General features: G+C 42.5%; 3 protein-coding genes across 3 annotated transcripts; 2 read left to right on the forward strand and 1 right to left on the reverse strand.

Annotated features, from left to right (window-relative positions):
- The first annotated feature begins 27,500 nt into the window (after nucleotides 1–27,500).
- On the forward strand, nucleotides 27,501–32,871 carry LOC120065307 (mitochondrial import receptor subunit TOM20 homolog). Its single transcript, XM_039016205.1, has 5 exons — nucleotides 27,501–27,733; nucleotides 28,996–29,042; nucleotides 29,643–29,724; nucleotides 29,966–30,108; nucleotides 32,004–32,871. The coding sequence occupies exons 1-5, from the start codon at nucleotides 27,610–27,612 to the stop codon at nucleotides 32,049–32,051; spliced, it is 444 nt and encodes a 147-aa protein (XP_038872133.1). The 5' UTR covers nucleotides 27,501–27,609; the 3' UTR covers nucleotides 32,052–32,871.
- A 1-nt stretch (nucleotide 32,872) lies between these two features.
- rbm34 (RNA binding motif protein 34) lies at nucleotides 32,873–41,201 on the reverse strand. The gene is made up of 12 exons (XM_039016194.1): nucleotides 41,158–41,201; nucleotides 40,948–41,011; nucleotides 35,961–36,123; nucleotides 35,512–35,630; nucleotides 35,197–35,410; nucleotides 34,995–35,054; nucleotides 34,770–34,813; nucleotides 34,570–34,653; nucleotides 34,179–34,242; nucleotides 33,939–33,981; nucleotides 33,714–33,832; nucleotides 32,873–33,508 (listed from the first exon to the last, which is right to left on the reverse strand). The coding sequence occupies exons 2-12, from the start codon at nucleotides 40,971–40,973 to the stop codon at nucleotides 33,113–33,115; spliced, it is 1,332 nt and encodes a 443-aa protein (XP_038872122.1). The 5' UTR covers nucleotides 40,974–41,011; nucleotides 41,158–41,201; the 3' UTR covers nucleotides 32,873–33,112.
- Nucleotides 41,202–41,363: 162 nt separating this feature from the next.
- tbce (tubulin folding cofactor E) lies at nucleotides 41,364–49,287 on the forward strand. The gene is made up of 17 exons (XM_039016217.1): nucleotides 41,364–41,483; nucleotides 41,757–41,927; nucleotides 42,104–42,188; nucleotides 42,482–42,658; nucleotides 43,056–43,141; nucleotides 43,523–43,622; nucleotides 43,724–43,826; nucleotides 44,262–44,338; nucleotides 44,442–44,534; nucleotides 44,848–44,912; nucleotides 45,168–45,232; nucleotides 45,583–45,735; nucleotides 46,200–46,353; nucleotides 46,638–46,706; nucleotides 47,458–47,517; nucleotides 48,253–48,344; nucleotides 48,582–49,287. The coding sequence occupies exons 2-17, from the start codon at nucleotides 41,795–41,797 to the stop codon at nucleotides 48,675–48,677; spliced, it is 1,608 nt and encodes a 535-aa protein (XP_038872145.1). The 5' UTR covers nucleotides 41,364–41,483; nucleotides 41,757–41,794; the 3' UTR covers nucleotides 48,678–49,287.
- The last annotated feature ends 22,802 nt before the right edge of the window (nucleotides 49,288–72,089 follow it).

A 72,089-nucleotide genomic window follows, 5' to 3' on the forward strand; every position in this document is an offset into this window, starting at 1 on the left:
AATAGCTAACACCATTCTATTTTTGAACTGCCTCATTAGCGAGTGCTGGATTTCACGTCACAAATGACTAACTGTTAATGATGGTGAGATTTGAAGTGACACATTTCTAAAAGTAAAAGGTGGCCTATCTTTGTAACATCTACAGTATATAGATTATACTGCTGTAAGAAGCTTGCTATTGTCCTTTCTACCAGTTCACGAAGCTGCTTGAGTCTGATAGTAGGATAGTAGAGAAGCAGAGTTTTTCTCAAATAGTTTTAATCCTCAAAGGGGGATTTTTGTACAAGACTGGAACTTGGCACATCCCACACTGACTGGCGTGGCCTCAACCATAAACCATAAACATTCTCATACGCCAACATAGCTCCCTGTCCAAATCCGAACTCTTTTCCCCCTTCTCTCTCATAAGTAACGGTTCACTTCTGGGTTTCGTTTTTGTACGGCCTCCAGTTCTCCATCATTTGGAACATAACAAAACAGGACAGACTCTGTAACCAGAGAAATTTGAGTATCCGCTCTGGTCATTAAGCTCCCGGGCCAAATCAGAAACAAATGTTCCTTCTTAGCCATCTTTGGCCCGCTTCCCGGAGCCCTTGTCCTCTGGAGTCTGGCGTCCGTTCCCTTAAAAAAAAGTGCTCGGCATCAGCATAAAGGGAGCCGGTGAGAGCACTTCCGTACATAACGTATCAGATGGCCCGTCGGGCTTCATCGGGTAGGACCCATCTCCTTGACAGAGATCGCTTTCCAAAAAAAGACTGTAGAGTGCAAGGTTTAGTGGAAGGGGGGAAAGTGGGGGAAAGTGGGGATATCTCAGGTATTTTATCTCCTTGCAGCCTTAGCCATTTGTTTAGTGGGCTAAGTTCAATCAGCGGTGCAGTGAGTTTCGTTTGTCGGGGTGTAGTGGTGGCGGATTATCCAAAATGTTGTAAAAACCTGCAAGGGGATATGTGGCCGAAGGCCTACAAGAGGGTGAACTTTGTATCAATTTTCAGTTCTGCAACAGTGAGATGAACTCAAACCGGTATACCAGATAAAGTTAAACAGTTATCAGTATTATCCAACGTTGGCCATTTTACACCGCGGTTGTGTTCAGGCACATTTTCCAAGTTCAAAACGCTTCACTCCCGTTTCAAAACATTTTCTCACTACAGAGGAACACAACTGTGATTTTTCCTCTTGGCAAAGCGTTTTCAAACCTTTCCCAAGTTCAAATAGTACATTTCCTTGTTTCACACCATTTGTTTACATTTTCACCATGCTGAACACAACCCTGATTTGTCTTGACTTATCTTGACTTGGCCACAACAGCCTCTTGACACGTACGCCAGCCTCTGACTGACTGACAGTGAGATGGGATTGGAGTTTAAGATAATTCATCTTCTGATGGGCCGTGGTTAACTGAACACTAAAGATGATTAGCCCGGGCTCCAGGTACCTTTGGTCTGATACATTGGGAAAGGTCACCAAAGGTCAATGGTCACAATGTGATACGGTCAGGTGAAGCTGGTAAATGGATTGTGATGTAGGGTTGTAAATGGTGCGTGTGGGTTGTAAATGAGGACTACGAGGCTGGAATCCGCCAGTCATGCAATCTAGAGTAGAGCCAAGACTTTAACAGGCAAACCCAGAGCACATGGTCCTTGGAATCAATTGCATACCCCATAGAAATAGAATGACTAGATTTACTATTTCTATGGGGAACATCATAGATTCCAATTATATTTCTATGGTGAGCAACATGGATTCCAATGAAAGGGCTGTTAATGGGTTGGCATGTTAGTCTTCCCAGCTAGCACATAACGTTCTTAGAACCATATGTTTCTTAGAGCTTGGTGAGAGTGTGGTTGTCCTATGTTTATTTTGCATACAACCTTACCACAAATTTCAAGGAATGGTGCAAGATAGTTGGTTGGCTTTGGAACATTCTCAGCACATTTAAGACACTAGACAAAAATACTAGATTTTCTTGGTATTTCATTACTTTAACTGAATGTTTCCTGAAAGTTCAAACATGATTACATTTCAATGTTGGTAATATTCTAGGAACGTTCTCCAACTGGTTTGACATTGGGAATGTTATCAAATAGTTTGGAAAATGTTAAGAAACAACATTCTTCTGTGGTAACGTCATTCAGGTTTCCTCGTGGTTTTATTCAAAGTAATATGCTCAAATTGTTCTGAGAATGTTAAGGAAACTTTCCATAAAAAACAGCTTGAAAACTTTAGTAACGTTCAAAGAATGTTATAAGAATGTTATATAAAAACATATACATTACGTTCTCAGCATGAACAAAACGCTCTCTATCCTCTATCTTGTTTAGTGTGTTCAGGTGTGTTGGCCATGCCAACTAATTGGCCACACCTGATCTTAACGAGTGCATGTTTCCTTTGAAATTAGGTCTGTTTGACTAGACTAAAATGAACAGGTTTGTATAATAAATAAATAAAACATGCCTTGCTAGATCCATCCTGGTGGCGCAGTGGACTAATTCCATGAATAGAGAACAGACGAGCCGTGTCATAATATCAAATAAATGTGTTTTCATGATTAATGTCTAAACAAATGAATTTCCACATGTTCTACCTGTGCTTGGAGTTCAACACAATGAACCCAAACTAAGCTAGCAGTGCTATTAAAAGTCTTGTTGAAACATTTTCTCAGAACGTTATTTAATTACCTTTAACGTTAATAAAATCGCCAAGAAAAATGTTCAAGGAACCATTGTAAAACATTTTCAGAACCTCCCTGCAACTTTAAAATTAATGTTCCCAGAGCAAAATGTTCACTTCCGTTCTCAGAACGTTTAAACGTTCAGTTTTATCGGTCAGGAAACTTAAGGCTTCATTCCCAGAACCAATGGGAAACCAAAAATATACATTCTCACAACTTCCAAGGAACCAAATATGCTAACTAGGTTTTCTCTCCTATAGTGCATGAAATACAATCCAGTGATTCTATATCTGTGCCGTTCCCACCGTCAAGAAGTCTTTGTAGCGGAAACAAAAATATGATTTTATGACGCATTGTAAAGTCATTTGGGACAGGAAACTGAACAAAAGACCTCAAGTAAGAGGAAGTGGGCTCTTCACGGGAGGCCCCACCTTTCTTCAGCCGACATGAGGTGAAAGTTCAATCGTCCTACTGTCCCTTGATATCTCAGCGAAAACTGGATTTGCTGTCTTAGCCTAATTCTGTTTCTCTAACCCCGAAACGAAAGGAAGTGTACGATAAGCAAACCCAAGACTCTTTCATCTATTTGGGTCCGTACTCGCCCCTACTGTGATCGCCTGGCAGCAGAACAGAGCCTTCACTCCTCTCTCCTGGGAAATGGCTTCAGGAGGATTACTGGGAAACGGCTCTGCCCCGCCGTTTCCCAGGAGTCTTCCTAGTGCAGTCAGTGGTGGCTGGTGGCTGGCTGGTCCATTTGCAACGGGCCACTGGGGTTTATCGATTCACTGTTTGCCACAGTGTATTACTATTACACAAGATTACCTAGTGGTCTATGGGCTACTTAGATGTGCGTGTGGCCATTCATGTTGTTGACTGTTTGCAATGGCAGGAAGAGGAGGAGGTTTGAACCATCCTGTTCTCTCTCTCTTTCTCTCTCTCACTCTTATTAAGAGCTTAGCCTACCTGTCCTGACCTTTGACCCCTAAACTTGGACAGTCCCTTGATGGCAGTCTGGTAAACATACTGTAGGTGTAAAGATGCTTACTGTCGCCACTTATGCTCATACCCGTATACGGGTTGAAAATGGCAGTTTTGGGCACTAATAAGTGCCTAAATTAGAACGTAGTGGCTGTACATGATGTCAGAGCTCTAGCTCTGCACTTCACAGTGCTGTATTGGTTTTGGCTGAAAGCCGTTCTGAACTTGAGCACAACAAGAAGGTGCCTCCATCCCTCCAGGTAATTGGGGAACTTCAGCAAATGTTTTGTTGTCTGAGTGAGGGAAATGCTGTAAATTAAGATGACTCTATGTATTTTGAAAGATGAGACATGAGGATTATAATCAATACCGCTTTGACGTCATACAAGCAAGCCAAACACCGTGAGTCCAAATGTGCACTTCACATCTCCAAATCATAAAACTGATGTCATATACCGTGTCAACATTTATGATCACTATGTTTGATGTACAGTTACAAGACAACATGGTGTCATATCACACACATGCACACAGACCAACACATTTACAACTGCGACCTGGCCAAGATAAAGCAAAGCAGTGTGACACAAACGACAACACAGAGTTACACATGGAATAAACAAAAGTACAGTCAATAACACAATAGAAAAGTCTATGTACAGTGTGTACAAATGAGGTAAGATTAGGGAGGTAAGGCAATAAATAGGCCATAGCGGCGAAATAATTACAATTTAGCAATTAAACACTGGAGTGATAGATGTGCAGAAGATGAGTGTGCAAGTAGAGATACTGGGGTGCAAAGGAGAGAAAAAAACAATATGGGGATGAGGTAGTTGGGTGGGCTATTTGCAGATGGGCTATGTACAGGTGCAATGATCTGTAAGCTGCTCTGACAGCTGATGCTTAAAGTTAGTGAGGGAGATATGCGTCTCCAGCTTCAGTGATTTTTGCAATTCGTTCCAGTCATTGGCAGCAGAGAACTGGAAGGAAAGGTGGCCAAAGCAGGGATTGGCTTTGGGGGTGATCAGTGAAATATACCTGCTGGAGCGCGTGCTACGGGTGGGTGCTGCTATGGTGACCAGTGAGCTGAGATAAGGCAGGGCTTTGCCTAGCAAAGACTTATAGATGACCTGGAGCCAGTGGGTTTGGTGATGAATATGAAGCGAGAGCCAGCCAACGAGAGCATACAGGTCGCAGTGGTAGGTAGTATATGGGGCTTTGGTGACAAAACGGATGGCACTGTGATAGACTGCATACAATTTGCTGAGTAGAGTGTTGGAGGCTATTTTGTAAATGACATCGTCGAAGTCAAGGATCGGTAGGATGGTCCGTTTTACGATGGTATGTTTGGCAGCATGAGTGAAGGATGCTTTGTTGCGAAATAGGAAGCCGATTCAGGCCCTCCGATTTGACACACTGAACTCTGTCTGAAAAGTAGTTGGTGAACCAGGCAAGGCAGTCATTTGAGAAACCAAGGCTGTTGAGTCTGCCGATAAGAATGCGATGATTGACAGAGTCTTAAGCCTTGGCCAGGTCGATGAATATGGCTGCACAGTATTGTCTTTTATCGATGGCGGTTATGATATCGTTTAGGACCTTGAGCGTGGCTGAGGTGCACCCATGACCAGCTCGGAAACCAGATTGCATAGCGGAGAAGATACGGTGGGATTCAAAATGGTCGGTGATCTGTTTTTAACTCGAACAAGCTTAGAACAAACTTTCAAGTCATGTACCACCTGACCCAGATTGGCATTTATAATGGATTGTTTTTGGATTGCGTAAACAACAACAATAATTGTGTGATGGTGGGGATGCAGGGTTGTGTTTCAAACAAAACAACTACAAGTGTGCTTGCTCTAGTTCCTCAACGGCTCAGCTAGGAGAACACAAAAAAGTACCTTGAAAGTGCATTGAAATTGCTTAGGAACTGTGCACACTTTAGAGAGGTGTGTGGCCACTTAGACACCAGTTAGTCCTCTCACTCAAACCCTTATTTTTCTTATGTTGCACCTACCTAACAGTTTCCAGGAATAGTCTTATCAAGTTACTCAATGTATCCATCAATGTATTTTCAGATATCGTTTTCAATAACTTCAGCGAAAAGTAAAGTAAATGTAAAATGCAGATAAAGTCAACAGTGTGAACAGGTGAACTGTTATCTCCAAACTGTTCCCTTTCAATTGCTGCCATTATTATGCATATGCCTTCATATTTCTTCTGTATAATCATTTCATTTTAGCCCCGTCCATATAGGCCAATTCCCACAACTGTAAAGAGTTCAAGGGCCAGTTCACATATAATTACAAAATGACATATACTGTATGTTTTCTTTAGCTATGGACCTGGGGAGATTGTTATTCACACTCTTTGAATTTGTACAACATAACACAGTCGCTATGTGCTAACATGCTAACATTAGCATCAAGCTAGCATTAGCATTGACAACCAATAAGCTATGGGAATGAATTAACCTAAGTTTAAATCACTTTAGAGAGTGTGTGCAGTTACTTAATGTAGCGAATGGAATCATTTACCTTTTTTTTTAGAAAGACAGACACTTCCAATATAGACTGATACTGATTCAAAATCATATATTTTTTTTAACAATCTGCAAAAAGTGCCTGTCAAACATCATGAGTAAAAATCTGTTTAAATCTCTATTTTCACCACAAGGCTTGACCTCTGCTTGCTTGCGCAAAAGAAAACAACACTTTCCCAAGTAAGTCCCTCTCCATAAAAAATGAAAATGCAGAATTTGTTCAGGTCCCAGATTATATTGACTGCAGGGGGCCCGGAGAGGTGAAGTAAAAGCAATAGTGTTTAGGCTGCACCCCAAATGGCACCCTATTCCCAACATAGTGCACTACTTTTGTCCAGGGCCCATAGGGTGCTCTATGTTGGGAATAGCGTGCCATTTGGAATGTACCCTTAGACTTAATCGCTGCTCTGGGTTTGCGGTCAGCCAAAGCCCTGAAGAAAATCTAGTGTGCGTGAGAAACATTACACTGGCCGATGTTGTGGCTTGTTTCTTAGCGTGACCCTCCATGCACCATGGATTAGCTCCAGTTACCATTAATGGAAAGTAGAGCAGACTCCTGGCTAGGCTGTTTGTGTGATAAGGCCTCTCTCTCTTTTGCTTTCTCTCTCTCCCTCTCTCTCTACTGAGTGTCCCCCCTTCTTCTCCTACCTCATGTACTCAGTGTGTGTGTGTGTGTGTGTGTGTGTGTGTGTGTGTGTGTGTGTGTGTGTGTGTGTGTGTGTGTGTGTGTGTGTGTGTGTGTGTGTGTGTGTGTGTGTGTGTGTGTGTGTGTGTGTGTGTGTGTGTGCGTGTGTGTGTGTGTTGGTCTGTGTGTATGTGTGTGATTGTGTGGGTCTGTGTGTGTGTGTGTTTAACTATTCTTGTGGGGACTCCGAGGACTCCCGAGTGGCGCAGCGGTCTAAGGCACTGCATCTCAGTGCTAGAGGTGTCACTACAGACCCTGGTTTGATTCCAGGCTGTATCACAACTGTCTGTGATTGGGAATCCCATAGGGAGGCGCACAATTGGCCCACCGTCGTTTGGGTTTGGCCGGGGTAGGCTGTCATTGTAAATAAGAATTTGTTCTTAACTGACTTGCCTAGTTAAATAAAGGATACATAAAAAAGAGGTCCCCACAAGAATAGTAAACAGACATTTTGTTGGTCCCCACAAGATCAAATGCTATTTCTAGGGGGTTTAGGGTTAAGGTTAGGATTAGTGTTAGGGTTAGAATTACATTAAGGGTTAGGAGCTAGGGTTAGGGTTAAGGTTAAGGTTAGGTTTTGGTTTAAGGTTAGGGTGAGGGTAAGAGTAAAGGTTAGGGTTAGGCGTTAGGGAAAATAAGATTTTGAATGGGACTGAATTGTGTGTCCCCACAAGGTTAGCTGTACAAGAGTGTGTGTGTGTGTGTGTGTGTGTGTGTGTGTGTGTGTGTGTGTGTGTGTGTGTGTGTGTGTGTGTGTGTGTGTGTGTGTGTGTGTGTGTGTGTGTGTGTGTGTGTGTGTGTGTGTGTGTGTGTGTGTGCGCGCGTTGGGGGCTAGGGAGTGCATGTATGTGTGTAGACCGTGTCCATGTCTGTGGCCCCCAGACAAAGTCCAAATGAAATACCAACACAGATCAGCAGGGAGAAAGGTAAATGTACAATTTCCTGGAAACACACATTCTCCAAATCCCCAAAAGCCTTAGCCGCAGACTGTGTGTGTGTGTGCTTGTGTGTGTTGTTGAAAAAGCAGTTATATCAGTGCAGCTGAAAAGGGCAGATATGCAGACACAGCCACACACACACACTCACACACATTAACCCCCCCCCCCCCCCCCCCCCGCCCACACACACACACACACAAACACACACTAAATCCGTCTAACCCCACCCCCCGACAAACATAACGCATACCATGAGGCTTGTCTTTAGAACCAGGGCCTCAATTAATGCTATCCTGCCTCCAAGAAACTCCCTCTCAGCACCAGAAACCCAATGCCCTCAGGGATGGACGGATATGGAGAATGTGTGTTTGTTGGGGAAGAAGGGAGAAGAGAGGTGTAGGGAAGGAGGGAAAGAGGGGTGGAGGAGTAAGGGAGGCCCATTGAGAAGTAGGCCCCAAACAAGGGCATCCTTTGTGCGAGCTAGAGGCTCATGTGATGAATTAGCACTAGCTCGCTGCTGCTGGAGAACATTTTTCTCCTCCCTCCCACTCTCTCTCTCGCTCTCTCCCTCTCTCTTTTTCTCCCTATCTCTTTCTCTCCCACTCGCTTTCTCTCTCTCTTCCTCTCTCTGTAAACCGTGTGTATCTCATAACTAAGAGCTTGTGTTATGCTTTACGGTGAATGAATGTGGCCCCCCATTGCTGACTATGGGAAATTATGAGAGTTCATTGTGTACACACACACACACACAATACACACAAGGTACACACAGTACACACACGGTACACACACACACACACAGTACACACAAGGTACACCCGGTACACACAGTACACACAAGGTACACACGGTACACACACACTGTGTATGGTAAACACACACACAGTTTTGTATTGTTATCCTTGTGGGGACCAAATAATTTATTCCCATCCAAAATTCTATTTTCCCTAACCCTTAACCCTAAATCTAACCCTAACCCTTAACCTAACCATAACCCTAACATTAACCCTAAGCCTAAAATAGCATTTTTCCTTGTGGGGACCGGCTAAATGTCCCCACTTGTCCAAATGTTAATTGTTTTACTATCCTTGTGAGGACTTCTGGTACCCACAAGGATAGTTAAATAAAACACACACACACACACACACAAGGTATACAAACTAATGCTGGTACAGGCACCCCAATCATTTAGACCGACAACTGACTTGTCAATTTGGCAACAAACATCCTGACTCGTGGGGCCTTGATTGGGTGGAGGGGGAAACACGAACCGTGACCTATATAAGGTATTTAGAAAAAGTCCTCCAATGACATTCCTGGAATATAGCATTTACGACCATGTCGTTCTTCAGGGGATACGTGCCAAATAGCACCCTATTCTCTAGTGCGTTACTTTAGACCAGGGCCTTCCCTATATAGGGCCTATGGAACCTGGTCAAAAGTAGCTCATAGGGAATATTGTGCCATTTGGGATGCAACCAGGGCCTACATAGTCGAAGCGAAGCCTTTCTCACACCCACGACACACCGCCGACACTATGAATACGCGGTACCATTTTGCGTCGTGATATGATAGACAAATACCACCGGGATTAGGCTTAAGCCTATACGGTTGACTCATGCAGCTTTCTTTTATGTGTGAGTGTGTGTGCGTGTTTGTGTGTGTGTGTGTGTATGTGAAAAAAAGTATGATGATGATCAGTCGCTCTGGATAAGTAACAAAATAATGACTAAAATGTAAAGGTGGTGTGGGTTTGCGTGTGGCGAATATTGCTTAGCTTTCCGTTGACATAGGCTCTTTGCCAAGCCCTTGGTGAAACCATTCCACAGTTTGGGATTCCACAGAGAATGCCTTAGAGATGTTTCTTTTTCAGGCATCCGCCATGTATGTCTGATTAGATAATTATGGGTATTTTGTATCATTGTTGTGGGCCCCGACAAGGGGAAGGGTACAGCTTGCTTTGCTGTGTGCTGGCAGGAGTAACGGCTCTACTTTTGTTTGTGCGTACATGCGTGTTAGAATTTTGACCTACCGATACCAGGTTTAGTATCACGATACTCGATACCATCACAATCAATTGATACCGAAATGATACCAGAATGATACCACAGCAAAAGAATAAGGCGTATTAGCCAAAGTCACAGAATGGTACTTCACAGATCGTTTTGGTTCAATATCGTTACATTTAATATTTTTGACTTTTTGAATGTATGCATTAATGAATCAATTATAGAACTATACAATACATTTTATTTTTTATTTTTTAAGGGACATCTAACATTTATTTGAATGGTAAATCTCTTCATAAACTGGGTGAATCAAGATGTAGCCTAGGCCTATTCACAATACAGGGAAATGCATATTCAGTAGGAGTGTGTACATGCATTATTATTGAGCTTGTTTTGGCTGATTTCATGAGGCTACAGATGAAAAACTGTTTACCTGTTTACCTTCTATTCGGAATACATTTTTTGTTACTCATTTTATACCAAAGCTAGATCCCTTCTATCCATGACCGCTCGTAGGTGGTGGGCCGTAGCAACCTATCTTCTTTCGTTTTTGAGATGATGAAATATTCGGAATACATTTTTTGTTACTCATTTTATACCAAAGCTAGATCCCTTTTATCCATGACCGCTCGTAGGTGGTGGGCCGTAGCAACCTATCTTCTTTCGTTTTGGTCGAGGGAGGAGATGGTTTTTACATATTGTGTATATTTATTTATTCTGAAGACATACAATGTTAGCAATGTCAATTCTTGCAATTTGTTTTCAAAATACTTACTTTTATGTTCGCTAACTGGACAGGCAAACGCCACGGCGTACTAAACTGTAAACAAATCCAAACTTGAGTACTATCCATTGTACTATCTCTGCTGATCATATCTGCCAATCACATTATCCGATTCCAAGGTAGTAGAGAGATCTCTGTCCGACAAACTAGTATCAGTTAAATAATTTGTATTTATTTGTAATAAAACTATTTAATTATAGAAACGTGATACCATCAATGCAAGCTGTAAAATGTCTCCCAGCTTAGAACAGCAACTTTAGTAATGTAGCTAGCTTGCTAGTTAGCTAGTTACCACAAGTAGAACAGTTGCTAGCTAACAGGAACAGATAGCTTTATCACTAGCTAGCATGTCATTCTGGGACAAGGACGTTTTAGCTATCAGTTTATTCCAAGTAATAATTTAAAACTACGAAAGTCTATAGGACTAGTAGTGTAAATCTAATACAGTCATCAAGGAAGGACCCACAAAATTTCATTCAAACTGACAAATAAGAAATGCCACATTGTCCCTGTCAATATTTGGAGTAGGATGACTGCCTCAGACTGTCAAGATGTTTATTTTGTAGCTCACATAGTACATTCCTTTGCTGTGATTGTTTATTTTATTAATTATTATCTATCACATTTGTCTTTTATTTGTTTTTATTTAACCTTTATTTAACTAGGCAAGTCAAATAAGAGCAAATTCTTATTTACAATGACAGCCTACCAAGAGGCAAAGGGCCTTCTGCAGGGATGGGTGCTGGGATTTAAAAAAAACAAGTAGGACAAAACAGAAGACAACAACATAACATGACAGCAACACATGACAACACAGCATGGTAGCAACACAACATGACAAAAAAACGGTAGCAACACAACATGGCAGCAGTACAACATGGTACAAACATTGTTAGGCACATACAACAGCACAAAGGGCAAAAGGTAGAAACAACAATACATCAAGCAAAGCAGACACAAGTGTCAGTAAGAGTGTCCATGATTGAATGTAGAGTTGGAGATAGAACGTTCCAGTTTGAGTGTTTTTTGCAGCTCGTTTCAGTCGCTAGCTGCAGCGAACTGAAAAAAGGAGCGACCCAGGGATGTGTGCGCTTTGGGGACCTTTAACAGAATGTGACTGGCAGAACGAGTGTTGCACTGTATGTGGAGGATGAGGGTTGCAGTAGGTATCTCAGATAGGGGGGAGTGAGGCCTAAGAGGGTTTTATAAATAAGCATAAATCAGATGGCCAGTTTACAGAGGAGTATAGAGTGCAGTGATGTGTCCTATAAGGAGCATTGGTGGCAAATCTGATGGCCGAATGGTAAAGAACATCTAGCTGCTCGAGAGCACCCTTACCTGTCAATCGTCAGGTTCTTGGGAGTATGTCTAGTGTACTGTCTAGCCATACTACCAAGAACTTGTATGAGGTGACTACCTGAAGCTCTAAACCCTCAGAGGCAGTAATTACACTGGTGGTGGGGGGGGACCACATGACCTTTGTTTTGGAGGTGTTCAGAACAAGGTTAAGGGCAGAGAAAGCTTGTTGGACACTAAGAAAGCTTTGTTGAAGAGCGTTTAACACAAAATCCGGGGAGGAGCCAGTTGAGTATAAAACTGTATCATCTGCATATAAATGGATGAGAGAGCTTCCTAATGCCTGAGCTATGTTGTTGGTGTAAATTGAGAAGAGCGTGGGGCCTAGGATCAAGCCATGGTGACAGGCAATGGCTGACACAGCAGATTTTATGACTTTAAGCATTACACTCTTTGAGAGAGGTAGTTAGCAAACCAGCTCAAAGACGCCTCAGAGACATCAATAATCCTTAGCCGACCCACAAGAATGGAATGGTCTACCGTATCAAAAGCTTTGTCGAGAAAAATAGCAGCACAACATTGCTTAGAATCAAGGGCAGTGGTGACATCATTTAGGATCTTTAAGGTTGCGGTGACAAATCCATAACATTAGCGGAAACCAGATTGAATACCAGACAGAATACTATAGACATCAAGAACGTTTTTCCAACACTTGATAAACAGGGCAAGATAGAAATTGGTCTATAACAGCTAGGATCAGCTTGATCTCCCCTTTAAATAAAGGATGCACCGTGGCTGCCTTCCAAGCACTGGGAACCTCCCCACCGAGGAGAGACAGGTTAAAAGTGAAGAGATAAGATCGGCGATGATAGGAGCTGAAACCTTAAAGAAGAAAGGATCTAAACCATGAATACTTTTGTTGTTGTTGGGGGGGTGGTCAAGTTTAAGGAGATCCTTTAGCACCTCCGACTCAGTGACCGCCTGCAGGGAGAAGCTGTGTAGTGGGGCAGGGGGAAAAGAGGGAGGAGCATCAGGGCTAGTCGCATTAGAAGGGCTGGGAGGTAAGGAAGTGTTGGATAGGCATTTCTCACATGATCTATTTATCATTTCAGAGTTGAAGAACACCCACTGCAGATACATGTGCTTGTTTGAGCATCTTTATTCATTTTTGTCTCTCACTTTTGTCTCCCATGATCTAGTCACCAAGTCTTGCAGTTTGAACTAACCCTGCTGTCACTATTTAGACATTGAGACTGCATGTAGTCTAGTGGTTAGAGTGTTGGACTAGTAACCGAAAGGTTGCAAGATCGAATCCCTGAGCTGACGAGGTAAAAATGTGTTGTTCTACCCCTGAACAAGGCAGTTAACCCACTGTTCCTAGGTAGGCTGTCATTGAAAATAAGAATTTGTTCTTAACTGACTTGCCTAGTTAAATAAAGGTTAAAAACATAAATAAATAATAGGACTGTTGTCATTTCTTTGTGGATATTGTCTTACACGGTCTAGTACACTTTGGAGTTGAAGAACAACAACTACAGATACTGTACTTGTTTGAGCATCTCAAAGACTGAATTCAATGTAGAATCTAAATATTATTTTAGTATTGTAACATGCAGTGGGGAGAATTCTATGGTCCCCGTCAGAAGCCCAGGATTTTTCCATTGATGGTAGAGTACTCCTCTCTGGACCACACAAGCTTTAGATTGCATTCTGCTATGGCACTTGTCCAGCTACATTGCCGACCAGGGTGGTGTCATGGCGTGGCCCTTTTCGGGTGTAGATCGTGGCTTCTCCCTCTCTCACTATCTCCTACACCCAGGTTTTGTTATCTCAGGTCGTAAATTCCTGGCGGAGACTCTCTCCCCCTTTTCATGCAGAGAGAGAGACCGGCGTGAACAAAGGATCTCACGTGGCCGAACTCCTAAATCCCCAAAATGGGAAAATGAAACTGTATGTTCACCTTTGAGAGTGTGGGAATGGTCTGTGGACACTTAAGGGACAGTTATGTTGAGTGTGTTTCATTTGGTGACCTCACAAAGGACAGGAAACACACATAACTATATCTCTGAATGTGTACATTTCTCAATTATGGTGTTTGCATCTAATTCTTGTATAAAATGAATGAGTAAAGATTAAACTATTTGTGAAATGATGTAATGTGTTGTTAAACCTTTAATGTGAGAGAATTGCATTCACTTTAACGTTTAACTAAGTCATTGGCCTGCCCCTGTGAGCACAGACATGATCTGGCATCATGGAACCTCCTTTTCTATTGTTACGAATAAAACCCTCTCCTAAGAAAATCCTCTTCAGACCACGCATACCTCGGTGTAAGCTGAGGTGGCAGAGGTTTGAGTACCAAAAGTAGAAAACTATACCACGTGGAGCATTGGCTACACGGCTGGAAATGGTTCAACTCTGAGACTATCGATCCCTACAGAATAAGAGCAAATCTTAGATACTAATCACTAGTCTGTAGCTAGAAATTATGTAAACATGGGACGAGAATACCGACAACTGCCGAAACATGTATTTTATGAGAACATTTCTGAATAGTACTCTGAAGTATTCATTATAACCAAGAAAGACTTTGATCTTCAGTGGAACAGAAAGACAGAGAGAGACTCGGATGAACTATCCAGCAGACGGACCAGATTCCAACAAAGATCACAACGACACATGGGCGTAAATATATATTGATTGCAATTATTCCCGAATGAGTGAGCGTTCATGTGCAAAGGATTAGCATTTCAATTAATATAATTATCAACTGTGTGTAGTGATCCCTTTTGTCTTTCCCGCTTCTTTCTCAGTCCACACCCACTTCCCTTTGTCCACCAAGCTGTCATATCAAGCCGGGAATCTTCCCTATCCTTGTTAGTAATCAATATCTACTGTTTGTTTGTTTGTGCATTTTAGTTAGTTAGTAGATAAATGATAAAGCCAATTGGTGTATGGATGATTCATAGTGAAGGCTGGGTTCGTGCAGATAACCAACAATTTATGACGTTCAGATGAGACTGACGTGAGGTAAAGAATAATTAATTAATAGAAGACTAATTGATCAGATATTAAAATATCTGAAGAGTTATATTCGGAAAATTCTAACTTTGTAATCTGAAGATTTTCCGTGGTGCACTGACTTCCTAGTTAATTACATTTACATGATTAGTTTAATCACGTAATAATAATTACATAGAATTGATTTTATAAAATAACAGTCTTCACTTTTAATGATGCCAAAGACACGACAGTGGGATCCTTTCGATACGCCTATGGGGCCTGGGCACACAAATGCTCCAAGAGAGATGGGGGAATACTGAAGCGTGCCATGATGACAGTTCTACAGTCTCCATCAGAGGCCCAGACTTTTGGCATAGATGGTAAAGCTCTCATTTCTGGACTGCAACATTGTAAGATTGTGCCCTACATGGCACTTGATACACACTGATTGGTAGGTTACACTATATTTAGATACTTCAAATACTGCCTGAGACACCTTTGCTATTTGTCTCTGTACTCAATAAATTGTAAAACACTATTTGTGATGGAGTTCTTTGTTCAAATGTATATGCAGGAAACATACATTATAGAAAACATGTCTCAAACTGTCATAGTTAGCAGAATAATTCATGGATTGGTAAGATTTTGGCACCGTCAACTTTTAGAAGGTTAGTAGGAAAGTTAATCATTTAAACCACCTATATATAATCACATTCACTGAACATTTAGTATTTCAAACTCAAACATTGATTTACCAAATGCTTCTATAATCCTACAAACTCTTTATCATTCTCCATACCTAATGTGTCCAACATTATGCATGCCCACCATGGTATTGAGCAGCTGCTGTTTGAGAACTCTAGTTCAGAAATCAAACTCTGGTTATCTTATTGCAGAGCACATTGTAAAAATTTTGTATTACAACAAATTCTACACTGAACAAAAATATAAACCCAACATGCAACAATTTCAAAGATTTTACTGAGTTACAGTTCATATAAGGAAATCAGTCAATTGAAATAAATTCATTAGGCCCTAATCTGTGGATTTTACATGACTGGACAGGGTGCACATAGGCCCACCCACTGGGAAGCCAGGCCCAGCCAATCAGAATGAATTTCTCCCCACAAAAGGGCTTTATTACAGACATAAATAATCCTCAGCATTCTCCCCCCCTCCCCCTCCTTAGTTGATCCCGCAGGCGAAGAAGCCAGATGTGGAGGTCCTGGGCTGGCATGGTTACACGCAGTCTGTGGTTGTGAGGCCGGTTTAATGTACTGCCAAATTCTCTAAAATTATGTTGGAGGCGGCTTATGGTAGAGAAATGAACATTAAATTCTCTGGCAACAGCTCTGTTGGACATTCCTGCTGTCAGCATGCAAATTGCACGCTCCCTCAAAACTTGAGACATCTGTGGCATTGTGTTGTGTGACAAAACTGCACATTTTAGAGTTGCCTTTTACTGTCCCCAAGGTGCACCTGTGTAATGATCGTTCTGTTTAATCAGCTTATTGATGTGCCACACATGTCAGGTGGATGGATTATCGTGGCAAAGGAGAAATGCTCACTAACAGGGATGTAAATACATGTGTGCATACATTTTAGAGAAATAAGCTTTTTGTACATATGGAACATTTCTATGTTATATTTCAGCTCATGAAACATGGGACCAACACTTTACATGTTGCATTTATATTTTGGTTCAGTATACAGTACATTCGTAAAGTATTCAGACCCCTTGAATTTTTCCACATTTTGTTACGTTACAGCCTTATTCGAAAATATATTAAATTGTTTTTTCCCCTCATCAATCTACACACAAAACAAGCAAAAACTGTTTTTTAGAAATGTTTACAAATTCATACAAAATAAAAAACTGAAATATCACATTTACATAAGTATTCATAAGCACCCTTTGCTCAGTACTTTGTTGAAGCACCTTTGGCAGTGATTGCAGCCTTGATTCTTCTTGGGTATGACACTACAAGCTTGGCACACCTGTATTTGGGGAGTTTCTCTCATTCTTCTCTGCAGATCCTCTCTGTCAGGTCGGATGGGGAGCGTCGTTGCACAGCTATTTTCAGGTCTCTCCAAAGATGTTCGATCGGGTTCAAGTCCGGGCTCTGGCTGGGCCACTCAAGGACATTCAGAGACTTGTCCCAAAGCTACTCCTGCGTTGTCTTGGCTGTGTGCTTAGGGTTGTTGTCCTGTTAGAAGGTGAACCTTTGCCCCAGTCTGAGGTCCTGAGCGCTCGGGAGAAGGTTTTCATCAAGGATCTCTCTATACTTTGCTCCGTTCATCTTTCCCTCGATCCGACTAGTCTCCCAGTCCCTGCCGCTGAAAAACATCCCCACAGCATGATGCTGCCACTACCATGCTTCACCGTAGGGATGTTGCCAGGTTTGCTCCAGACGTGACGCTTGGCATTCAGGCCAAAGAGTTCAATCTTAGTTTCATCAGACCAGAGAATCTTGTTTCTCATCTTTTAGGTGTCTTTTAGGTGCCTTTTGGTCAACTCCAAGCGGGCTGTCATGTGCCTTTTACTGAGGAGTGGCTTCCGTCTGGCCATTCTATCGTAAAGGCCTGATTGGTGGAGTGCTGCAAAGATGGTTGTTCTTCTGGAAGGTTCTCCCATCTCTACAGAGGCACTCTGGAGCTCTGTCAGAGTGCCAATAGGGTTCTTGGTCTCCTCCCGGACCAAGGCCCTTCTTCCACGATTGCTCAGTTTGGCCGGGCGGCCAGCTCCAGGAAGAGTCTGGTGCTTCCAAATTTCTTCCATTTAAGAATGATTGAGGCCTATCTGATGGAGGCCTTCCCCATATCTGTGCCTCGACACAATCCTGTCTTGGAGCTCTACAGACAATTCATTCGACCTCATGGCTTGGTTTTTGCTCTGACATGCACAGTCAACTGTGGGGCCTAAATAGACACGTGTGTGCCTTTCCAAATCATGTCCAATCAATTGAATTTACCACAGGTGGACTGCAATCAAGTTGTAGAAACATCTCAAGGATGATCAATGGAAATAGGATGCACCTGAGCTCAATTTTGAGTCTCATAGAACAGGGTCTGAATACTTATGCAAATAAGGTATCTCTGTTGTTTTTGTATTGATACATTTGCAAATTTTTTCGAAAAACCTGTTTTTCGCTTTGTCATTAGGGGTTTTGTGTGTAGATTGATGAGAATGTATTTATTTTTAATCAATTTTAGAATAAGGCTGTAACGTAAAACAAAATGTGGAAAAAGTCAAGGGTTCTGAATACTTTCCGAATGCACTGTATATATATATGTAGGCTATGCCATATGTATTGGTTAATATGCTTATGCAGCTGTCGTTTATAAACCTCCATTCTAGCGTACATGACACACACATTCTATGTACTTGCTTTGATTTGGGTTTCTATGGGAATTATATGATTTAAGTTTTTTTTTAAGCCTGCAGCTAGTTACTTGAAATAAGACATATAATCATCCCAAAACATGATTAAAAAATGTAATTCACTGACAGAGAGATAGTTATTGAAACACAAATTTGCATTTACAGTAGCTGGCTAGGCTAGTCAAACTGTAACATTGGCTAGCTTTCAATAAATTGGCTAAATGGTCTCTCTTCATACGATCAAAACAATTCGTATTGCATGCTGCATATTTCAAGTGCACTCGAAAACAGATACAGTATGTATCTTATTTCAGTCTTTGGGAGCTATGTATATCTGTATATTTTCATCAGACCGCAGCTCGCGTTTTCACAAGAGGCTGTGTTTATATTGTAGATAGAAGCAGGCCATTGGCTGCCTTCGTCACGAAGGGTACGTATGAGAGTTCTGATTGGTTCCAAGTTTAGCAGTTTGTTAAATTTGCCTGAGCAGATATACTTTTTATGAGAAAATCTGCAAGAATTAAATGTGCCAACAAATTTTAGAGTCATCAAAAGAATGTTTACTGTCATATACAAAAAATCTGCTCCTCCCTTGACAGGGATTGGTCAACTTCACTATTTTCGGCTACGGCCCACCAACTATCAAGCAAAGATGATCTTGACTGGGAGAGATGTGAGGCGTGGGAGATGAAGTCAATTAAGTTTTGGCCGACAATCAGCCATGTAATCAGCAATATTTTTGCATAATGGTTTTCATATTGTCACAAACAAGGTACTAGGGCAGTGAATGGATGTCGGCTTGAGCTGTAGCTAGCAAGGAAATTTAGCCTTCAAAGCTGGAAGCTACCGGTATCATCTGGCATTGTAGTGTTCTAGCCTGTACTGGACATTGTTTTGGAAACAGTAATTAGCAGTTTCAACATTTCTACATGCCTTGTTGCATTATTCAAGTGTGTTAACTTCTGTACAGCGTAAGTGTTAATGAAGCCCGGACTCCCAGTGAGTTCAGTGGTTCCTCATGGCAGGCTAGAGCTAGCACTGAGTAAGTGGAGAAGTCACGGTGCTCTTGCTTTATAAGGGGACATCGCTTGCACTGATAGACAGACTTGATCCTCTCTTAATCAGTACATATGTAAGACACATTTACCGAACTGTTTTTCATGTTCTAGTATCAAGACAGTACAGAAGTTTTGGTATTCCGTGCAACACTAGTGTGTGTGTGTGTGTGTGTGTGTGTGTGTGTGTGTGTGTGTGTGTGTGTGTGTGTGTGTGTGTGTGTGTGTGTGTGTGTGTGTGTGTGTGTGTGTGTGTGTGTCTGTTGTTCTTGTGTGTGTTTGTGCATGTGTATATGTTTGTGTGTGTACGTGGGTGTGTATCAATGCATGCATCTGTGTGTACACGCCAGCAGGGCTATCATTTGGCCGTGGGGTGTGCCGAGCCTGGAGGATCATGGGAAGCATTGTGAACTCGGGATGATTCAATTAAACACTGTAAATAATTGAGCTAATGGAGAAACTCTAGCCGGTGACTGGATGGGAGAGCTGACATCATGAGGTAAAGTGAAACCATACACCTCCTCCAACCGGAGACATAGCTGTCTGTCTGTCTCCCGAACAAACCATCCGATCTGATTACTCACACACGTGCGTGCACACACACACACACACACACACACACACACACACACACACACACACACACACACACACACACACACACACACACACACACACACACACACACACACACACACACACACACACACACACACACACACCCATACACACAGTGGTATATCCCCATCCTAAGTCAAAATTAAAGTAAAAGGACAGTGTATGATCGGTACACTGACTGAAATAGTAGGGTTTATTTCAGGACGTGAACAGAGGACAGGTCAGGCTCCAGGGATGGAACTCTCTGATCCTCACAAACAACATGAAACCCTAACATGAGTCCCATATCAATAAATTATCATTCACTTTACATAATCGCTATGAAAAGCTTGGTATTTTGAGTCTCTTCTCTCATCCAAATGATTTAAAGCTCATATAATATATGATATAATGTAATTATTAAATCAAACTATTTCCCAGAAATCTAAAAGTTTGGATTGATGGAGGCATGGGCTAGAGTAGGGGTATCAAAAAAAATTGCCCTGGGGGCCACTTTCAGTTTTCACTGGGGTCAGGAGAGCAGCATTTAAAATGTATTATATTTCCTTATCGTCAAAAATAATCATCTATCCATCCCTTTTTGGATTTTTGATGCTCCCTGACTGTCTAGCTTTCGTTTTGATGACTGTTAGCAAACTGGACAGAGTGAAGAGGCTATAAAATGTAGGTCCATTAATATTTCTACCCAGTTTCAAATTGGTTTTAGTCATTTCAATGTCGATTGAGACTGCCCCAAAGTAAAAAAGAAACAGGGTATTTTACTCAAACCAATCCCGGGACAGATTTCCAACATGCATTCCATCTGAAATTCCCCGTCTTTTGATGGATTTTTCTCCTCCCCGGAAGGCGCACACGTGATGTGGGAAGCGGTGGCCTGGTCATCTGGACTCCCCCGAAGCTCCCCTTTAAGTCTGGGGTGACCACCAGAGCCCTCCTTTAATGCGGTGGGTAATCATTGCCATGTGCTAACGGGAGGTCGGAGGGCACGGGAAATTTTAACGCACTCGAGGCAGCCATGAGAAAAGCATAGAGAGATGGTGGAGGGTGGGAGGGATAGGGTTGGCTGTCTGAGAACAAGGTATTTTCTGTTTTGTGGAGGAGGGGATGTGAGTGGAAGGCGAATGTGGTTGGGGGGGGCTGGGCTTTGCTGGGATGTAGAAGTTAACCAACGACAGAGACCACGTGACAGTCAAATGAAAGGTGTCAAGATCAAAAGAGAGGCGGACCAGTCCAATTGTCTTCTTTCTTTCTTTTGCGCACTCACTGGCTGGTGGTGCCCCTTTCAAAAAAGGTCACTGTCCCAACCTTTAAAGTAGGTCTACCTCCTCGGTATGTACTCTACACTTCTTAAGCGCTCTCTTCTTCTCTTCTCCCACTTCTTCACAGGAGTGCCGTCATGCTCCCATAAAGCCTCTTTTCTTTTCTTCGCCCATGATCCCGATACATCCGGGTGGTTAACCCCTCTATTCTACCCCCCCTCCCCCTACCACTTCATTGCTACATATACCAAGCTATGACTGGGCTATTACACATGTTAGACACATACATTCATTTCTATTGGCCACATATGTAGTCCGATGACCCATTTCTATCGGCCATAGGTGGGCGCTATTGCTCACATATCACTCTGAATCGAACAGTGTCTACTCTATTCTGAATCATGTCTACACTATTCTGAATCATGTCCACACTATTCTGAATCATGCTTATGGGTACGGTCAAAATGACCTTGCATGCTGAAGGGGGTGATGATACTGGCTCTGCAATATCCTTTTGCAACCTTATACTACAAACCATTTAAAAGCTTTGCATTCCTGTCACCAGGAAATGAACACATGCCCATGACTAAGCTGAACAACATTCAACATATGACCCCAAGCAATATGGCCGCCTCCGTCACTACACAGCCACAACCATGTTTACATTTTTCCCCTGCCAGAAAAAAGAGCGAAAAACAGTTGCTGGGGAATCCAAACAACAGCTTGGCCTGTGTGTTGAGAAAGCCCAGGGCTCTGTCATAATTTCCTGAACACAGCACCTCTTTAACACCCCTCTAGCACTCCTCCCCCTCCTTTCTCCTGGTACAGCATGCTAAACTAAAGGCAGCGTGTCTGCCTACATCCTTGACGATGGGAAACTCTGCTAAAAGCTCACAGACAACCTCATTAATCCCCCAAAGAGTTAACCCGAAGGAGTGCAGAGATTCGCTACAAGTCACTGCATGGTGGGTATCCCACGACCACGCTACGGCCCACTCTGGTTTTAAATAGTCATCTACTGATCAGTCTGCTTGTTTGTTTGGTTTACCCACCTCCAGGCAGGCTGGGACAAGCCACCTTTTCAACCAGACTTCTACCTGCCAAGCTTCCCGACACACTTCCTCCTCTTGTGCCCAAATTATTTCCTTTGTTTGATTCCTTCTCGACACAGAGAGAAGGAGAACATTTGTGGACAAAACATTTGTGGACGTCGACCTATACTCAGTCTTCGCACCGCAAAGCAAAGAGGCTGAATTCAAAGAAGATTCCCTCTATTCAACCCTTCCTTCCAAATCTAGCTGATGACCAAACAACAACAAAAATAATATGTTCGATTGCTAAGACAAAAATAACACTATAGCTACATTACATAGCGACAACACGATAGCTATACTTCAAAGAAGAGTGGGACCTCCAAGGCCAATTGGTATGCTGAGAGAAGAGCCTCCATGTAAATGGATGTCTATCTCTTTCAAAGAGGGTCTAATCATCAGAGGCATCTAAGGCGGAGGCGTCACACTGAGCTGCCATCCCCGGCCATCTGCACAGACAGCGTCGCTGCCAAGGCCTTCCTACGGGCGTGCTTGGCCAGGCAGCCGTGATGGCAGAGAGACGATATAGCTAGCTAGCTTGCTAACCAGGCTACAGCAGACCGTCCGACGCTATAGCTAGCTAGCACTACTAACCAGGTGCCGCAGAATAGGGCTGGGGGTAGATGTATGTTGCCACCCAAGAACAGATCTAGGAACAGCTTACCAGGACCCAATCTTTGATCTGACCATAGATTGGTTCTCCTCAGTATAGATCAGTGCTTAGGAGAACTGTCTCCCTATAGCTCCTGCAGCTGCAGTAGGCTGTTATGGAATAGAGAGCCAAGAAAACAAACAAATACACAGATTGACACTGAAAGTAGCTTTACAGGTTGAGCTGTGCTAGATAGCAATTCCCCAAGTGTAAGAATCTGTATTTTGTACTAAACTACAGCAATGACAGAAAAGCATCTATTGTATACAAGGAATACAATCCTGTTCAGTTAGCAACACTAACTTCCAAGGCCTTGTTTTGTCCACTCTTAAACTTTCCACTTGGCAAACACGGGTTGAATCAAAGTTGTTTCCTTGTCATTACATTGAATCAAGATGGAAAACTGATTGGATTTGAAAAAAGTACTCCATTTAAGGGAAATTCGTATTTTTTTTCACCCAACTTTTAACCTAAATCCAATGACACGGTGAAATGTTTTGTTGATTTCACTTTGAATTCTGGGAGTTGAGCTGACGTCTGTGCCCAGTGGGTTGTGTGTATTGATATAACCTACTCATAGACTACTACTTTTTTAGTGTCATTCACCCATTACTTCAGCTGAAAGTTATCTTGTTTTGGGAGAGTGTGTGTTTCTCTGAGTGTGGGTGTGTGTTAGTGTTTGAGTGAGCGAGTGTGTTTTTCTGTGTGTATGTGGTGCTGTGAATGTTGTGCTGGAGCAGCAGCTACCCCTATTGAAAGCTGAAGGGTGGTGGGCTATCTGCCTCGGCTCAGCAGCCTCTTCTCTCTCACTGTGCCAAACAGCCCACTCCATCTTCCACTCTTTTATCAAATCCCTCTAGTCCTTGGCTCCCTCACAGCTCAAACCCTAAACTATATCTCAAGCTCTACAACCAAATGATAATCCTAGCGCTAACTCAGAATATAGAGGTAATTCTAAAATGCTAAATAGCCTGAAAGCTAACTCTTGGTCCTGGAGCTAACTCAGCTAACTTTTGGAGATAAAATGGTAGCCACCGCTCACTGGCCAGAACTCTGTTGCACTCATATCCGTCCAGAGATTCCACTCACCCAGAAGGGTGGAGGGAAAGGGAAGGAAACTGTCTGGAGCTGTAGCCAGCCTCCACCGCCGGCGCTTACTTTCCCCTTACTGACCCCAGAGGGAGGGAGTGGTGATTTCAACATGGAGGACTAGTTGGAGCACTGCAGAGAGGGAGACATGGTTCACTTACAGCTGCCGATAAAACCTCCACCGCCAATGCCGATGCCAAGAGCTGAAGAGAAAGCTAGCTAACGGGGTCCTGGGGCGCAACACCATGCTAACACAAGCGGTCCTCTTTACCTCTCGCTCTCCCTTCCCTCTCTCTCTCACTTTCCATTCCTTTTCAGTCAGCACTCTCTCCTCCATTCAGACAACCTAAACAGAAAAGTCTCTCTTTCTCCACTTGGCTCAGAGAGTTGGCAAGCCTGCCATCCTCTCTCCCTCCTCCCTCCATTCCTGGTTCCACTACGTGTTGCTCCCTTGAAAACACATCTAATGACATAGCCTTTGGAATGGGGAGAGCACAGGGTTCATGGAAAATACAGGGTAGGCCTGCCATTTCCAGTTTTATGGGACGTTCCTGGGCCGGGATTCAAAACGTTCTGTATTTTATTCCAATAGTAAGAGAGGGGATTTTTTCGGTTCCTGTCTCCTGGCCTGTCTCTCTGCTGCTGGAGCCAGGGCTGCCAAGACAAACAGAAAAACAGCTGCAGCCAGGGTAAAAATAATTACTTCTCTGTTTGTCCCTGCAAGCTTTCCTTCACTGGAGCCCTTGTGCAAATCTCCACTCAAAAACACTTGCTTGGTCTGTGTGTGTGTGTGTGTGTGTGTGTGTGTGTGTGTGTGTGTGTGTGTGTGTGTGTGTGTGTGTGTGTGTGTGTGTGTGTGTGTGTGTGTGTGTGTGTGTGTGTGTGTGTGTGTGTGTGTGTGTGTGTGTGTGTGCGTGCGTGTGCGTGTGCGTGTGCGTGTGAGCGTGCATGTGAAGCATCAGTGGGAAAGACCTGTGGTTGTGTGTGCATATCTGCCTTATTCAGCTGAAAAAAAACGCTTTTTAAAGAATCCTGTCATGTTTGAACAGCTCTCTCTTTCTCTCGCCCTCTCAACATCCCCCCCTCTCTATCTTATCTCTCTCCACCGCTTTAGGGAATACCAACAGTGTTGCCATGGTTACCTCTCTGGTCCAAAACCATGGCAACGGAGGAGTACGTGCACCATTCCAAGGAAGATGACAGTGCAGAGGAAGATAATTGTTTTTGCACTCGCAGACGCAAGTCGCCGTGCCAGGTTTTGCAGTAAATGTGCCGAGTCAGCATGGCTGCGAACGTCATATAGCGACGAGCTCACCGTGCAGCATCATGCACACTGATTGGATTATGAGCCCAAGCATGCTAATTGCCTAGCCTTTATGGAGCATGCTTAATTATTTGAATACTGCTATGTGCACAGTCAATAAAGGTATACAGTGTGGCTCGTATACTGCACAATAAGCAACTACAGTGTGTCTCCTGTCTTATTGCCAACCTTAGCACACCCAGGAGAACAGTACAAGTTATTCCCATATAAGGGGTTTTAAGAGAGATATGTAGGAATCAGTCGGTAAAGCATCCCCATTGGTCGGTTATCTTTATAAACTCTAAACTCTTACATAATTCTACTATCTGATTTAAAGGTAGTTTTGCAACAACCACCATTTGTACAACATCCCTAAACAGTCTCTGATGTGTGTGTCAATGTCTTTCTATCCAAACCTCCAACCCACATCGACATAAGATCTGTCTGAGTCCCAGCTATTGACAAGAGTTCTTGTTTCCTAGGGAATTGCTACAGACATGTATAATGTGGCCTGGGATGACAGCATGGATTAGGAGACCTCCGAACACACACGCACAGGGATCACATACAGTAGGGTTTCCAAAGCAGCTTCCAGGAACGATTGAGTAATGGTAATAATAACCCACCGCCGCGAGAAGACGAGCCTCTGGCTGAGCCGCCTCGCGTCATGCCCGGGCACCGGCGGAGCTAGATGTCCCTGAGGGGCGAATTCTTCGCCAACCCCCAGGCAGCTGCATGCCAGGTGCGAGCTGCTAAGCCGCTGGCGAGAGAGACGGCAGGGCAGACGGATAATCCTCCTACCATGTAAACTGTCCACAGACAAGTGTACACACGTACGCACATACACATACATACATACTTTATTCCGGCCATTATTATGAGTCGTCCTCCCCTCAGCAGCCTCCACAGCCTCCACTGATACATACATGCACACACACACACACACACACACACACACACACACACACACACACACACACACACACACACACACACACACACACACACACACACACACACACACACACACACACACACACACACACACACACACACACACATGGAAGTATGAAGAAGTACACATGCAATGCATGTGCACATACACACACACATAGAGACATAAATAAGGGTGTGGTGTACACACACTTGTTCAAACACACACTTGTACAAACACATGCACACACACACACACCCACAGCTTAACTGGAAACAACCCACCAAAAGCACACACACCCTTCCAAAATCCTGTCAACCGGCGACGTGTGGTCAATGACGCCAATCTCTAAGGTTCAGTTATCCCTTTAATAAACTGTAACCACAACAACCGGCCACAGAAATTGTGCAAGGGTGCAGAATGGCTCGGTTGCCATTTAAAGGCAAAGGTGCACGTCATACCAGACACAGTATGGTGATGATGTAATCCATGCAAGGATGTGCATGCCTGATGGTTTGTATTAATGCAGGTCTGAGCATGTGCCCTCAGAAGCCTAATAGTCAAGGTGGTATATTTTTGCAGCAGTCTGGACTTGCACATGTAATGCAGCTGACCATCTGTTCTGTTGAGCAGCACTTCTAGGGATTTGCTATCATCTGGGAGATGAGAAGTGCCAACTAAGGCCAGACAGGCATATGAGCAACTGGCATAATTTTTCGTAAATGAATTGGTCATAGTGAAAGAAAAATTGTACATGTTTTCTTACTAGTCTAGATGATTGTGTCACTCACCATGTAGCCTAATGTTCAATATTTCACTTGGCCATTGTTTGCTGCTGTGTGGTCTACCCCAGACAGTCAAAATACCTAGAGTTGTAGTTAAATTGTTTCTATTTTTGTTACTCTGGGGAAAATACTGTTAAATTGTATCAAATGTGATCATTAGCCTGCTGCTTCTTTTTTAATGAATTGCTACTGCCACCTTGTGGCACTTATATTTCAAAGAGCCCGACTGCTACTTACATTGATTTGAAGAAATCCTAACACATGTATTTTTTCCCATCTGATTTCAACAACATCCAACACTTTATATGCACTCAAAATGCATACGTTATCGGAGAAATCATGTGATTGGGAATTCACGTTGTATTATTTTTCATCAGGCGTTCAATGCGGACACCCTATCTGTCAAATTAGTCAGTGGTCCTACTGGTCCCTTTTGCTGGGAACTTGCGCCTGTGTGAGGTCATGTACCGTCTCTGATATAAGCCAAAATTGAAATATTATATTTGTTAACACAGAAATATCAACCATTTCGGAAGTGATGATGGGCGGTAAATCGAGCACGATAGCCGCCGGTGTTTGCGGGGCTCTGTTCGTCGGCTACTGCATCTACTTCGACAGGAAAAGACGGAGTGACCCCAACTTCAAGAACAGGCTGCGAGAACGTGAGTGTTGTCTGCGTCCTGTACACCCCACTCCGGTCTCTGTTTGGGAGACCTGAGGTGCAACAAAATGCCCGAGCCAGGCCGAACTCGTTTAACTATTCGCAATTAGCGAAGTATAGAAGCTTGAATGCTAACGTTAATGGTTTGTGCAATAGATCTGATTCATTCATTCATTGTCAGCGCACTGCTAACCCCAAAAACCCTGCACTTAACTAACCAGTGCTGACGTTAGCTCCTGGCAGAGGAACGCTCAACTCTGTTCTCTTCGAGGAGATGAGTGTTTCTCAGCTAACTAGCTTCTATATCATGTATGAATGTACTTCCTACTCACTCACAAGCGTTCTGTTAGTTGAATTCAGACATGGAAAGCTGCACCTACCCTGATTCATTCATTGATAGTGGTTTGAACTGTTATGTAATCTAAACCAACCATTCTAGGCTACTAGCCATATCAGACAGAACTTGCCAAGCAGGATTAAAAGCAACCTGGATATCCCTAATGTTACTCTATCCAGGCCTACCGCTTATTTAAGGCAGTGGGTTGTTGGTAGGAAGAAGCTGACAATGCGCCTTAAGTGCATTAGACTGCATAACGGGATATAAAATAAATATGAGTGGGAATGGCCACACCTCCACACACTACATCATGGCAGCTCTGCCTTGTCTTCTACCCAGAATCCCTCACTCTAATAGAGGAGTAAATTAGAATACAGATCTGGATGCATGTCACAAATCCTATACATATCACACCCCCACCCCCCAAAAAAATCACATTCCAGTCCCACATTAACTAGATTACAATTCTAGCTGGATTACAGTATGAAAGCTGGACTTTGGTTGTCAGCTGGCCACAATGCTTTATACACCTGCTTTACTGCAATTGAATGAGCCATGTTCCTCTGTTAGCCTTTTTTGTCATTCACCTTCCACTGTGGTAGTTCATCACCCTATCAGGAAAAATAATAATAACTAGGATTGTTTGGCTAGTCACTTGCTACTTAGCGGCTACGCTTATTTCCTGATTCTGACCCGGGTAAACCACTTTATCAAGGGATATCAGAAGGGGTGGGGATTATATTGGAGTTCAAGACTGAAGCTGTACTTCAGGGTGTCAATTTAGGATGTTAATGTGACTTCCTTAATTGTTCCTAATCATAGTCTTGCATTGTAGGATTGCCAGAGAAACTAAGATGTCCAAGTACAAACAGGAACAATCCCCAAAGCTATTTATATTAACAGTGATTGTGTTACCTCTGCCCTAGGGAGGAGAAATCAGGCTGCTACAAAACAAGGGACAGGACTTTCGAAGGTGAGTAAAATCCCCTCAAGGTAATATTTCAATTCCTCCTCAATGAACACGTCTAAAGACGTCATGTCTAGTACACGTCAGATGATACCACGTGGAAAATAAATCTCCAGTGAAATAAACAAGAGATGATCTTCACTGGCATGTATTGGGACACCGTGAGGTGATGGCTGGGTAGGACTGTTTTGAGACTAGAATTAGTGCATTGACACAACCTTTTGTCTGTACAGTGGTACCAAATTTCAGTCAACACAACTGTACAGCTCCCCAATAGAAACTGACCGACTTCACTGCTCTTCCCTCAAATCTGTTACTTAAGGCCCATATTCTTGACTCGCACAAGAATGGCGTGTTCGCCACAGAACCATTGTTTTTCCAATGGAGGAAGTGCAAGAACTGCTGTGCGCTAAGAGTTCACTTAAATTGAACTCTGACCTTGCACCTGACTAAGTGGCACGCCTCTGTGGATTGCCCGACTCATTTGAATAGGCCTTTTATTCCTCCTGGAGCACAGGCCATCGACAGCAGCTTTTCCACCAGTACATTATGTTTCAGTTATTCCTTGACCTATGGAAAGTAGTGTGTGTTGTGGGACTCTTGCAGCTCCCAGACCTGAAGGATGCTGAGGCGGTCCAGAAGTTCTTTCTGGAGGAGATCCAGCTGGGAGAGGAGCTGTTGGCTCAGGGTAAACCAGTCTTACATTGACATCACTTGGTCTGTGTGTGTGACGCACTATTCCCCATATAGGCCTTCTAGTGCACTTCTTTTTACCAAGCGATGACCCCCTATTCACCATTTAGTGCACTGTTCTCCATATAATGCACTACCTAATTTACTTGTGACCAGAGTAACGACACTGTTCTCCATGTGATGTACTACTCGTTTTTGTCGATCTAAACCTCTTTGCACTTGGTGTTCCGGTATAGGTGACTACGAGAACGGCGTGGAGCACCTGACCAACGCCATCGCCGTGTGCGGCCAGCCCCAGCAGCTTCTCCAGGTGCTGCAGCAGACCCTCCCGCCACCTGTCTTCCAGATGCTACTCACCAAACTGCCCACCATCAGCCAGGTACAGTTCTTTTCTCCACTTCAAGGTCATTTAGCAGACACTCCTACCCTGGGCTGCGTACAGTAAGTGCATACATATAAGGAAGCTAATGTATAATGTATCTAATATGTATAATATGTAGTCAGAACTGCAAGCCTATTCAACATTGAGCTTATGTAACAACACTAACCATCAGCCAGGTACAGTGCCTCTCATACGTTTCAGGATAGAGTTTCTGCGCTATTAGCAGAAACATTGCCACAATGTGTGTGCAACACAGCGCTCTGTCATCTCCTGCTGTTTGTGACAAACTAACTTTTTAATGCCCGCAATTGCAGCAGGTCCGCTTCTATTCAGAGCAACTTGCAGTAAGTGTATTCAAGCAAGAAGGCGGAAACCAATTATGGCTGGCTGATATGGCGTAAAAATCACATCTTTATTTTTAAACATGGGCGATTCCCAATATACCTAGATTTTATTTGTAAACATTCTCTCATAAGCCCTGTTGCAGTTAAAGGTCAACACACTGCATTTCAAACAATCAGCAATAATTAATTCAGGGCTTGTAAAATTATAAATAGGCTAAATATAAGCCTTCCATAAGACTGACTAATTTAATTAAAATAGTTTTAACCTGCTTAAAAAAAATAATTGATCTGGCTTTCAAGTCCATGAAAATGCCATTTGTTACAAATTTAGCCAGAAACATGCACAATGACCAACTTCTTGTAGTGGGCAGAGTAGCCAGCTAATGTTTTATATTTCAAGTCTAACCAACTTGGATCTATTTGCTTGCCAACAAGGTAGAACAGGTATGAACAGACCCTCCAAATCTGTCTCCAACTGTTTGAACAACACAGCCTGGCCACTTTATTTAGATGTCGAAATCAAGTGGCCTACCTGGATAAACCGATGCTTATTTCTCAGAATGAGAACGAGTTACAAATTCCTAATATATAAATGCGTATTTTTATGCCACATTGCATAAGGCTGTGGCTAAAATGCTGCTAGTGGTGGCGCAATGCCGCGCCCGACAAACTGAGCGTTACTTTTCCACAATAATGTTAATCGATACTCGTTCTAGTAGGGTCTGCTCTGTTCTACATGTTGATAGTTGAGACATAAAGGGTATCATCAGAAAAGTTAAGTCCTCGTCTATTACAGTAAAATAGTGTGTAAGCGTTTCGGTGTCCATATGAACGACTCTGTAAGTTTTTAAACTGCTTGTTGTCAGAGGAAGTTATTGTGCGGGGGGAGGGGCTTGTTGTCTGTGTGCTAGTGGGAAGGTGCACAGTGCACACAAGGAGCGACGGAGACGAGACCAAAGACAGAAAGATAATTAAAACAGATTCTTGCGATACAGGCATTTGAACATTGTGCTAAAACAAATTCAAATGAATTAGATATCGCCCAGCCCTTAAACCATTTGTATGATATGCTAGACAGAAGTCAAATCTGATTCAAGAATGAGTTTAGGTAACAAACGTGTCAATATTAGACAAACACAGCTCATGACTTTGGTAGAGGTGTAGGTGCCTCCAAGTAAAAAAATATATATTTTTTTTAAATGCTGGAACTGTACAAGGCTTGAGAGGTGAAAACAGTATGGTGGTCTTTCTAACCTAATGAAAGGCACCCACCACACTGTTTAACCATCTTCAGTCCTTTCATGTCTCAACCATGGAATAGGAGTACTGATTTTAGAATCCGTTTTTACCTTGAGTAAGAACATGGACAGAGGGGACCTGAGCCAGTATTCATATAGCATCTGAGTAGAAGATGCTTTTTGAATACGGGGCTGACCCAAGATCAGCACTCCTGAGACGCTTTGATTATTGTACCATATCAACAATGAAGAGGAAATGGGTCATTTCTTCAGCATGTTTATGGATTTTGAATTTCCCTCTTTCCTGCAGCGTATTGTGAGCGCACAAGGTAGCTTGAATGAAGACGACTTAGAATGAGGATCGTCGATGGAAGTTTCCCCTCGGAACACTCTTCCTCTGGACCCTCCTATAACAGGAGTAGGGTGAAGTTGCCCCTAGATGCTGATCTTGGGTCAGTTTTGTATTTTCCCCACTAATGGTTAAGGTTAGGATTGGGGAGGGGAAGGTGATCCTAGATCATTACTTAGGGGAAAGTTCATCCCGGAGCTCCTATAACCCCTTATCCTGACTTGTATAGAAAATTGGTAAACTTTTTTTTTTTACTCAGTTGAGGGTATTCTTTTGCTTCTATCCAAATGAAAACCATGAACCCGTCCAATTACCACGTTGTGTTACTATTGGTCGCTCCAAATTACCATCTCTTGATTTGCAGCAATGGTAACCAATCAAATGCCTATCGGACCCATTTTATTGGATTCATATGCAGTTAGTGTTTTGCTTCTCTTACAGTGTCTCTGAAAGGTATAGCAAAACATTTCTCAGCATTACCATCCCACAGCTCTGGGACCATATGTATTAAGCATCTTGAGTAGGAGTGCTGATCTAGGATCAGGTCCTCCCCCCTGCAGTCTTATTCATTGTGATCTAAAAGGAAACTGATCTTAAAAAATAATTCCTACTCTGAGGCTTGATACATATTGCCCCTGTACTAAGACCTCTTTCTACAAACTTCTTAGTCTTTCAATTTCCTTGTTCCTACATGTGATCTGTCTCAACATTGTATAAGTTTTGTTTTCAGTCCGACATGGATACTTTAAAGTGATTGAATGTTCTGTTAGGTCATTAAGAGGTTGTTCCTCTTTGTAAGAAATCTAAATAAAAAAGGTAAATGACAACACTTTTGCTTCTTCTAAAATTTTATTTAGTCTGTTTAATGTCTAGAATAGTTCATGAATGTTTAACCTTATCATTAGGTGGGATTGACATACATATTCGGTGGGACAGCCCCAACCTAAAAAAAACAACCATGTTTCAACTGGAAATGTGGGTAGGCCTGGATGTTACGTCAGGAACGTTTACACACCATGATAATTGTACAACACTTTCTGCTTTAATGATACATCACAAAGCACAGACCATCAAATGTGTACAACCTGATTCCTTTTCCTCGGTTTGAGTTTCTTCTTCAGTGCTTTCGCCTTTGCTTTTTTGCTGTTTGGGTCTGCCATCTCACCTTTGAAGGAAGAGGGGCCTGTGGTGGCTTTCTGTGCCTCGCCTGGATTTTTCCTGAATGGCTTCCCCGTCGATTTCATTTGAGGCCCCTTCCCCTGCGGCCTCCCGGAAGATTTGTTTTGGGGACCGCCCTGGCCCGGTCTCCCCTTAAATCCCCCTTTGGTAGGCTCTTTCCCTCTAGGCCCTCTGTGCACCACTTTCTTCTTCTCTTTCTCCTTCTTCACTGACCTCTTCACCCGGACCGACCTCCCGAGAAGGTCGGAGCCGTCTAGTCTCAAGGCCAGCTGGACAGCATCGATGCTCTACAACAAAAACAGCCATTAGAGATGGTGTAGTTAGAGAAGAGGTTTCATAAGACGAATTAGTAGTAGTCACAACCCAAACTGTGCATGCAACGCATTGGCTGCAGTATCAGACTTGGCCAGCTCAGTAGTGGGAAGCCTCTTGAAATGCATACATAACATCTCCGAGCGGGTCTGGTGCATATGAAATGTTATACTTCCTCACCTGGAATAAGATGTAGCCGAAGCCCTTGCCCATTCCAGAGTTCTTGTCCCGCACCAACCGCACCCCCTCCACCTTGCCACACTCCTCAAAGTGCTGTCGCAGTGGCAATTCGTTTATATCTGCAAGTTAATACAGTATGAAATATGAACCCAATAACCTGCATGTTATTGCTTTCCTCTTGACTGACAAGTTCACAGGAAAGTAAACCCTCTTATAGTTACTCACCGAATGGTAGATTGCCAATGAATATTGACCTCTTGTGATCGTGCTGAAAGACCAAACAATTCTATTCAATAGATGTCGCAGTATCCTTGCTCAAACAAGTTTATACAAAATCAAAAGATTAAGCAAATGTATGACCTTAAGTTGAACTGTCAGCAAGTGCATTCTTATTGCCACCAAGTATTCCGGTCTTAACGCTTGGTGTGTTCTTTTTAAAATATCCAATGTCGTGGGGACACTTACCGATGAACTTTTGGAGACCCTGTCCACCCGGATGTGAACGTTTTTCTCAATCTCCATGCCGTTCCTGCAACATTTAAAGTAGTGTAATACATATTAACCCACAAGGGCCTAAAGAGAACACTTGATATGTTAACCTCCCGGACAGATGCGCGTAACGTGGTATAGCGTCTCAACGGACTGTGGGATGTGACGACTAATGAGGAACTTTGTTCTAGTATGCAGTTTTTTTTTGACATCATGATTTCGCAGGTGCTCACATCTCACATTTCTGAACGGAAATGTAATAGAGCATCTGACGCAATTAAGCAAGACTTCAGTTCTGGGTTTACGAGATTATGATCATTTAAAACAGTCACGCTAAAATTCAAGTTGAATGCTTGTCAGGGACTACCTTTCCAATGCCTTCTCGGCTCCTTCCTCAGCTTTGAACACCACGTAGGCATTGATGGTCTGCTTCTTTGGGTGAACCTTACGTCTGGAAAGGGAAAGCAACAACAAAGAGTACTCGAATACATGCGTCATGTTACCACGGATAAACTCCCATTCAATCAGCGTTAGCATTTCTCATGGTTAAAAATCAGGGAAACTTACTGAATAGCTGCTACTTTGCGTGACATAGATGGATCCTCTCTTACCTGCAAGAAAAATGCCATGTTTTAGCTTCACCGATCAGGGTTGAGTCTTCAGAAATGTTTCACTAAGATCATCTTTCATCCATTACTATGAAAGCTTTCAGGAAGCTCAACCCTAGTGGAAATGAGCACTCATATTGTCTAATAGGTATTAGATTAATCTAATAGTGAATGGAGTACTTACCACTGATCGAAACCGAATGCTTTCAATGGCTCCCTGATCCTTGAAGACAAGCTGTAGTGTCTGAAAAACCAAACAGAGAAACAACATAATATTATACATTTGTATTTTCACATGCTTTTTAAACCCAGGTCTGCTTTCGACATACCTAATCAATGAGATTATGGTCACTGCTTATCACGATTAGGACTGGGGCTGCTGTTACCTTCTTTGTGCAGCTGGCAGGAAGGTTGCCGACAAACACCGTGCGTTTCTGCTTTACCCTCGCCTCCGCAAATTGGGCTGCAGTCGTCTGGTTTTTTGTCTGCCTCTTCTCCTCGGTCGCACCCCCTTCTCCCATCTCAACAGCTTTCCTTTTAGTCTTCTTGGGCATCTTTCGGACCTGTTCATCTTCGTCAGCATTTTGTAACGCACTTTCTCTGAAAGCGAGAGAGAATGGGAGAGAGCTTTATCTATCAATCTACATCTCTTGCATATTCTTTGGCATGTCATTTACTTTTTTTATTTTTAAATCGCTCACCTGTTTTCTAGATTTAGTTCTGCAGCTGACTTGTTCCTTGCAGCTTTCTTCGTTTGTTTCTGGTTGTTCGAGACTTTTGTGACTGCGCCTTCCTTCACCTCCACGCTCCTCGGTTCAGGCTATGAAGGGAATACATTATTTTTTCCTCGCTCAGTTGGCAAACAAAGAAGATTCTAGCAAGGGTACACGACTCAGGCCCTGAAGCTCTGTAGTCCTGTTGGTTTTCCAGATAATGCCCCCCCAGTATGTCCCTACTGGACACTGACTATCATTTTGCAACGGAAAGCGAAAATGTGTGTTTCTTAGCGGACAGGTAGAAACTCCGTTTCACATTTATTTCAAAAACCTTTTCTCTACTGAACATGGCCTTGGTATCCTGGAAAACAAAAATGAGCTGGGCTGCAGCATTAAAAGACCCGTGCGTCCTTTCCTTGGACTTATGGCCTTACCTTGGGAGCAGGAACAAAGAACAGAGTGTCAACTACTGGTGCAGCTTGGAACAAGGCAGATAACGATCCCGAACTGGATGCAGACTCCTTTGGAAACAAGCTGCCTGATACTGATCCCACTACATAGTCCATGGGCTGTTTGTCCACAGATGGCCCCTCCTCACTAAGGAAAAACAAGTAACATTGTTAGACTCATGAGATACAGCAGCAGTTCACTACCACGGTGCTGTGTTCGGTAGCTAGATGTGCATGGATGCCAAGGTACGTGCAATATTTATTGCTACAAAAGACATCACATAAGGGCTTTGCATAGAGTTGATCAGGCTGTTGAATGTGGCCTGTGGAATGTTGTCCCTCTCTTAAATGGCTGTGTGAAGTTGCTGAATATAGCGGGACCTGGAACACGCCGTTGTACACGTAGATCCAGAGCATCCCAAACATGCTCAATGGGTGACATGTCTGAGTATGCAAGCCATGGAACTGAACATTTTCTTCTTCCAGGAATTGTGTACAGAGCCTTGGAGACATGGTGCCGCACATTATCATGCTGAAACATGGTGTTGGCGACTGATGAATGTCACCACGACGAGAGGCCAATTGTCGTATCTCTGTGCATTCAAATTACCATCGATAAAATGCAATTGTGTTCGTTGTCCGTAGTTTATGCCTGCCCATACCCCACCATGGGGCACTCTGTTCACAATGTCGACATCAGCAAAATGCTCTCCCACCCGCCGTACACGTGGTCTGCAGTTGAGGGTGGTTGGACGTGCTACCAAATTCTGTAAAACGACGTTGAAGGCAGCTTATGATAGAGAAATTAACATTCAATTCTCTGGATATTCCTGCAGTCCACATGCCAATTGTCTATAATAGTGGCCAGCACAGTCACCGGATCTCAACCCTATTGAGCTGTTGTGGGAGGCAGCTTGACCGTATGGTACGTAAGAAGTGCCTATCAAGCCAATCCAACTTGTGGGAAGTGCTTCAGGAAGCATGGGGTGAAATCTCTTCAGGTTACCTCAACAAATTGACAACTAGAATGCTAAAGGCCTGCAAGGCTGTAATTGCTGCAAATGGAGGATGCTTTGACAAAAGCAAAGTTTGAAGGACACAATTATTTCAATTAAAAGGAATTATTTATAACCTTGTCAACGTCTTGGCTATATTTCCTATTCATTTTGCAACTCATTTAATGTATGTTTTCATGGAAAACAAGGGCATTTCTAAGTGACTCAACTTTTGAATGGTAGTGTATTTAGCAGATGTTATTGAGGGTGTAGCGAAATGCTTGTGTTCCTAGCTCCAACAGTGCAGTAGTATCTAACAATTCACAACTATTTTCTATTTCATTTAACAAGGCAAGTCAGTTAAGAACAAATTATTATTTACTATGACGGCCTACCAAAAGGCAAAAGACCTGTGGGGACGGGGGATTAAAAATAAATTAAACAAAAATATAGGACAACACACATCACTACATGAAGAGAGACCTAAGACAACATAGTATGGTAGCAGCACAAAACATGGTACAAATTGGGCACAGACAACAGCAAAGGTCAAGAAGGTAGAGACAACAATACATCACACAAAGCAGCCACAACTGTCAGTAAGCGTGTCCATGATTGAGTCTTTGAATGAAGAGATTGAGATTAAACTGTCCCAGTGGGGGGAGTGAGGCCTAAGAGGGTTTTATAAATAAGCATCAACCACTGGGTCTTGCGATGGGGAAACAGTGATGACCAGTTTACAGAGGAGTATAGAGTGCACTGATGTGTCCTATAAGGAGCATTGGTGGCCGAATGGTAAAGAACATCTAGCCGCTCGAGAGCACCCTTACCTGTCGATCTATAAATTACGTCTCCGTAATCTAGCGTGGGTAGGATGATCATCTGAATCAGGGTTAATTTGGCAGCTGGGCTGAGAGAAAAGCGATTATGATAGAGAAAACCAAGTCTAGATTTAACTTTAGTCTGCAGCTTTGATATGTGCTGAGAGAAGGACAGTGTATTGTCTAGCCATACTCCCAAGTACTTGTATGAGGTGACTACTGCAAGCTCTAAACTAGAGGTCGACCGATTCATCGGAATGGCCGATTTCAAGTTTTCATAACAATCGGAAATCGGTATTTTTGGACACCAGTTTGGCCGAAAAAAAAAAAAAAAAAACGTTATTTAATCTTTATTTAACTAGGCAAGTCAGGTAAGAATACATTCTTATTTTCAATAATGGCCTAGGAACGGTGGGTTAACTGCCTCGTTCGGGGGCAGAACGACAGATTTTACAGTGAACTAGTCCAACGCTCTAACCACCTGATTACATTGCACTCCACGAGGAGCCTGCCTGTTACGCAAATGCAGTAGAAGCCTAGTCGCTAGCTAGCATTAAACTTATCTTATTGAAATCAATCAATCATAATCACTAGTTAACTACACATGGTTGATGATATTACTAGTTTATCTAGCGTGTCCTGCGTTGCATATAATCGATGCGGTGCGTATCGTTGCTCCAATGTGTACCTAACCATAAACATCAATGCCTTTCTTAAAATCAATACACAGAAGTATATATTTTTAAACCTGCATATTTAGCTAAAAGAAATCCAGATTAGCAGGCAATATTAACCAGGTGAAATTGTGTCACTTCTCTTGCGTTCATTGCACGCAGAGTCAGTGTATATGCAAGTTTGGGCCGCCTAATTTGCCCGAATTTTACGTAATTATGACATAACATTGAAGGCTGTGCAATGTAACGGGAATATTTAGACTTATGGATGCCACCCCTTAGATAAAATACGGAACGGTTCTGTATTTCACTGAAAGAATAAACGTCTTGTTTTCGAGATGATAGTTTACGGATTTGACCATATTAATGACCTACGGCTCGTATTTCTGTGTGTTATGTTATAACTAAGTCTATGATTTGATAGAGCAGTCTGACTGAGCGGTGGTAGGCACCAGCAGGCTCGTAAGCATTCTTTCAAACAGCACTTTCCTGCGTTTTGCCAGAAGCTCTTCGCTGTGCTTCAAGCCTATCAACTCCCGAGATTAGGCTGGTGTAACCGATGTGAAATGGCTAGCTAGTTAGCGGGGTGCGCGCTAATAGTGTTTCAAACGTCACTCGCTCTGAGACTTGGCGTAGTTATTCCCCTTGCTCTGCATGGGTAACGCTGTTTCGAGGGTAGCTGTTGTCGTTGTGTTCCTGGTTCGAGCCCAGGTAGGAGCGAGGAGAGGGATGGACGCTATACTGTTACACTGGCAATACTAAAGTGCCTATAAGAACATTCAATAGTCAAAGGTTAATGAAATACAAATGGTAGAGAGAGAAATAGTCCTATAATAACTACAACCTAAAACTTCTTACCTGGGAATATTGAAGACTCATGTTAAAAGGAACCACCAGCTTTCATATGTTCTCATGTTCTGAGCAAGGAACTTAAACGTTAGCTTTCTTACATGGCACATATTGCACTTTTACTTTCTTCTCCAACACTTTATTTTTGCATTATTTAAACCAAATTGAACATGTTTCATTATTTATTTGAGGCTAAATTGATTTTATTGATGTATTATGTTAAGTTAAAATAAGTGTTCATTCAGTATTGTTGTAATTGTCATTATTACAAATAAATTGTAAAAAAATTGGCCGATTAATCGGTATCGGCTTTTTTTTGGTCCTCCAATAATCAGTATTGAAAAATCATAATCGGTCGACCTCTACTCTAAACCCTCAGACGAAGTAATCACACCTGTGGGAGAGGGGCATTCTTAGCAAACCAAATGACATTTGTTTTGGAGGTGTTCAGAACAAGGTTAAGGGCAGAGAAAGCTTGTTGGACACTAAGAAAGCTTTGTTGAAGAGCGTTTAACACAAAATCCGAGGATGAGCCAGTTGAGTATAACACTGTATCATCTGCATATAAATGGATGAGAGCTTCCTACTGCCTGAGCTATGTTGTTGATGTAAATTGAGAAGAGTTTGGGGCCTAGGATCGTGACTTGGGGTACACCCTTGGTGACAGGCAGGCAGTGGCTGAGACAACAGATGTTCTGACTTTACACTGTGTGGGTGGACCATTTCAGATCGTCAGTGATGTGTACGCCGAGGAACCTGAAACTTTCCACCTTCTCCACTGCGGTCCAGTCGATGTGGATAGGGGCGTGCTCCCTCTGCTGTTTCCTGAAGTCCACAATCAGCTCCTTTGTTTTGTTGACGTTGAGTGAGAGGTTATTTTCCTGGCACCACTCTCCCAGGGCCCTCACTTCCTCCCTGTAGGCTGTCTCATCATTGTTAGTAATCAGGCCTACTACTCTTGTGTTGTCTGCAAACTTGATGATTGAGTTGGAGGTGTGCATGGCCATGCAGTCATGGGTGAACAGGGAGTACAGGAGGGGGTTGAGCACACACCCTTGTTGGGCCCATGTGTTGAGGATCAGCGTCTGGGCTGGCAGCCTTGCGAGGGTTAACACGCTTAAATGTCTTACTCATGTCGGGAGAGCCCACAGTCCTTCGTAGCGGGCGGCGTCAGTGGCACTGTGTTATCCTCAAACCGGGCAAAGGCGTTTAGCTTGTCGGGAAGCAAGACGTCCGTGTCCGCAACGTGCCTGGTTTTCCTTTTGTAGTCCGTGATTGTCCGTATAGCTTAACACAAAAGTCTGTGTAATGTTGTTTAATCGTCGTCTTGATATGCCATATCTGTCAGGTGGATGAATTATTTTGGCAAAGGAGAAATGCTCACTAACAGGGATGTAAACAAATTTGTGCACAATATGAGAGAAATATGTTTGTGCATATGGAACATTTCTGGGATCATATTTCAGCTCATGAAACATGGAACCAACACTTTACATGTCGCGATAAAATGTTAGTTCAGTGTAATACACAGTGTGAGTTTCCCCAACTACCTTGTATTTCCAACAATGTACAAATTGAACATAATTATTATTAACGTTAGTTACATGCGGACACTCGTGTAATGGCGACTAACCTCTCTTCAGAAAATTTCCTTTTCATGGTTAGTTCACTTCAATGTTCTCGATGGTCGATCCCAGCTGGTTTGAATGATGAGACAATCTTATAAAAACGTGCTTTTTATCATGGAAATAATTAATCAAATAAGTTGGACGGGAAGTTATAATAAACACATCTCATTAGAACTATTTGTTGATGCCAAAAAGAACTGTAGCTATTTACTCACGCTTTACTCAACGAAGGCCTGTCCTTCACCTAATTATATCCTACCATGCACAACGCAATTGTAAATGGTTCCTAGCTGTAACATACGGGTGGGCTTTCATCCAGTGATCTAAATATAGATGCATTAATTGTTAACTGATTATAACGATGATAGCTATTTAAATAATGATACTAAAATAACGTTTATTGCCGAACTTAATCATTAATAATCTATCAAACTTGTACGACAAACGTGTGCATCATCATATTCAGTTACTTCCTGTCGGGATGTTGTGAGCTGTGATTATTTATGCTGCTGCGAAATATGACCAACACACTCTGATTAAGGTAACTTTCAAACGAATATTTGGAAATAACAGCATATTTATTCTGTGGATAAGTGGTAATCGTGTTTCTTTGGCAGTGAAGATATTTGTTGTAGCTAATCTAGCTAGCCAAGCAAATAAAACTAAACGCAGATTCCTGGGAGTTGACATGACAGCAAGTATTTTAGCTAGATACTATAACGTTATTACCTAACTCTTTCTTAAATATCGCTGTCAAAGTACAGTAAGTACAGAAGGCTTTACCTGCTCATTATTTTTCATTGTACATATATAGGTAGAATTATACCCAACGTTATAGATACAGTGAGTACAATGAGAGTCCCTGACCAGATACAACCCACCACCATGCACGAGGGCCTTCCATCAGACGCAGTGGGCCGACGTGTGGCTTGTGACGGGGAGCGTGGCACGGTGCGGTTTGTTGGCACTGTACCACCAACTGCAGGTAAGCTAACTAGCTACAGACTGCTTGGGATATGGATATAATAGGCAAAATAACATAAGCGTTATCCACAGTGGGTGTGGCAGCACTGTTTGAGAGAAATTCTCCATTATTCTTGGTCATGTACTATAACCAAGTACTTATTCAGTGCCTGTGCTTACCAATGCCTCTGTGCTTAGGGTTGTGGCTTGGTGTGGAGTGGGACAACCCTGATCGAGGCAAACACGATGGCAGCCATGAAGGTGTCCACTACTTCACTTGCAGGTAAAGTAAACCCTATCTAGTATCTCCATGATGGTAGCATGAAATTACACTGGCCTGTTGAGATGGTTGTCATCCTAATCTCTGTTAACCCATAAATCAAATATTGCGTAATTTGGTCAGCTGCGTTATTCATTTCTGTGTTCATACGTGTTATAAATTGAGAGTTCTGGCAAAAATGAAGTCTCCACCCTCAAAAAAGAAAAAGGAAACATAATTTTGGGGGGTTTGGAATGTGGCCATTATGTGTTTGCTGCTCTCAGACAAAGGTTCTCTCCCCCTCCACCCCACCTAAGGCACCCGAAGGGAGGCTCTTTCGTCCGGCCCAAGAAGGCCAGCTTCGGGGTGGACTACCTGACGGCCATCAGGCGGCGTTACGAGATTGAGGTCCAGCAGGTCTTGGGAGAGGAGATCCAGATCTCCACGAGGACGGTGGAGATGGTGGGCTTCGAGGCCATCACAGAGAAACAGAAGTAAGGGGACAACAAGGCTTTGGAGCCTGAGAGTGAGAGTGCATTTTAGTCCAGGACTAGGCTTAATCTGACTCAGGGAATCTGTCCCTAAGTGTGCTTATTTGTACGGTCAACTCTGTATGTACTGTTTGGAATATTGTTAAAGCATGCCACCTATACCAGAGGATGCCAGTATCAGGCCCCCCTCGCAAAATAGGTTTCTAACCTAAAGGGTATTCCCTGGTTAAATAAAGGTTAAATAAATATTAAGTAAAGAATGGTTACAAAAAGTAGGCTAATGCACTTGAGTTGGGACTGTTGAACTGCACCACACTCCAACAGAGTTTCACTTGTCTGATCTGCAGTCATCTGTACTTATTCAGTGAAATGCGTTGTTGTCATCTGTGCTCCTCCGCAGGGTGGAAAACCTGACCGATGTTGCACTGAGATTGTGCGAGGTTTCCAGCCCGGGCCCTGCAAATGAAATCCGAAACACCACTCCCCGTATCCTTTCATTTAGAAGCTTTTAATTAGTTAAATAAGTGCTCATGTCCAAAAGTTACAACTATCAATCATATGAAATTGTTCATGTTAATAATACTTGAGTGCACATCTCTGACCTGGACTTACTGTGATATGTAGCTACTTTACACCATGTTTGCGTCCCAAATGGCACCCCTTTTCCCTATATAGTGCACTACTTTTGACTAGGGCTCTGGTCAAAAGTATGGCACTTTAGCGAATGTGTGTGTTATTTGGGACGCAACCCCATGTGCCTCATTAGTAAATGTACCCACCCACCCAATTTAATGAGCTTGGGGGAAGCGTTGATTGGACATTTAGCTGATGGTGCGCTACTACTACATCCTTAATGGTCCCTGTCAGACGTGCTGATGTTGGACCTGTGTGGGAACCTCCTGTGCTGCTGGGACGACGTGATGGCCGTCACAGAGCAGATGGAGGAACTCAAAGAGCTTCAGCTCAGGTAGATCACGCTGAATAATGATGTGTGTGTGTTTTTGTGCCTCACTTTTCTCAAACTCTGATCCCCTCACTGACTGTCTCTCTTGTCCTCTTTCCCCTCAGCCACAACAGACTGCGTGTGCCCTCCAACCCTACGGTGCGACCCCGGGCCTTCTCCTGCCTCAGGGTCCTCTCCCTCACCAACTGTGCCCTCACGTGGCCTCAGGTGACAGCCTCCACCCTGTACCTTTCCCTTAGGCATTACGGGTCTCTTTCTCAATTAATCTTTCCTCAATTCCTTGCATCCTCTATGCTTACATCCTTCTCAAACACCCGTTGGAGAAGAAGGCTGGAGGGGAAAAACCTTGGATTTTATCCACCAATATGGTTGAGAAGGAGGCAAGGAGATAGGATGTGAGGAATTGATGAAAGATTAATTCGGATCGATCCCATGTGAAGGAAATACAATTTTGTAGGCTGATTTTATTTTTAAAGGTGTTTTTGTACCAGTTAATACGGTAATAGATAATTAAGTTGCAGTGCACAATATGTTAATTAACAAGCTGGTGCAAACATGTGAAGGCCTAATGAAATGAGAAGAACTGATCTATATGCTGTCTCTTTACATTTATCCCCTCTCCCTTTGGTGTTGGTCTGTTAGCTGCTTGAGTGCGCCCCCATGTGGCCACTGCTGGAAGAGCTCTACGCCTCTGAGAATGACATCACTGAACTACAGAAGTAAGGTTTTAGCTGTCCGTTTTGGGTCTCCGTTCCAATGTAGTTTTTTTTATTTCTAAAGCAACATATAGGACTGACTTGTATTTCCGCCTCTTTCGCACAGGCCTAACAATGTCTTACAGTCTTTGACACTTTTGGATGTCTCAACAAACCCTTTGGTTGATGGAACTGTACTGAGTATTGGCGAACTGCCTAGGTAAGAGCGGGCATAACCGTACCAACACAGATACTTCTCATAACAGTTCACTACATCTTATTTTAAATGACATAGGCCTGTTAGCTTCGACTTGTGCATTTATAGTTGTTGGGAGTACTTCACTTTACTTTCATGAGCATTATCAACAACAACAACAAAATGTATACTATTATCCTAATAAATGTCATTATTTGTAAACATTAGCATTTCAGTGAATAAGCATTTGTAACATTTATAATAACTTATGTAGCATTTATAATGTAATTTACCATAAAGTGTAACCTTTTACATCCATGCTTTTCATGAATTTCAGACTGGAGAATTTAAATATGTCTAAGACTGGTTTGTCAACCTTGCGGTTTGATGACGCACTGCCTGGTAAAGTTTACGTCGGACATTGTTTGGAAAAAAACGTAACATTTTTTTTTTTGACGTGTTTGTTAATGGAAGTCAAGTTGAATTAGCATAGCAGTAGAGGTAGTTGAACAAGATCCCAGAAATGTTTTTATGCATGTGGATATGTGTTTCGATGACACGGGCATTTGACAATGTGTAGAACTGTAAGGGCGAAAGATCGGCATTGAGTATACTGGTAAGACTCTGTAAATTGTTATTTTATCACTTCTTCTGCAGGTTGCAAAACAGCTATGTTTCCTGCCCTGAAAATTCTCGCAGTTAACAGCAACAACATTTCAGAGGTGAGTGTTGTTTGTGAGTAAATCGTAGTGAAATATATCCGGTTATATAAATGATTAATTACTAAACAAATTTGATGAATGTCACTAGTCTGCAAAAAGTTCATACTTGTTCTGTAAAGATGGATAGTAAGAGAGAATATGTGAAATCCTTCTTCTAACTCAACCCTTTATCTCCTCTCTCTCTCGCTCTCTCTCTCAACCCTACACATACACTCGCTTGTGCTTACACACTGACACGGCAATACGTACAACAATTTTAAAAAATCGCACACAAACACACACTCACCGACACACACTCTTACAATCTCATTCACTCACTGACACACTCATTGACACACACACACACACAGTGGTCGGTAATAAACGAGCTAGAGAAGCTGCAGAGCCTGGTCCGGTTGTCGTGTCGGCAGAACCCCCTGCTGAGCCAGGAAAGGAACCCCGGCACGGCCATGCAGCTGCTTATTGCCAGGGTGGGCCGGCTGGAGGCCCTCAACAGGTGGACGGTGAGGCCCCGTCCTCTGTTTTAACACTACCGCCAAACCTGGGTGTGTTCATTAAGCTCCATTTTAATATACCCGGTTCTGAACGACAGACCCAGCTCCTTACAGTTGATCCCCACATGGCCGACATGCAATTTATACTGGTGCGATTAATGGTCAGCCACTGCGCGCGCAAACCTAACGTAATCGCAGTGATAGATCCAGCTCTATGCCTCCATCCCAAATGAATGGAAAAGATATGCACCGAAGAAAACCAGGAAATTAGACAGTGCTTACTATATCTTCATTCGAGATTGAGGCATATAGTAGCTGGATCTACACAACTTTTATCTAGACATTGTGAAATGTTCCTTTTTAAAGCTATATACGTTTCCTTCTCGCATCTCCCACTATGAATGCATCAGTGTTTGCAGATGCGCTTGCTGAAATCCTCCATTCTCTTTCCCTGTTACCGTGGTTACCTGTAGGTCCTGCCTGAGGACAGGAGGGGGGCGGAGCTGGACTACTGCAAGATGTTCGGGCTAGAGTGGCTGGCATCCGGGGGACACCGAGACCCCCAGCAGAACCGCCCCAGTGCTGAATTCACCGCACAGCACCCCCGCTATCAGAGTCTCATACAGAGTGAGTCAAGAGTGGTACATTCCTCCCAAGGTTTCCCCGGCACTCGGCTGCAACACCCTATTTCACACTGAGACGTGGTACAGCCCATCCTATATCTACTCCACTATAGGCATTTCTGAAGAAAAAAACATCTGCCGTACTGCTACCCATATCCCGAGAAAGACGTGATACCACGCAACCCATGTCACTCTTACAAAGAGACAATGGTGATCCTAATTCTCGCCCTGTAGTCATTATGAGTTCAATGAATTGACAGAGAGGCTCGATTTTCTTTTGTTTTTCAGAATACGGAGCTCCAGAAGACAGCGAACTGAAGAAGCAGGAGCCATTTGCACTGAAAAACCAGCTCTTAAGTGAGTCCTTCTCACTTCTCTTAAGTCTAATTTATACAGTAGACAACGCAAGAACGCAATTAGCTATGCAAAATGGCGATCCTGTGTAGATGCGTCAAGTTACAAATTCCGAGGCTGCACACATTTGTGTAAAGCAGTGATTACTTAATCCTGGTCCTGAGACTTTTGCCCTAGCACTACACACCGGATTCCACTAATCAACTCATTATCAAACATTTAATAAGTGTAATCGGCTGTCTAGGGCAAAAACAAAAGTGTGGCGCCCAAGAGCAGGATTATGAAACAAGTTCTGGAATTAGATTTTTTTAATGATTTGCTAATAAACCGTAATAATCTCTTTCCCGGAACTGCATGTGCTGTGACCCAATAAACACATCTCGATATTTACTCAGGAGATGAGTCAGAGTATCAAAATTGCATTATAAACTGGGTGGTTCAAGCCCTGAATGATGATTTGGCTGAAAGCCGTGGTACTGTATATCAGACTGTATACCACGGGTATGACAAAACATTTATTTTTACTGCTCTAATTATGTTGGTAACCAGTTCATAATAGCAATAAGGCACCTCGTGGGTTTGTGATATATGGCAAATATACCACGGCTAATGGCTTTGTCCTAGCACTCCGCGTTGCGTCGTGCGTAAGAACAGCCCTTAGCCATGGTATATTGGCCATATACCACATCCCCTCGGGCCTTATTGCTTAATTAGTTCTTAAGAGTAATATAGCATTTCAAACTTCCCCCACCAGGCATAACATTTGTTTGTCCAGATGAGACGGACCGAAAATCTGTGGTGAAGAAACTCCCAGGTAAAGTCCCCCACCTGTCTTCATCAGCTAGTTAGATGGCGTTTTAATATTATTATTATAATATTATGTTCGCTAGCTAAGCTAATGAATTGAGATGTGCATGGATGTTAGAGGACTTTTCACATGTGCAAGACTCAGACTCACATATAGCCCCTGGAAAATGTCTGTACCTCTTAATGTTTCTCCCTCTGTCATTTCTGACTGTGCTTTCAAATAACAATACAAAATATGCAAGGAGGTCGGGACCCCGATTTCCCCCCCCCCCCCCCCCAAAAAAATAGACTTTTCATAACACTGAACCGAGCTGAGCCAAAGGAAAGTACATCTACTTGACACCCTCGATACCTGTGTGGAATTCTAGTAAGAGACCCTTTACTAGGCAATAGGAAACATGTTGGACGTTTTTGTATCGTGTCAACATCCAACAACTGCAGACTTTGGAATGTTTTTGGGCAGTGTGCACAATATGCATCAAGTTGTCCTCTTTTGACCATAGACCCACGTGAAAATGGCACGCCAAATCATAAAGTGTTGCTTGGATAAATAGTTGCACTTATCCACTGTTTTCATACTCTTCAATCTCTTTGTGCCAATGGGAGATCATGCATGTAAGATCCTAATGAAATGGCGCCATCTGTGTGTGACCTTCAGTGTAAGAGCAATTGAAGTGATGGTAACCTATTGCATTTTAATAAAGATATTCAGGGGTCACTCCACTCTTTTGATGTGTTTTAGATTCCATGATCGTTCAGAAAGTGAAGGGGCTGCTCTACAGACTGCTAAAGATACCGGGTGCTGAGTTGAAACTCTCCTACACTAGCTCAAAGGTAAAGAGGTTTACTTACAACAGCAACTGCCCTATACTACCTCAACGGTAAAGGGGTCTAAATAGACTAGGTGAAATGGTCTTACTCACCTAGACTAGCCCACAGTCTAGTTTTATTTCTGTGTTGGTGTAACCATACTCGCCACTCATAGGTGAATCTGTTTAATAGACCAATGGTACAGTCCCACTTTCTTAGCAGTGGAATGGGCTCCCTAAAACAACATTTGTCTTTCCTCAGATGGAGGGCAAAGAGATTGAGATCGACAACGACCTGAAACCGCTGCAGTTCTACTCCATCGAAGACGGAGACAAGGTCCTTGTCCGCTGGTTGTGATCCGCAAAGGTCCGGATTGGCTGCCTGATGACTCAAACTGAGTTCTTCCATGGCATAACGTTTGGCCGGAGCAAGGAGTTTGGGTAGCCAGGCAACCGGATTTGAAGTTTAAGCGATATTCCGAAATCCACAAGAAAATTGTACAGCACTTAACCTGGGACGAAAACACAGCGCAGCTCCCATTCAGCCAGAGGAGACCAATCGATGTAGGAGAAAGAAACACAGGGTCGTGTTCATTAGGCACGAAACGAAAGATAACTGTCCAAAACGGAGTAAAACAGGAAGGGAACATCTGAACTTGTCCAATAAGAGTTGCCCTAATGAACACAACCCAAGTGTGAACAATGTGTATTTGTATTTATCAGGATCGTATCAGCAGCTTACATCATAAATAAAACAATTCATCATCCAATAAATGCTTAAAAAAAATTACTTATTACTCTCACTCAATGAGGCACCGGGCAAAAGAGAATTAGGAGACATTTAGTCCCTTGAGTGGTGGATTTTCCCATCCCTGAGCTATGGTAGCTTTCATGGCTTGGCCTTTAGTGAGTTAGCAGCAGTTAAGGTATTCTTTATTTAACCTTTATTTAACTAGGCAAGTCAGTTAAGAACAATGTCTTATTTACAATGACGGCCTACCAAAAGGCTTCCTGCGGGGACGGGCTGGGATAAAAAATATTTTAAAAATACAATATAAATATAGGACAAAACACACATCACAACAAGAGAGACAACACTACATAAAGAGAGACCTAAGATGACAACATACCAACGCAGCAACACATGACAACACAGCATGGTAGCAACACAACATAACAACATGGTAGCAGCACAAAACATGGTACAAACGTTATTGGGCACAGACAACAGCACAAAGGGCAAGAAGATAGAGACAACAATACATCACACAAAGCAGCCACAACTGTCAGTAAGAGTGTCCATGATTGAGTCTTTGAATGAAGGGATTTAGATTAAACTGTTCAGTATCATCATGTGATGTCAAATTAACCTAAAACTTTCCAGCAAATATAGCTCTGAATATGTAGTCGATAGGCTGTTGGTCGACCAATATCTTTTGTTGTAGCAAATAGATTTTTTTCATGCCACATGAGACACCTGTATGATTCGCGCCTGTCTCAGTGGACGAATCCATTGAGGAGGCCACAGGGATGCCACGGTCCAAGAAGAAAGGGAGCGTGGCTAAAATGCACAAGACACATCTCTCTCTAGAATGCGCTCTCCAACCATTTTGTGCACGTTCACTGTTTCATAACTTCATTGTGTTAATTGTTGGCCCTTTGATGTTAGTGTCTATCAATTCCCCCATTACATGTCACCAGTAGTAGCCTACATTTACTGTTAATTCCCATCATTTCTAATCTACAATGTTTCTTTGGTTACTGTAATTTCTGCTAATGCATTCAATATATTATTTTTATAGTCATTTAGCATTCTCTTTGTCGGAGTGGACACATTGTTTGCAGAGCTCACAACCTATACTACACTTGTAAGAAACACGTTTTGGTTTATTTCGTTCCATTTCTGAGTTTTGTCAATTTTATTCATTGTCTTTTGTTTGGAGCGCTCCTGTCAATGTTGAGTAAAGACGCGCACCTGATTACACATATAGAAGTGCACCCACTCTAAAATAAAAAATAAAAAGGTTCATGGAGACACCTTTGAGTTCCTCAGATTGCCACACCGGTGGAACCACCAACGGTACTTCCAGGAACCTTTCCCTGAGGAACCTTTTAAACAGGTTCCTCAAATAACCTTTTTAGGGTGTTAGAACCTTTTTATGTCCCATGTATTCTATTATTAATAATAACAATACAAATAACATTGAGTGGAAAACTTGTAAGTCACAAATCACACATTGTATTGACTTTAAAAGTCACAGAAATCTCACTTGCAGACATCACAGGAATATCTGGTCTCCCCTATCTCGCTCGACAGCAAAACGTTTGCCATTCATACAATATTTGTTGGTAATTTATCCCCTTATCAATTCCCAGAAGACATTTCTGAATGAACAGCATTGTGCTTTTCACTGATGCTGCTTTTTAAAGTAACTTTTAATACGGCTGGAAGTCTAAACACAGACGGCAAAACTCTGGTTGATTGATGTGTCCTGTTGCTGGCCAGTTGATATGTCACGCTAAAGGCCAATTGGTGTCTCATTTTGCTGGACAGATGTTGGCTCATTTTGCTGGTCTGTTTGCTGCAGCTGTGAGCTAAAAATACAAATATAAAGTCTTTCACTTTCAGGCTCAAGAAGCAAAAAAAGAGCAGAGAATTGGAATAGGATCAATGTGATAAAATCAATGATGCAGATGACAGTCATAGATTGACTTATCTCTTTACAGCTTTGAGATTCTCCAACAATTTTGTGATTTTTGATTCAAACTTTGATTATTGGAACGAGTTGCTCCACCATTCTCTGGTCCAATGACATCCAATTTGGTGTTCTGGTCAGGGCATATCACAATAGGAAAAGCATATGAAAATGTGGAAAAAAAAGTGCGTTGTGCTTAAGTGAATCAATACATTTGAACTAACTGCAATCTAGTGGCGGAGTTGAATGGACACTCTTCCCTCTGGGTCCCTGTATCCATCTAACCCATGGAAATCTATCCCCTCATCAGGCCTTATAGCAATCCATTGTTGACTGTGTTGAACCACGTATGCGTGGTGATGGCTGTTGAAACTGCCTGGTAGTACTACTTTACCACACAAGCACCAAGGAAACTGTATATTCCACACACTTCCATGAACACAGGGATCTCTTCTGAATGGACAGTGTTGATGACCAGATAGTATTTTACATTGCACTGCAATGGACTTTGTCTTGGTGACACTTTCTTTCTCTGATGGCTTCTCCGAATCTGGCACTTAATACTCCACGGTAGAGTTTAGAAGTGCATGCAGTGGGACGTCTCTCGTGTCCGCACAGTGTGTTGTTGCGTTGCCACGGCAGTTGTTTTTGGTTTGCTCCCAGCATTGTCTGAGCTGATGTATTTTTGCAAGGGTCTTCTTCGTTCTATTTTGTAAGTTTCCCACAACTGCTGAGAGCCTCTTGAAGTATTGGTGTTTCCCGCTTCAAATCGCATGGTGGACTGGTGGATCAAAGTTCCATAGGCAAGTAGCAGGCTCGGGTAGTGGACGAAGTAGTGCGTCTTCGGTATTGTCTTCCCTGGAAACAGGTCCTGGAAGAGCGCTTGAAATTCTGCGATAATTTTTCTTCTGCCAGATATGGGATCCTGGATCATCTTAAAACTGGGGCCAAGATGATGTTGGATATCTCTCGGAGCAGGAGGTAGAGATCCCGAGCACTGACGTTTTGCCTTTGACTACCAATCATGAACGGAAAAGTGTACATTTTTTTGATGCACTTCCGGGTAGATGGCCATTCTTCCTTAGGACTCTCTCGGATAGTGGCACAGGTTTAGAAGACATATCTCGTTTGCCATAAAATCATGTTCTCAATATCATAGTTGATCTGGACAAGAGTAATGTGCCTCTCTTGAACCAGTTATTGCAGCACTAGTCTGAGCACTGTGGGTATGATGCCCTCATGAAGGTCATGCATTACGTCTGGTGGAAACAGATAGGTAATTGGAGATGGCACATGATTCCACTCAGAGAAGCAACAGGCTTTTTTGATGCCATACATCAATGCATTGTCTGGATTTTCTTCCACAGCCTGATGGTACTTGTAGTGTCTAGGAGAGAATGCCAAGCGTGTGCAAAGCTGTCATCAAAGCAAAGGGTGGCTACTTTGAAGAATCTAAAATATATTTAGATTTAACACTTGTTTGGTTACTACATGATTCCATATGTGTTATTTCATAGTTTTGATGTCTTCACTATCATTCTACAATGTAGAAATGGTAAAAATTAAGAAAACCCCTTGAATGAGTAGGTGTATCCAAACTTTTGACTGGTACTGTAGGTTCAGAAAATCCCCTTATTGTTTGTGATACATTTAAACGTAGCTTCAGAGGTCATTCAATTCAGTATTCATCGGTAAAGAAAAAGCCATTTCTGTCCAAAGAGACAAGACTAACAAGGGAAATACAGGTCCCGTGTGGCTCAGTTGGTAGAGCATGGCGCTTGCAACGCCAGGGTTGTGGGTTCATTCCCCACGGGGGGACCAGGATGAATATGTATGAACTTTCCAATTTGTAAGTCGCTCTGGATAAGAGCGTCTGCTAAATGACTTAAATGTAAATGTAAATGTACAGGAACTAACAAGGGAAATACAGGAACTAACAGTACAGGTAGACAGCAACAAATACGTTACTACAGAGATACGAAAAGAACTGGAGGAATTTATTCAAGAACGATATAATGTATTTCAATTTCAGCCCCCAGAAAAGATAGAACAAAGATATTACAACAAATATTATGGTTGATCTCAAATGTGCTGGTTGATAAAATACCTGTATTTATAGAAAATATGTTTGAAAAGGGAATGTTGTTTTTAAATGATATTGTAAATTGGAATGGTAGAGTTATCTTTTTCATGGCGCTGTCAGAATTGTATGGAAAGGTCTGGTCAATCCAAGTTTACAACCAATTGATTAAAGCATTACCTCAAAAATGGAGGAGGCAGGTGGCAGCGGGAGGAGGTAGGGAATTGGTCTGTCTGCCCAATATAAAGGATCAAAACTGGCGGAGGAACAAAAATAGCATAAATAGGAAAATATACCAGTTTCATTTGAGGACCAGGATGTTGACAGCTGTGCCATACAGATTGCAAAATAGCTGGGAAGAGATTTTTGATGTACCGATTCCATGGCACAGGATGTATGAGTTGATATATAAAACGACGCAAAATTCAAGACTATTTGGGGCATACAATCATCGCAGCTCTGCAGAAATTGTTGCGAGGACACAGAATCAATAGACCATTTGTTCTGGTATTGCCCTCAGGTAGCCTGTCTCTGGTCTCAGGTTCAAGGAATGGTTGAAAAAGCATAACATGACTCTAAAATTGACGCTAGAAATAGCATTGTTGGGAGATTTAGAGAGACCTGGTCAGTCAATGGTTGTTTTGGTTGGGATAATATGATGCTCCAAATAGGGCATTAATTTCTTCTTCTTTGTCAACCCAAATTGGCCTGTTAGAGTTCTCAATAAAGAGAGCCTATTTGGACAGTTATAAAAGCTTCTTGATACAGTGCTGTGAAAAAATATTCGCCCCCTTTCTAATTTATCTGGTGTGACCATCATTTGCATCATGCAGCGCGACACATCTCCTTCACATTCAGGCTGTTGATTGTGGCCTGTGAAATGGCCCACTCCTCTTCAATGGCTGTGTAAAGTTGCTGGATATTGGCGGTAATTGAACATGCTGTCGTACATGTCAATCCAAAGCATCCCAAACTTGCTCAATGGGTGACATGTATGGTGAGTTTGCAGGCCATGAATGAACTGGGACATTTTCAGCTTCCAGGAATTGTGTACAGAGCCTTGCGACATGGGGCCGTGCATTATCATGCTGAAACACGAGGTGATGGCGGAAGAAGGGCACGACAATGGGCCTCAGGATCTCGTCAAGGTATCTCTGTGCATTCAAATTGCCTTCGATAAAATGCAATTGTGTTCGTTGTCCGTAGCTTATGCCTGCCCATACCATAACCTCACAACCACCATGGGGCACTCTGTTCACAATGTTGACATCAGCAAACCGCTCGCACACACGACACCATGCACGCTGTCGGCCATCTGCCCGGTACAGTTGAAACCGGAATTCATCCGTGAAGAGCACACTTCTTCAGCGTGCCAGTGGCCATCGAAGGTGAGCATTTGCCCCCTGAAGTAATTATTATTATTATTATTATATATATACAGTTGAAGTCGGAAGTTTACGTACACTTAGGTTGGAGTAATTAAAACTTGTTTTCAACCACTCCACAAATTTCTTGTTAACAAACTATATTTTTGGCAAGTTGGTTAGGACATCTACTTTGTGCATGACACAAGTACATTTTCCAACAATTGTTTACAGACAGATTATTTCACTTATAATTCACTGTATCACAATTCCAGTGGGTCAGAAATGTACATACACTAAGTTGACTGTGCCTTTAAACAACTTGGAAGATTCCAGAAAATGATGTCATGGCTTTAGAAGCTTCTGATAGGCTAATTGACATAATTTGAGTCAATTGGAGGTGTACCTGTGGATGTATTTCAAGGCCTACCTTCAAACTCAGTGCCTCTTTGCTTGACATCATGGGAAAATCTAAAGAAATCTAAGACTTCAGAAAAATAATTGTAGACCTCTACAAGTCTGGTTCATCCTTGGGAGCAATTTCCAAACGCCTGATGGTACCACGTTCATCTGTACAAACAATAGTACGCAAGTATAAACACCATGGGACCACGCAGCCGTCATACTGTTCAGGAATGAGATGCGTTCTGTCTCCTAGAGATGCGAAACGTGTAAATCAATCCCAGAACAACACCAAAGGACCCTGTGAAGATGCTGGAGGAAATAGGTACAAAGTATCTATATCCACAGTAAAACGAGTCCTATATCGACATAATCTGAAAGGCCCCTCAGCAAGGAAGAAGCCACTGCTCCAAAACCGCCATAAAAAGCCAGACTATGGTTTTCAACTGCGCATGGGGACAAAGATCATACTTTTTGGAGAAATGTCCTCTGGTCTGATGAAACAAAAAAAGAACTGTTTGGCCATATAACCATCGTTATGTTTGGAGGAAAAAGGGAGAGGCTTGCAAGCCGAAGAACACCCTCCCAACCATGAAGCACAGGGGTGGCAGCATCATGTTGTGGGGGTGCTTTGCTGCAGGAGGGACTGGTGCACTTCACAAAATAGATGGCATCATGAGACAGGAAAATTGTGGCTATATTGAAGCAACATCTCAAGACATCAGTCAGGAAGTTGAAGCTTGTTCGCAAATGGGTCTTCCAAATGGACAATGACCCCAAGCATACTTCCAAAGTTGTAGCAAAATGGCTTAAGGACAACAAAGTCAAGGTATTGGAGTGACCATCATAATGCCCTGACCTCAATCCTATATTACATTTGTGGACAGAACTGAAAAAGTGTGTGCGAGCAAGGAAGCCTACAAACCTGATTCAGTTACAGCAGCTCTGTCAGGAGGAATGGGACAAAATTCACCCAACTTATTGTGGGAAGCTTGTGGAAGGCTACCCAAAATGTTTGTCCCAAGTTAAACAATTTAAAGGCAATGCTACCAAATACTAATTGAGTGTATGTAAACTTCTGACCCACTGGGAATGTGAAATAAATCATTAAATAAATCACTCTCTTCTATTATTCTGACATTTCACATTCTTAAAATAAAGTGGTGATCCTAACTGACCTAAGACAGGGAATTTTTACTAGGATTAAATGTCAGGCATTGTGAAAAACGGAGTTTAAATGTATTTGGCTTAGGTGTATGTAAACTTCCGATTTGGCTAAGGTGTATGTAAACTGTATATATTGTTTTACACTCTTTTTCTCCCCAATTTTGTGGTATCCAATTAGTTGTTAAAGTCTTGTTTCATCGCTGCGACTCCCGTACGGACTCGGGAGAGCCGAAGGTCGAGAGCCGTGCGTCCTCTGAAACACAACCCAACCAAGCCGCACTGCTTCTTGACACAATGCCCACTTAACCCGGAAGCCAGCCTCACCAATGTGTTGGAGGAAACACTGTACACCTGGCGACCGTGTCAGTGTGCACTGCGCCCAGCCCACCACAGGAATCGCTAGTGTGTGATGGGACAAGTACGTCCCTGCCGGCCAAACCTTCCCCTAACCCAGACGACGCTGGGACAATTGTGCACCATCCCATAGGTCTCCCGGTCGCGGCCGGCTGTGACAGAGTCTGGACTCAAACTCAGAATCTCTAGTGGCACAGATAGCACTGCGATGCAGTACCTTAGACCAAAGCACCACTCGGGAGGCTGCCCTGAAGTTAGTTACGGCACCAAACTGCAGTCAGGTCAAGACCCTGGTGAGGACTACGAGCACGCAGATGAGCTTCCCTGAGACGGTTTCTGACAGTTTGTGCAGAAATTCTTCAGTTGTGCAAACCCACAGTTTCATCAGCTGTCCAGGTGGCTGGTCTTAGACAATCCCGCGGCTTATGGTAAAGAAATTAACATTAAATTCTCTGGCAAAAGCTCTGGTGGAGATTCCTGCAGTCAGCATGCCCAATTGCACGTTCCAAAAAAACTTGAGACATCTGTGGCATTGTGATGTGACAAAACTGCACATTTTAGAGTGCCTTTTATTGTCCCCAGCACAAGTTGCACCTGTGTAATGATCATGCTGTTTAATCAGCTTCTTGATATGCCACACCTGTCAGGTCGATATTCCATAATGATATTCAATAGGCTACATCTGTTGGTACATTGAGAAATTATGATGTAATTTACATATTGCTCTCCGGCACCTAAAAGAATTACGCTACACCATGAACGGGAGGGTGATTGTTGTGTGTGTGGGTCCCGCAAAATCATCCTGTTGTCCCGCATTTGAGTATTTTAAATGTGGTCACTCAACTGCCATCAACCAATAATATTAGTATTTTCTGTGCAGAGCCATGTTGTATCTGGCACGTGTCACATATAACGTTCCACCTGAGAACAGGGATCAATCTCTGCTTCCAACCTTGTCCCTGTTTCTCCCATTTGCCTGTCTCCCTGTCTCTTTTCATTAGTGTCAAACCACCTAAAAAAATATGTTTAAAAAAATGATCAGCATACTTCAAATTTCATCCCCCAAAAATTTAAAATAACAAAGTTGTAAAATGTCTTCATTTAATGTTCAAATCATCCTGAATACACCTGGCCTGTGTTTTTTTTTTTAATTGTCCACCCTGGTCATAGGCCTAATACGTAGAATTCCAGGAAATTTGCTTAAAAACAGTCAAATGTTCTTGGGAGAGGACCCCCAGTCCCCTCGTCTAGGGGTTGTGCAAGGGGGCAATGAAATTCACATAGCAAATCTCACTCAAGCTTTCTACATAAGTTGGCAGCCCTGATTTTGGTAGCCTTGTGAAACCAGACTGACCGCTGCTCTCATGTTTTGTAACAGTTCATGTGAGATCAGGCTGGTTTAAATATGCAAACATTTTGCCGATGTTCATTGGCATTCACACAACTCTGTTAAAAATGTATATTGAAGAAACAAGTTGATTGGTTTGGTCCCCTGGTTAAACACTCCAAAATGTAAGGTTCTCCAACACTGTCCCTTCCTTCCTGGCAATACATCCCAATTCTGCTTAACCTGTTTGCTGCAGACCTGGGTAAAATACGTATTTATTTTCTGTTGATTACGCAAGGTGTGTTTGATTTCGTAGACTCCAGTGTGATGGGCAAGCAAAATTACCTAAACAAACACTGATGTTTGCAGAGAGATAAGAGCTGCTGGGAATTCTGGTTTAAATGATCGATCAGTAATTATAACACAACACACACACACATGCTTACAAACCGGCTAAATCGCAAAACATTCCCTAGGTATTGGTGGGTAGAAAGGACTCAATCTTCTGTTTGGTCCAAGTTGATCTAAGAGGTCATATTACAAACAGACATTTTGTAGCTATCAAAAACTTACAGTGCATTAGGAAATTATTCAGAACCCTTCCCCGTTTCCACATTTTATTATGTTACAACCTTATTCTAAAATTGATTTTTCCTCATCAATCTACACACAATACCTCATAATGACAAAGCGAATACAGGTTTTTAGAAACATTTGCAAATGTAATAAATATAAAAAACAGAACTACCTTATTTACATAAGTATTCAGACCCTTTGCTATGAGACTCGAAATTTAGCTCAGGTGCATCCTGTTTCCATTGATCATCCTTGAGATGTCTCTACAACTTGATAGGAGTCCACCTGTGGTCAATTCAATTGATTAGACAAGATTTGGAAAGGCACACATACGTCTATATAAGGTTAAACAGTTGACAGTGCATGTCAGAGAAAAAACAAAGCCCTGAGGTCGACGGATTTGTCCGTAGAGCTCAGAGACAGGGTTATATCAAAGGCAAAGATCTAGGGAAAGGAACCAAAACATTTCTGCAGCATTGAAGGTCCCCAAGAACACAGTGGAGCTGTCCGCCCGGCCAAACTGAACAATCGGGGGAGAAGGGCCTTGGTCAGGGAGGTGACAAAGAACTCGATGGTCACTCTGACAGTGCTCCAGAGTTCCTCTGTGGAGATGGGAGAACCTTCCAGAAGGACAACCATCTCTGCAGCACTCCACCAATCAGGCCTTCATGGTACAGTGGCCAGACGGAAGCCACTCCTTAGTAAAATGCACATGACATCCCGCTTGGAGTTTGCCAAAAAACACCTAAATGACTCTCAGACCTTGAGAAACAAGATTATCTGGTCTGATGAAACCAAGACTGAAATATTTGGACTGAATGCCAATTGTCACGTCTAGAGGTAATCTGGCACCATCCCTACGGTAAAGCATGGTGGTGGCAGCATCATGCTGTGGGGATGTTTTTCAACAGCAGGGACTGGGAGACTAGTCAGGATTGAGGGAAAGATGAACAGAGAAAAGTAGAGATAGAGATCCTTGATGAAAACCCGGCTGCTCAGGACCTCAGACTGGGGCAAAGGTTCACCTTCCAACAGGACAACAACCCTAAGCACACAGCCAAGACAACGCAGGAGTGGCTTCGGGACAAGTCTCTGAATGTCCTTGAGTGTCCCTGCCAGAGCCCGGACTTGAACCCGATCGAACATCTCTGAAGAATGGGAGAAACTCCCCAAATACAGGTGTGCCAAGTTTGGAGCGTCATACCCAAGAAGCCTCAAGGCTGTAATCACTGCCAAAGATGCTTCAACAAAGTACTGAGTAAGGAGTCTAGAAACTTGTGTAAATGTCATATTTCCTTTTTGTTTTTGCAAAAATTTCTAAAAACCTGTTTTTGTTTTGCCATTATGGGATATTGAGTGTAGATTGATGAGGGGGAAATTATTTTTGAATAAGACTGTAATGTAACAAAATGTAGAAAAAGTCAAGGGGTCTGAATACATCCCGAATGCACTGTATATACAAAAGTATGTGGACACCCCTTGAAATTAGTGGATTCGGGCATTTCGGCCACACCCATTTTTCACAGGTGAATCAAATCAAGAACACAGCCATGCAATCTCCACAGACAAACATTGTCAGGGGAATGGCCTTACTGAAGAGCTCAGTGACTTTCAACATGGCACCGTCATAGGATGGCACCTTTCCAACAAGTAAATTAGTCAAATTTCTGCCCTGCTACAGCTGCCCTGGTCAACTGTAAGTGCTGTTATTGTGAAGTGGAAATGTCTAGGACAACAACGTCTCAGCCGCAAAGTGGTAGGCCACACAAGCTCACAGAAAGGGACCGCCGAGTGCTGAAGCGCGCAGCGAGTAAAAGTTGGCTGTCCTCGGTTGCAACACTCACTAAGAGTTCCAAACTGCCTCTTGAAGTAATGTCAGCACAATAACTGTTAGTCGGGAGCTTCATGAAATTGGTTTCCATGGCCGAGCAGCCGCACACAAGCCTATGATCACCATGCGCAATGCCAAAAACGTTGGCTGGAGAGGTGTAAAGCTCGCCGCCATTGGACTCTGGAGCAGTGGAAACGCGTTCTCTGGGGTGATGAATCACGCTTCACCATCTGGCAGTCCGACGAATGAATCTGGGTTTGGCAGATGCCAGGAGAACGCTACCTGCCCCAATGCATAGTGCCAACTGTAAAGTTTGGTGGAGGAGGAATAATGGTCTGGGGCTGTTTTCATGGTTTGAGCTAGGCCCCTTAGTTGCAGTGAAGGGAAATCTTAACGCTACAGCATACAATGATGTTCTAGATAATTCTGTGCTTCCAACACAGGAGTTTGGTGGCGCCTTAATTGGGGGGAACGGGCCTGTGGTAATGACTGGAGTGCAATAGGTGGAATGGTATGAAATACATCAAACACATAGTTTCCATGTGTTTGATGCCATTCCATTTGCGCCGTTCCAGACATTATTATGTGCCGTTCTCCACTCAGCAGCCTCCTGTGGCTTCCAACTTTGTGGCAACAGTTTGGTCAAGGCCCTTTCCTGTTCCAACATGACAATTCCCCCGTGCACAAAGCAAGGTCCATACAGACATGGTTTGTCGAGATCGGTAAGGAAGAACTTTACTGGCCTGCACAGAGCCCTGTCCTCAGCCTCATCTAACACCCTTGGAACGAATTGGAACACGGACTGCGAGATTTTGGAATGGGATGTTCGATGAGCAGGTGTCCACATACTTTGTATATACCATGTAGTGTACATTTAAAGATGATCCCTGGGCTGTGATGGACAGTAAAGGGCTTGCAGAGGAGGTGGAGTTGGTCAAGCATGGTGCACAAAGGCCACGATCTCACAGTCAATCCTAAGCCACCATACACAATGACATATCTTTGCATCTTTGTTTAAATTTGACCATCCTAAGGAGTGTCTTGTTTGCCACAGATGGCATATGTATTTAAAGAGATGTTGGGATTATTGCAGTTTCCCAGAAAAATGCATGAGTCACCCCAAAATGAGAGCTCATTCTTTGCATGCAAGTTCAGTTCAGGTATCACATGTGGTGGCCAGCCATTGGTGGTATCAAAATACAGTTGAAGTCAGAAGTTTACATACACCTTAGCCAAATACATTTAAACTCAGTTTTTCACAATTCCTGACATTTAATTCTAGTAAAAATTCCCTGTTTTAGGTCAGTAAGGATCACCACTGTATTTTAAGAATGTGAAAATGTCCTAACCAACTTGCCAAAAATATAGTTTGTTAACAAGAAATTTGTGGAGTGGTTAAAAAATGAGTTTAAATGACTCCAACCTAAGTGTATGTAAACTTCCAACTTCAACTGTAGGTACTTATGTGCGTAATGCAAGCCAGCTCTTTCCATGTGGCATTTTGTCTGTTGAATGGCCACCTGACATGTGGCAGTCCAGTTCTATGGTGTCTCTGTCTGTTGTAACCACCAGAGGGGAGAGCTGATGGTGGGCCTATCTAGGATTCAGGATGGCATTGACCTTGGAGAGGAGCAATTCCTATCATATGTGAATGCCCAGTAAGTTGATGGCATTTCTTTGTCAATGAGTGTCAGGTAGTGTTGGTTCAATGTGGTAAACACCTGCCTTATGCGCTAGTCATGTGTGGCTGCATCCTCCCAATACACTACACTGGAAAGCCTTATTAGTTATCATTACTCAAAAGTTTGGTGGAAATCCACTGCACTAGTATACTAGAGTACAGTTACTTACAACATTAGAGCTGGCTTTACTAAAACTGTAAGTGTCACATGATCCCAAATGGGCCACAATTTAAAGTTGATTAAACACAAAACGTTTTAGTAAGTAGAGAAATCTTTCGAGTACATTGTACTCAACATAGTTTTCTAAATTAATTTGGTTAGTAGCGTAACACACACTTAAATAAAATAAAAAAATCCACTAATAGTAATTTCAGAGTTACATAAACATAATAGTTTGAGCTAAATCTACTAAATCTACTATTCTGAGTCTGGGCAACATGTTGAAGTATCATTTTTTGAGTGCAGAATACTTAAAAGATGTCTGTCCATTAACTTGCTTTTACTCCCTACAATAACTTTAGTTGTAAAGTTAGGTTTGTACTCAAAACATTAAAGCCATGGCAACTTGTCACTTAACTTAGTTCTATCATGTCACTGTGAATTAAATTGTTTAACTGTGTAACTTTTGCACAACTTACTTACAATACCAATTAATATTACTATATTGTATATGTTAATATCACTTGATTAATAACTAAATTCATTCATGTTGTATCACTGTAAGTAATGACTTTAGTTACTCTATTCTTTGATTTTGGCCCCCCCTTTGTTCAGGGACACATTATTCCATTTCTGTTAGTCACATGTCTGTGGAACTTGTTCAGTTTATGTCTCAGTTGTTGAATCTTGTTATGGTCATAAAAATATTTACACATGTTAAGTTTGCTGAAGATAAACGCAGTTGACAGAGAGAGGATGTTTCTTTTTTGAGTTTATTTACAACTGTTTAGCGCCATAAATGTTTTTGGTGTTGGTATTTTACAGTTTGCGTTTTCAAAGCAAGCACCTTTGGCTTCATTCTGTCTCCATCCAAGTTTAACAACACTTTTAGTATGAACCTAAATGTGTTCTTCATGCAATTCGGGTATCAATGTTGGAGTGAGAACATTAGCCCGTACAAACATACAAGTGGATCAGGTGAGCATCGGAAATCCTTCATAACCACCTTCTCCTCAAGGACCACGTAGACTCTTCCTGGATGGATTGGCACAGCAGCTACATCTCCATCGCCATCAATGACTGAGATGATGGCTGGTGGTCTCTTGATGGCTGCAGGGTCTTGGGATGTTCCATCCTGAGAAAGAACATGAAAATATAATTATCATGTCACAATAAACTCTTATGAAGACACACAAGTAGTTTCTCCCCCCCCTTTATTTTGGGTCAAAGAATATTTGAACAACCTCACACACAAACACAACCCACCGTGCATGTTATGAACACTTGGAGTATTGCTGGTAAAGACATCTGAGGACAACAGTTTGATCGGTGTTCACATCACGTGGAGAAACATTACAAACATGAACTAACATTACAAACTATTTATATCTGTGTAAGGGTATCACTGATCTTAAAATGTAACATTTCAATCATTTAATTTGCTTTACATTTTGCTTACTGATTTAATTTATATACCTGGCCGTACAAATTCAGAATAGCAGCTATCTTCTTTCCATTTCTTCCAGTCTTTCCCTGCTTCTCTCTAGATAGGGCTAGCAAGCATTCTGTGTGTTGGTCCAACATGGAATAAAACGAAACTCGGAGTTGCTGGTTTGCTGGTTTGTGATGCGATGGTACTCTGCACATACCTAAAACAAAGTGCAAAGGCAACTCAACTGCTTTACGCACCCCCACCCACACATACATACTTGCTCCTCGAGGAAAAGTGCCGGCCATCTGTCTTGGATACGCTCTATGGTGGGGCTCAAGGTAACAATCTCTTTACGTCTCAATGCAAAGGTCCTACACATGCTGCTGTTGACCAATGGTAAGTCAATCTTGTCTTGGTCCGTTTCCTCCAACTCCTCCACAAGGACAACCCTCGACGTCTCCAGACTTTCTTCAGTTTCACCTTGTGGAAGCTGTGGGAGAAAGTTGACCTCTGCTCGTCGAGGCCGCTTTATTTTTGAATGTGGCGAGTCACCATCTGGGCTACTTTTACTTCTCTTGCCACTGTTAACTTACACTTCTGGACACCCTGACTTGCTGCCTTTGCGTCTGTAATTGTCCATTTTGAACACCAAGCTGTCTCTCCATCCATCACAGCCACTTTTGGAGCCAGACTCTTCCAGGCATGGATGTTTCAGAACTGCTTCGGTAGCACTTTTAATCTCCTTCTATTCAAATATTGCTCCAGCCACGCCATCAAGAATCTTATGTTTTTGCTCTTTGTTTAAAGGAAGGCGTTTCCCAGGCAGCTCTTTAGCTTCATTGCCTTCCCTGAGAGCAAACTCTATGTCGTGTGGAAATGCACTTTCCCTTCGGGGTGTTATTCAGCTGTATGTCTCTCCACTGTCACTTGTCCCTGCAGAGTTGAAAGTTGAGCTACAGTCCAAGTCCATTACTCTGATCAATTTGATAGTTCCCAATTTTTGTAGTTCATGAATACTGCTCAGATTGCATAGCTGGCCACCAAAATCAGGGTCTTCAAACTGGACAAGGACACTTTATGGAATTTAAAAATGTTCACGCAGTAAAGCAGTCAGTTGAGGGACAGAATCTGGACGACAGGGGAGTGTCACCCGTTCAATGCCTCCGTCTCCTAAGTGGACTCTCAGTCTGAAGAGTTCAGACTTGTCAGCCATATCGCTGTAGGACAGGGGAACAAAGATGACTTTTCTACCTGCTCAAAAGTATAAAGGGCTTAGCAGTAAGGACAAGTTGTCCATTCAGTCTGTATGCAGTTAGAGGCATGACATCATGGAGATCTGATGGTGTTGGTACAACATATGACTCTTCCGTTGTCACCTCATACGAGCACAGGTGCTCTATATAGCAAGACTGGCAGCTTTTGCATATAAACAGAGTTTGATTGTTGACGAGTATGATGTTTCCAATTTGTTTGAATTGGGGCAAACCTCCATTTAGTCCAGTGCACACAAACATGCCACTGACAAAATGTGTGTTGTTTACAACAACGTGAAGTGCTATACACCAAGGTGCTGTCAGTTATTTCCTGGAAATAATCCTGTGCTACAGTCGGAAGAGTGTTCAAAATATGTTCTTTATGGTGAATATCTCAACATCAGGCTTAAAAATGTTTGACAATGCCAAATGATATGCCATCATTCTCTAATGTCTTTGCGCAAGGGTTTTGTTTAGGTTCTTGAAGTTTTGTGCATCATATACAATCTTTTTAAATACTTTATCCTTCAAATCTGATTGTAATGCATACGATGGGAGACAGAGTGCTGGTTTCAAGCGCAGGGCGCAGCAGGTGTTTATTAGTAAAGGACCACAGGAGGAGGCAGGTAGCTGGGTCCAGGGGCAGGCAGAAGGTCATACACAGGGGCTCCAACAGGTAACAGTACAGGCAGGAAAAAGGCTAATAACATAGTCCGGGAGAGCAGGCAAGAGGTTGATGACAGGAAATCTGACAGGCAAAAGTACAGGCAGGGAATAGGCAAAAAGGCTTTGTTAGTGAGAATGGCCAAAAACTACAATACACGGGAGGACTAATACAGACATAAACAGCGCTCCGACTAGAATGTGTATCAAACCAAACAATACCTCACAATGATGGGGTGCAAAGAACTGAACTAAATAGTGTGTGTAAATGGCATACAGGTGTGTGAACAGGTGATCAGAATTCAGGTGATTGGGATCTGGAGAGTGAGCTGCGTTCAGGAGATATATGTGTTTGAGAGTGTGAGCTGGAAAGTGGGCTGGAAAGTGAACTGCGTTCAGGGGATCTGTGTTTGAGAGTGTGAGTTGGAAGCAGACGTTACACTGATGGTCCAGAAATGTACAAGTGGACCAAAACGCTGTATCAATGGTGGATAGTGTGCAATGAAGTGATGCTTTGGACGCAGTTGGAAATTTGGAATTACCTCCTGCAGGAGTTGTCTATGATCGGATATCTTTAAAGTCAAGTACTGAATCATTTCCTCTGTGAACACATGACACAACACTAGTTCCACAATGTCTTTCAAATCCATCAAAATCTCCCAAGCGCTCTCATCCTCTGGTACCACGGAGCCAATTATTGCCTCCAATCGTTTTTCTTTTTACAAAGCTCTTAGGTATAGGCTGAGGTCGATCAACTTTTGTCATTGTTCTCATAAGGAAACTTGACAATGGTAATGTTCAATTGTTCCAATGAGAAACACTTCTTTCTAATAAATTCTTGTAGACACAGAGACAACTCTACCGGTACAACACCTTCTTGGAAACCATGAATGATATCTAGAGGAAATCCACTTGTTGTATGAAAGTACTGCAGTTGCTGTGATAAAACACAAGCACTCTTCACACCATAGTTCTCTGCACTTACAGTGGGGAGAACAAGTATTTGATACACTGCCGATTTTGCAGGGTTTCCTACTTACAAAGCATGTAGAGGTCTGTAATTTTTATCATAGGTATACTTCAACTGTGAGAGACGGAATCTAAAACAAAAATCCAGAAAATCACATTGTATGATTTTTAAGTAATTAATTTGCATTTTATTGCATGACATAAGTATTTGATACATCAGAAAAGCAGAACTTAATATTTGGTACAGAAACCTTTGTTTGCAATTACAGAGATCATACGTTTCCTGGTCAAGGTATACCAGATTCTATGTGGTTACATAAATGATCAAGGCTTTCCTTTGTTCTTCTCTCGAAAGTCCTTGCCTTGTATGTTTGAATGTCCTCCTTCGTTGCACGACAAAATGTGAAAACGTATTTTCCACTAAAGCTCTCTTTGAACCCTGCAAGTCCATGTGCAGCTAAATTATCAGCCACTACACACAACACAGTACCTTGAACACATTCTCAGAAAGTGTCAACATAGACACCTTTTTGTTTCCAGAATGTTTAAGGACTACATGCTTTCTGGTAAGTTTTTATTACAATATTGGGTGGGGTGAATATATTTTATATGACATACAGGACTTTTTGTTAACTAGTAAAAAGTAGCCTGCAGCAATGTGTGTTTAAATCCTTTCTAACTTCTTAACAATTTCTGCTAGTTAGTTTTTGCTACCATGTGGGTTTTAGCTTGCTTGAGCCTGCTAACTGAGGAATGTTAACTCACCTGTTTCCATACATGTTTAAATTTAAAACATTTATCTTACAAAGAGTTGTTTAATCTAACTGCTTAACTATTTATCTGTACATGAAATTCTTCTTTACAGGAAAATGCCACATGCTATCTGATGTGTGTAGACATTTCACTGCAGCTAATGTAGAAGGAAAAGCTGTGTAGATTTGCAAATACTATGCCAAATCATAAGAATGCAACAAAGACGGAGAATCATCTGGCCAAGTGCATAAAGTTCCCTCAGCACTCAGAACTAGCAACCTCTGACAAAAGTCCCTCTACTTCTATTCGAGGTGATAATGATGAATCAGACACCTTGTCAATAGCAACAGCTCATGGTCCTCCTGGATTCAGAAGTTTTTTTGACTCAATGGAGGAACGTAGTCAGAGAAATGATGATGAATGTTTTGCTCGAACTGTGTATGTAACTGGTTCACCTCTGATGCTCACAGGTAATGTGTATTGGAAGAGATATCTGAATGTTCTTCACCCAGCATACACCCTTCCAACCAGACATGCTTTATGTACTAATTTACTGGATGCAGAGTTCAACAGATTTCAAGTGAAGGTCAAGCAAGTCATAGAGAAAGAAGACTGTGTTGCAATCATCTCTGATGGGTGGTCAAATGTTCATGGGCAAGGAATAATTAACTACATCCTCTCCACCCCTCAACCAGTATTCTAGAAGAGCACAGACACAAGGGACAACAGACACACCAGATTCTACATTGCAGATGAGCTGAAGGCAGTCAATGACCTGCCTTCAGCAGTGAAGGTATTTGCACTGGTGACAGACAATGCTGCGAACATGAAGGCTGCTTGTTCTAAAGTGGAGGAGTCCTACCCTCACATCACACCCATTGGCTGTGCTGCTCAGGCATTGAATCTTCTCAAGGACATCATGGCACTGAAAACAATGGATACACTCTACAAGAGAGCCAAGGAAATGGTTAGGTATGTGAAGGGTCATCAAGTTATAGCAGCAATCTACCTCACCAAGCAAAGTGAGAAGAATAAGAGCACCACATTGAAGCTGCCCAGCAACACCAATTGGGGTGGTGTTGTCATCATGTTTGACAGTCTCCTGGAGGGGAAGGAGTCTCTCCAAATAATGGCCATATCACAGTCTGCTGATATGGACAGCCCCATCAAGAGGATCCTTCTGGATGATGTTTTTTGGGAGAGAGTGGTAAGCAGCCTGAAACTCCTGAAACCTATAGCAGTGGCCATTGCACAGATTGAGGGAGACAATGCCATCCTGTCTGATGTTCAGACTCTGCTTGCAGATGTAAGAGAATAAATCCGTACTGCCCTGCCCACTTCACTGTTGCTCCAAGCAAAGGAAACTGAAGTTCTGAAACACATCAAGAAAGACTTCTGCCTGAAGCCCATACAAGCCTCAGCATACATGTTGGACCCCAAGTATGCTGGCAAGAGCATCCTGTCTGGTGCAGAGATCAACAAGGCCTCTGGTGCCATCACTACCGTGTCTCGCCACCTTGGCCTGGATGAGTGCAAGGTTCTTGGCAGTCTGGCGAAGTACACCTCCAAGCAAGGGCTTTGGGATGGAGATGCAATATGGCAGTCGTGCCAACATATCTCATCAGCCACCTGGTGGAAGGGACTTTGTGGATCTGAGGCTCTTTCCCCTGTTGCCTCCATCATCCTCCAAATCCCACCAACATCAGCCGCCTCAGAGCGCAACTGGTCCTTGTTTGGGAACACACACACCAAAGCGTGCAACAGGCTGACCAATACAAGGGTTGAAAAATTGGTGGCCATCCGGTTAAATTTGAGGCTTTTTGAGCTTGACAAGCCATCCTCAACAAGGTTGGGAAGTGACAGTTAAGATGAGGCCTCAGAGTCTGATGTTCAAGAGGTGGACATTGAGGAGGTCCAGGGAGAAGACATGGAAGCCTGAGAGGAAGACAACCAAAGCTTTAGTTTCTAGACTATCATTTTACAGATGTATGTTGAAAATGTTTTTGGGAGATGCGATGGCTCATTGGGGATCATTTAAATATACCCTTTCTTTTGTTGTTCAGTGAAATCATCCCATGTGAAGAGTCAACTAATTTAATTAAAGTTCAATTCGTAACTAAATTGTTTTTTTTATTTCTATTGGAAGGATTTAATCATTTGAAATTATGTTTACTTATGATAAGATAAAAGGTTTATGTTTCTGTCTCCATATGATATGGTAAATATATCCAATGCAAAAAATATCTACGTTGAAATGATATTCATATTAATTTGCATATATTTCCATTAGTTCCCATATATTCCCGTTAATTCCTATTAATTCCCACGGAAAGTTTCCACCTCTGAATGTTCCCCAAAATGTGCAACCCTAGTCTCGACAACTGAACATGCATGTATCGGTGCATGGAGTCTTGACAAATGAATTTTTAGCGAATTCAAAGAGCCAAAGGTGCAGATGCAGGTTTCATACAAACATGACAAAGGACTAATTCTTGAGTGTTGACTATCTATTAAACGGTAGTGTTTGAGAAGATTTCCTTGGGAATGGTAGGAAAAACGGCAGAGTTTACAACTCCACAACATGTTTGGTTGATGGATGTCTGCAAAAATGGAAGTGGAAACAATTCACGCACTTTATTATAGAAATTGAAAAAAGCTATTTACAATTTAAGTTAAATGCAGATAACTCATACGCCTGTTAGGATTTATTATTGCACTCAGGGCCTGCCAACAAATTGTTGCATTATTTTCTGGAGTGTTTTTCCAGTCACCCATGACCCCTGCCCATTCATCCAAACCATCCACTTTCACAGTGTAATTCAGACATTTCACGTACCCAAGATTGATGGATTTTAAAATAGTTTGAATTAATCAGCAGGCGTGACTGAAAAGCAGCTAAAAATTGAAACTACTCTAGGATGCCTTTAACTATGAGGTTAGCATGTTTTGACTTGATTTATTGTAGAGCTTAAAGAATTGGGATGTATACTGTTCTATGGCTATTGGATTTTTTGTTAACTACCTCATCATATAAACTTATATTAAACCTTTTGTTATTGGGCCAAAATTCTCTGACAACTTACCTTACCTATGGCAAAGCTGTAATGCTGCACAGTTGTCCCAAGGTCTGCAAGATTATTAGCAAGCAAGCTTAACGTTAACTCTCAAAGGCAATGCATTTGACACATTAGCCAAACAACCATTTACATTGTCCCCATAGCTCTGTGGACAAGTAAAGCATTTGACATAAACTTACTCCTCCAGAGGCGTCTCTGTTCCGCAAACTAACGTTAGCTAGGCTAACTAATTGTTGAGGCGGACTGCCAACCAGTTAAAACATCAAATAAATATGCAAATGTAATGGCAGATGGATTTTAACATCAAATTGTCGACGTCAACGTTACACATGCATTGATCGGTCAGTCAAAGTTGGCTAGCTAGCTACCCGTTAGTCATGCTTGCGAAAGCTAGCCACAGAGTTTTCACAATGTTCCGCATCTAACGTTATAACAATCATGTAATATATTATTCGGGTAATTCTGTATTTAGCTAGGCTAAGTCATGAAAGCCAGCAGCACTCCTCCTTAAATTAACTGGCTAACATGAACTGCTGAAAAGTTAACTGACTTCATCTAATGTTAACGTTACCTACGTCATCAGGCTCCAGAAATTTCCTCCCTAAGTTAAATAATGAGACTACATTAGATGTGTAACGATTTTCCTCCTCTTCAGACGAGGAGTATGAAGGATCGGACCAATACGCAGCGTGGTAAGTGTCCATGATAGTTTAATAAAACTGAACATGACAAAATACAAAAATAACAAAGTGAATGATAATGAAAACCGAAACAGTCCTGAAATGTGAAACTAACACAGGAAACAATCACCCACAACACACAATGGAAAACAGGCTACCTAAATATGGCTCCCAATCAGAGACAACGATAAACAGCTGCCTTTGATTGGGAACCACACCAGGCCAAACACATAGAAAAACAACAATCTAGAAAAAAGAACATAGACTGCCCACCCTAACTCACGCCCTGACCAAACTAAAAAAGACACACAAAAAAGGAACTAAGGTCAGGACGTGACAAGATGTCCATGCTCACAACTGGCTTCGTAATGCAATCTAGCTTTAAATGATATATACTTAATCATGCAAACCTTTGCGGGAAGTCAGCTGCCTGTGTGTGAGGTAGACTACTGCACATGCACTTGGAGAAAGTGTGGTATGATCAGGGGCGCTGCCAGGGATTTTGGGCCCCATGAAAAGATATCACATTGGGCCCCACCACCACAGGCCACACCAACCCTGCGCAATTGCTGTAACCACACACCTCCAGAACCCAATCGACCAATTCAAAGCTTTAAATAACTCTACCTTTGCAGGCTTGCAACTCTCTTGTAGTCCAATATTTACTGTACCATATTTACTGACAGTGAGCTGTGAAAATATAACACTGTGCAACATTCTGCATACAGTGGAATTCATATTTGATGCAAGACTGACCCTCTATAAGAAATGTGCTAAATGCCATCTTTTACAGTCTAAATGTAATTGTAATGGTTGTCACGCCCTGACCTTAGAGATCCTTTTTATGTCTCTATTTTGGTTGGTCAGGGCGTGAGTTGGGGTGGGCATTCTATGTTTTTGTTCTATGTTGTCAATTTCTATGTGTTTGGCCGGGTGTGGTTCTCAATCAGAGGCAGCTGTCTATCGTTGTCTCTGAGAACCATACTTAGGTAGCCTTTTCCCACCTGTGTTTTGTGGGTAGTTGTTTTGTGTGAGTACCTGACAGAACTGTTGCGTTTTGTTCCACTTTTGTTTTTGTTCAGGTTTTAATAAACATCATGAACATGTACCACGCTGCGCTTTGGTCTACTCCTTCTTCCTCAGACGAATATCGTTACAATGGTAAAATTCTTGAATGGAAAATTCTCTTAACATTAATGAATAACTTAAAATAAATATAACTTAAATATACATGAACCTCTTCATTTAAAATAAATGAACATTATCATCTATAGAATGATAAAACAAACAAAATAATACCAAGTA

This window comes from Salvelinus namaycush, chromosome 2 (genome assembly GCF_016432855.1).
Source record: "Salvelinus namaycush isolate Seneca chromosome 2, SaNama_1.0, whole genome shotgun sequence".
NCBI lineage: Eukaryota > Metazoa > Chordata > Actinopteri > Salmoniformes > Salmonidae > Salvelinus > Salvelinus namaycush.

Excerpts from the sequence above, each read along its gene's own strand:
- tbce (XM_039016217.1), top strand. The coding sequence starts at position 41,795 with ATGAGAGTCCCTGACCAGATACAACCCACCACCATGCACGAGGGCCTT. Across the intron at positions 42,189-42,481 it reads GTCCACTACTTCACTTGCAG|GCACCCGAAGGGAGGCTCTT; the intron begins GTAAAGTAAACC and ends ACCCCACCTAAG. Across the intron at positions 42,659-43,055 it reads GCCATCACAGAGAAACAGAA|GGTGGAAAACCTGACCGATG; the intron begins GTAAGGGGACAA and ends GCTCCTCCGCAG.
- LOC120065307 (XM_039016205.1), top strand. The coding sequence starts at position 27,610 with ATGATGGGCGGTAAATCGAGCACGATAGCCGCCGGTGTTTGCGGGGCT. Across the intron at positions 27,734-28,995 it reads CAAGAACAGGCTGCGAGAAC|GGAGGAGAAATCAGGCTGCT; the intron begins GTGAGTGTTGTC and ends CCTCTGCCCTAG. Across the intron at positions 29,725-29,965 it reads AGAGGAGCTGTTGGCTCAGG|GTGACTACGAGAACGGCGTG; the intron begins GTAAACCAGTCT and ends GTTCCGGTATAG.
- rbm34 (XM_039016194.1), bottom strand. The coding sequence starts at position 40,973 with ATGAAAAGGAAATTTTCTGAAGAGAG. Across the intron at positions 35,055-35,196 it reads CTGCCAGCTGCACAAAGAAG|ACACTACAGCTTGTCTTCAA; the intron begins GTAACAGCAGCC and ends TTGGTTTTTCAG. Across the intron at positions 33,833-33,938 it reads CATTGGCAATCTACCATTCG|ATATAAACGAATTGCCACTG; the intron begins GTGAGTAACTAT and ends ATTAACTTGCAG.